The following is a 72,089-nucleotide window of genomic DNA, read 5'->3' as shown; positions in this document are numbered from 1 at the left end:
CAACAAAAGCATGATTACCGCATTGCAAATAGTGACCTCTTCAATGCCTTCTTCTTGCATAAAGTCAAGTACCATTTGTTCCAATTGATGCATAGACCAAAGAGAGTTGGTGACAATGGACATCCTTGTTTAACACCAATAGTGCTTACAAAAATTTCTGAAATTTCTCTTCCCATGCGCAATTGACAAATCACCTTCTCATAGATTCGAGAAACCGCAAGCATAAACTCACTTGGCACTTGGAGTTCTTCCATCCTTCTCCACAAATTGTTACGTGGAATCATATCAAAGGCTTTCTTAAAGTCCACAAAACAACAATACAATCGCTTGCCTTTCAACCGACTTTCCTCCATGAGAACACGAAGAGTGACAAGATGATCAATGGTGCTATGGCATCGACGAAAACCCGCTTGTCCCTTTGCACGCTTGTCATTCTCTTCAGCCCAATCACTCAATTTCATCTCCATTATGCACCCAAATAACTTTGCCATAAGAGACCCAATCATTATAGTCCGGTAGTTGCTTACATTCTTTACATCCCCTCCTTTATGCAAAGGCTTAACCCAATTAGTACTCCAATCATAAGGCATACCATGTTGAAGTGCAAGGTTGAACTTATCACACATCCACTCATGGGTAAAATCTCCCGTCCATTTGATCATCTCCGGCTTGATACCTTGAAGATCTCCCGCTTTGCGAGTGGCCAACTTTTCAAGCCCACCGCATACATCCTCAATAGTAAAAAAAGATGGCATACATGGGAGTGAACCATAAAATGGCATTTGTTCAGTATTTTCTTGCTCATATAATTGCCTACAATGTGTGTACATATCCACTAGACTCAAGTTACCAAAATTCTGAACCCGCTTGCCTCTCAAGTTTCTCCAAAATCTTCCACATGCATGTGCCTTTTCTTGGACTTAAAATTCTTGTTGCTTTACTTCCCATCTTCTTCTCTTCTTTTGAATCAATGCCTTGTATGCATGCAAATGACTTTGATAGTTGTCTTTGTCCATAGTTGCATCAAGCTTTATCAAGGACTTTCGAGCATCTTGACATTCTTTATCAAACCACCTTTTGCGTGATCTATCTTTGTTGATACCATGGAGATGCTTTATGGCAAAGCATTCTTCCGCACAAGAACAAATAGCTTTCTTGAAAGCTTCCCATTTAGTTTCCAATGGTGCATCACATTGAAGCTTTGTCATCCATAATTTTTGCTCAACCATTTCAATGTACATTGGTGCCCGTTTGAAATCCATACATAGTGATAACTTCTCTTTCCTTTGGCTGAGATTATCATGCTTAGTTGCTTCTCCACATGAAAGGTCAATACATAAGGTGCGATGGTCGGATTCCGGGGTCCATTGACCAAACATAAAACTCTTTATGCGATACATGATGGCTTCAGAGAGTAGCATATAGTCAATCACACTATCCCCATTATGTCTTCTACATGTAAATCCATTGGTTCCACTCCACAAAGATACACCATTGGCAATGAGCATACCCGTGCTATTACACATGTGTAAAAGTAACTTTCCATAGTGATCCGGCTCTTTCTCATCCATTGAAGTACGATCATACAAGTGAACTTCCTCCAACTCCCTTGAAATGTATGGCATATCAAATTGTTGAGTATCATGTTGCAATGTTTTTGTGCGAGCATTCATATCCCCAAATACAATAACATCACCTTCACCTTTGAAATAAGCAATATCCTCTTCCAAATCAGAAAATGGTTGATCTCTATCCATGCAAGCATAAAAGGGAGAATCATGATGAGGAATGTAGCAACCGGCTACAAAAATGGGTGCTCTTTTTGGTGTCATAATTTTCAGCCATACATAACGTTTGTACTTGTCATCTTTCACAATTGATACAAAATCTTCCAATTCTTTCTTAACCATACATGCTAACCCTCCTTGTCCTCTTCGTTGCTTGAGATTCTTTGACCACATCAATGAATGTACATTGTAATCCTCCAAGCCGTTAATCCTTTGTGTATCATGCTCCCAAGTTTCAACAAGAAGTACAACATCGGCTTTGCTTGTTAGTTCATCAATGCCAACCCCCGCATTCCATGGGTATCCATTACAATTCCAAAAGCATATTTTCAATTGTAACTCGGTCTCATAGGTCACGCATCCCTATTTGCTTGAGAGACTTGCCTCCTCCTTGGGCACATTTTCTTCATGAGAGATTTCCTTGTTTTTATTATTCTTTTCCTCATATGCCTTGCGACGCATATTTTGTTGCTTAATAGTGCGATCTTCACATACAAAACATTTTGTATTCCTCAAATAGATCCAACTATTATCAAGGATAATCTTTCGCTTGGTCTCATCCGGCATGGTGCATACAATTGGCCGTTCTCCCGAGCGAGGAGCTCCTTGCTTCCCCACTCTATGTGCTCCATAGACCATAACTCCGGACATGCCAAAGTGGGTTTTGAAGAAATCTTCAATAACAATGGCAAGAGAAGGAGGTGTCTCTAACTTCTCTTCGGGAATTCCACGAATAACAATGTTCTTGGAACGTCGCTCCCGTTCCTTCAACTCCTCCACATCTACATTCTCAACATTCTTTGTTTGAACCATAGCTTGCATGAGTGAGGAATTAGAAACCACATTACTACCACATACATCAGCCCAAGACTTGTTTGTGCATACATTTTTCATGTCGCATACATCCCGGCTCATAGTGTCAAATTTCTCCTCTTTCAATACATGGTCATGCTCTACTTTGCTCATCCGCTCCTTCAAAGCATTCAAGTCCACAAGAGAGCGTTTACATTCCTTGACTTCCTCTTCAAGTTGCATCAAACGTGTTGTTTGCATCTCAAGTGTCCTCTTCAGATTCTCATTCTCAACCACAAGTACCCTTAGTGTGCCATTCTCCATTGCAAGTGCTCGTAAGTCTTCGCCTTGTTTGTTTACGGTCTCTTGCAATGATACCAAGTACGCCATGATCATGGTTTCCGATGTCGTTGGTTGGGTGGTTGTGTTGCTATCTCCACACTTAGAAGATTTTGGATCATTTTCCACAATGGTTGTGGACCTTGTTGAAGAAGAAGAACCCTTGCGAGTGCCGGAAGACATTGTATGTAAAATAGGGGATGAGAATCAATTTTGTTGAACCTGTTCACTTCGGAAATGCTGCTACAGAAATGCCTTCCATAACTCTGAAAATTTCTGTCTTTACATCAATGCATAGAGGACTTCGTGCTCTTCGATTGAGGCTATAGATACCCCAAATCGGAGTTCGGATGAAGAAGTTATGATCAAAAGAGTGGACTGTTGTCTACTAGGTCAAAAAACGGCTGCACTGAGAGAGAGAGAGAGAGAGAGAGAGAGAGAGAGAGAGAGAGAGAGAGAGAGAGAGAGAGAGAGAACTGCATGTCAGGTCTCAACCACCCTCCAGGACCCCCTTGCTCTGATATTTCTTGCATAAATGCTGATACAATGATGCCAAATGATGATATACTGAGATGTTAATGGATACTTGATGCTATTGATGTTGGGTATTGACGAAGCTAAGGACTAGGTACTGCGGGTACTTGGTACTGTTGGTGCTTGGTACTATGACGACTATGTCGACGACGATGAGGAGGCTATGGTTGAATGCTATCGTCGAGGATGATGATGGCTGAAATGCTAGGGGCTGACTAAGGTTGAATGCTAAGACGTTGGTAGCCGCAATGCTCATGGCTGAAAATGTTGATCTGTTGCTAATCTTAGGGCTGAAAACACTAGTTGTTCTGGGCTGAAAACGTTGAGGAGACACTGAGGAAAACGGTTGCGATCTGGTTGAAAACGCCAAGTGAGGTTGAGGATACTGCGTGTCATAAAATCTAATATCTAACCAACCCAAATGATTTTCTCATATTAAATTGATCACTTAATGTGGGAGAATAAATGGGAACAAGTGTTAAGATATAGATATGTGCTTATAGATCTATCTCAACACGGGGCCAATAGTAAAGGGGCCCAAATGGGAGATGGTCTATCAAGAGCAAGGCTAACCAATGGAGCATAAAACCTTAGGGTTAGCTTCATTAAAGACCTCCAATAATGTGTGTAAAAGTCCTTTGACCTTAGGTAAGCTAGGACTGAGCTTGAGGTGGGAACCCAGCCCAAGCTCAAGGTGCTTGTCGTGCTTGAGGTGCTTGTCCTGCTTGAGGTGCTTGTCATGCTTGAGGTGCTTGATTAAGATGCTTGAGGTGCTTGACTGGCTCCATGCTTGAGGTGCTTGACTTGGTGCATGATTAAGGTGCTTGAGAAGCTTGCCTGAGATGCTTGTGGGAACACCCCCTACTTCAAGTGCTTAGTCATGATTGATGACTAAGGGGCTTGCTCATCCAAAGTATAAAATATCCCTACAAGGAGGGGGGCGAGCCTACAAGGGGGGGGAGGGGGGGATGAGAGAGAACACACACACACACACACACACACACACACACACACACACACACACACACACACACACACACACACAAGGGAAGCCCCAGCTTGAAGAGGCAGCAAGGACACTTGTCAAGTTCCTCCCCATGTTGCCCTCATGGTGTGCCTGAAGCCTATTGGTTGGCCACCCAAGGGGTCCAATGATAATTTAGGATATTTAATTAATTGATTTTGCATTTATCAAGTCCTCTCTCTCAAAGGGGAAATGGGGACACTTGTTCCAAGGCTACCCATGTTGCTTGTAATGGCTCCTGCTTGTGATTGGCTAGGCCTGGAGGGGTCCAATGAGCTTCAAGCACGAGCTACAAGGGGGGGTCGACCCAAGCAAGCTAGGGGGGTGCTTAGGGGGTATACTTACCCACACACACTCACAAACACTCTCATTGTGTACTATGCAAAGTGCAAGATCTCCCTCTCCTTCTCCAAGCAAGTAGAGGTTGAGAGCCTACACCAACACTCTTGGCTATGGAGTGCAAATCCAATCAAGAGCCATGTTTCAATGCTTAAGCTTGCCATCTCCTTCTTCTTCATTAATATGCTATTATGTATGCTAGCAACAAGAGTATGATAAGTGAGGAACTAATTCTTTCTCCTACAAAATGTTTCTTCTTCCTCTTCCCTACCCTCATTTCCTGCTAGCTCTCTCCACCTTCGAAGGTGTTTGAGGTCTTGGGACTGAGGCTTGGGATAGTTAAAGCTTTTTTCAAGTTTATGTTATGTTGGTGATGCATGAAGCTTTCCATCTTCATTGCTTCACCTAGGTCACAAGGAACACAAAGAATGTATTGTAACAAGTCTCTCTTGATGGGAGAAATCATAATACAAATGCCTATTGGAGGGGGGACCGGCTCCACATAAATCCGGTCCTCAACTATTGTCATGTTCTCTAAATTCTCTCTCTTGCAAAAGTATTGTCCATGCCAAGTTAACTAATTGCTATAATTATGTTGCTATCTTCAATTATGTCTACCCACTATGCTCACAAAATCATTTCTTGAAAGTACTCTCATTAAATTCCGCTACTCTCAAATTGAATAGGCAAATTCCATTACATTGGTATCAGAGCATTTGGTTTCTCTTTTCTTGCTTAAGAAGAGAGGTCCTTAAGTAGCCTATAAATGGTGATGTTGTTAATTATAATAGAGTAAGTGGAACTGGGATCTAATATCGGTTTTGTTAAGCCCACTATGTGGGGGATGGTGCACACCTCGGGAGCTTTGGACTTAATAATGGAGTCTTTTTAGACTTGCCTATGGCTTTACCATTATTGAGCCATAAGAAGTCTGAAAGGAGCTAGCCCTTGGCAACTCTGCTATGTTAGACCTACTCCTCTACTCTCTATAATTAACCACTTTGAGCCGTGGGTGTAGATACTTAAGAGCCGATTTTCAAAGGCTAAGAGGAGTGGCAACTAAGGTTTTGAACTGCCAAAGCATACGCTAAGTATAAACATAAATTTTGTTAACATGGCTGACAATAATCAAGAGAGTAGAATGAACATTGATAGCTTTGATTTTGCACATGAAGGTGCTAATGATGATGCTCCCATGTTTGTGAATTATCTCGTCACTAGGTTGCAATAAGCTATGGGAAACCCTGTTTTGCAAGCCGAAGTTACTCAACAACTTCGTGCTTATGGAATTTCCCTTCCTCTCCCAAAGGAGAGAGAGCTTAGGAGGCCTCTTGAAGAGACCCCCAAAATAAGACTCTCTCCCATTCGAGAGGAGGAATCCAAAGAGAAAGAAAGCAATGACATTCTAAGTTCTTCTGAAGATGTGGCTCCACGAAGACGACGGTCTAGACGATCGCCTACTCCTCCCAAGAGGAAAAGAGCAACCTATAGTCCTTCTCCTCATCACTCTGAAAGGCAAGAGAGGAAACAAAGGAAGAAAAGGGCTAGGAAGAGGTCACCCTCTTCTCCTTCTTCTTCACCTTCCTCCTCTTCCGATGAAATTTATGGCTATTCTCCTAGAGAATACAAGAGGGGAGGACATCGCAAATCATTTCCTGCATGGCGAAGGTCACAAAAGCTAAAGAAGTTCAAGGAGGGAGGAAAGAGTATCTCTTTTCTCACCTACGATGGCACCTTTGGTGCTACCGACAAAGTGTTGGCCTTCATTCAGCAATTTGATGCGGCCTTTGGGGACGAGGGCTTCACAGAGTCCTCCAAGCTATGCCATGTAGCTATGCACTTCCAAAAATCAGCTCGTCAATGGTGGGCTAGCCTTCGTGGCAATGGAGAAGCCCCAAAGACATGGAAAACTCTACGATTTTCCATCATGAATAAATTTCTTCCAAGTGATACTAAAGATAAAGTTCTTACCGAATGGCGCGGCTTGAAGCTTCTCTCTCACGAGTCTATCAACAAGTATGTAGACAAGTTTTGGGATTTACATCTCAAAGCTACTGTCTTTCAAAAGATAGACTTTGTCGAGCAAAGACAACAATTCTGTGCGGGATTACCTGAAGAGATGGCCGAATACATCAACTCTCAACGGCCTGGTACTATTACCGAAGTAATCCATCACACCATGGTTGCTTCACGCATCAATTTCCATCAAGGGGCTAGACGTAATGTCAAGCCCATGGAAAACAAAGATAAAAATGATGCAAAGGGGAAATCCAATGCTCAAAATAATTCCCAAGGCACTTCCAACAACAACAATAACAACAACAACAATCGGTCCAAGGAGAAGGGAGTTTACAAAGGTAAAAACAAACTCTCTCCTGAAGAGCTTGAAGCTTTTCGCAAGGACCATAAATGTTTCAAGTGTGGGGAGCAAGGACATGTCTATCGTTATTGCCCCAAGAAGAATACTCGCAATGAGACTCCTAGGGCTTCCACCATCGAAGCTCCAAAAGAGGATGCTCATTGCAAAGGATCATCACTCTCCTATGCTTGGGGAAAGGTAAGAGAGCATGATGCCTTCATCTTGTTTGACCCTGGCTCTACTCTCAACTTCATATCAATAGAGTTGGCCACCAAGTTGGGCATTCAAGCTTTTGAGATGGGAGATATAGTAACAGCTGATGCAGCTTTCAAGGGACAACAAGCCTCCGTTACTCCCTTGATTGGGAAGTTGAGGCTTCATGTCCAAAGCTATGTCGACAAAGAAGACTTCTTCATCTCTCCTCTCCAACATCAAGATGTTATCCTAGGGGCACCATGGTTTGATCGCATGGCTGCCAACATGAAGTTCCCTGAAAGGAGAATTTACTTCACCTACAGGGGAAAGAACATGTATATAGATGCTAGTGAGCGTGGTTGCACTATTCCACTTGTAAATCCTCTTTCTTTTGATAAATCAATGAAGAGCTCAGTTTCTGCGTACATGATTTATGTCAAAGAGTCTCTAAAAGCTAATAATGTTTCATCAAATGAAAATGATAGGAATCAAGAAGAGTTAGACTTGTCTACTTTTCTAAAAGGATTCCAAGATGTGTTCATCGATGATATCCCTATGGACCTACCTCCAAAACGAGGGGATGATGACCATCGTATTGAGCTCCTTCCAGGAAGCTCACCGCCTAACAAACCTCCTTATCGAGTCTCACCAGCTTTCACATTGTTCCTCCCTTTGTATCTGATCATTTGGTGGGGTTCCTCATTTTGAGGTTTCCCGCTTGTAAATTAATGAAAACAGATTTACAAAAAAGTGTGTGTGAATGTTAAGGAAAACCCTTGTGTTTGTCTCTCTCGCGCTTTGTTTGTCACTCTTGTAGTTGTGAATGTAAGGTGATGGTTAAATATCGGGCTGCTTGCTCTCATGGTAATGCCAATCGAGTAAAACTGCCAATAAGTAATTGACCAAAACTCTCAATGCCCGTGGCATCAAACCTTGGACTTTTGCCTATCACTCTGCGTAGAGCGCCTCCTCTAACCTCTGCATGCGACTGAGACGCAATTGTGGCCCGTAGCAACAGATAAAGTTACGTAAAACTTAAAGAGCTAGCTGAGAAGCTTTATTATATATAGGGAAAATTACCAAAATACCCCTCTAATTTGTGGAAATTCCCAAAATACCCTTCAAATTGCAAAAATTCCCAATATACCTCTCATATTTTGTCAAAATTTTCCAAAATGCTCTTCAAATTTTCCAAAATTCCCAAAATATCCCTGGTTGTGGAGTAAATTTATCCAAAAATTAAAAAAATTGTAGCTTTTCATAAGAAGACTAATTGTCTATGAATACAAGATACTAAAACTAGAATTTGAGCTGGTTATGTAGGTTTTGGAGATGAATTGCTTCATTATTTTTTGACATAATTGTCTTTTTTTGGCATGCTAAGCACTAAAAAACGGATATATATTGTCAGAAAAGAATAAAGATTAGGAAATCGGGAACAATCTAGCCAAAATAGATACAAGGGTATTTTGGGAATTTTTGAAATTTGAGGGGTATTTTGGGAATTTCCACAAATTAGAGGGGTCTTTTGGTAATTTTCTCACATATATATATATATATATATATATATATATATATATATATATATATATATATATAGAGAGAGAGAGAGAGAGAGAGAGAGAGAGAGAGAGAGAGAGAGAGAGAGAGAGAGAGAAATGAAATGTTATATTAACGTCTTCAAAAGGCCAGAATGACCTATGAGACCAAACTGATTCAAAAGTGGTGAATCTGTTACAATGTCTGGGTACCTTAGTACTAAAGTACTAAGTGTGAAAAGTGTGAAAGTGTGAAAATAAATGTAAAAAACTAAATACGAAGTATTAAATAAACTTCTGAGGAGCATTCTGGGTGTCTGGCTAGAATGCTTCTAATCCTTTATTGTAGTCTCCTCCGGTGAAGTGTGCTTCTGCATCTCGATCGTGGTCGTCTCGATTTCCTAAGCTCAATCGCCTTGTCAATGAGGGTGCCTTTGGTATGAATGTGGGTACTCCTTTGTGCTGGCTGCTAACCGAGTCTTGCTTCTCCTTCCACTCCTGCTTCTCTCGATCCGAAGAAATTTGTGATCTGCCTCTGAGGCTGTAGTGCTCTTTGTCTTCTCATTCCATTATCCCTGTGCCGGTGTAGTTCCAGTAGGTACAAGCCTAAGCATCTTTGATCTTGGTATTGCATGACTCTATCTAGAGGTCCAAAGACTTCTTTAAATAGGCAATGGAAATGCCCACGTATCTCATAGTATACGGTGCAATGGCAAATGTAGTGTAATTCTGTCTCCGGCTCCATTCCGCATAACTTGCAAATTCTGCTCTCAGGTGGGATTCCCCTAAATTTGCCAAATTCAATTTCCAGCTGGTGTGAGGATGTACAAATCTGACCACTAGCACATCTCAAACCATGAGACAGGTGGGTATCCATGTAGCTCGGGCGAATCACAAATCCATCTTTAGATAGCTGTAGGAAGTTTTCTTTGTAGTCGGCCATCTTCGTGCCCAATTCTTGTGTAGGGTCTACCCATGTCCTCTTAGTATCCAACTGTATAAGATCTTGACGGATGATTTTATTAATATCCGTTCGTGTAATTGCCCGTGATGGAGCCTCAAGAGAGTATTGGAAGGGGGGTAATCTTTCCATACTGAACCCGTGTCTCTGAAACCACGAGGACAGTTGCGTATACCAGCATGATGTATCCCTTTTCACTGCTAGTTGTCGAGAGGATTCAAGGGCCAGTCTAGTATATCGGCAATTGTTTGTATCCCACAAACCATGTATAAAGGACACTGATCTGGTAAGAGCTTCAATTTCTATCGGAGGGGCAGCTAGTTCCGCTTGGGTAATCGCGTGTGGTACGGAGGCCTTGGCTCTAATCATTCGGGAAATCATAGATACCAAAGGTCTCTCCATTGACTTCCAATTATCCTGATCCACAGATGGTCCCCAAATCTGGACCCCATAAAACATAGCCGAGATGAGAGTGAGTGAGAGAGAGAGAGAGAGAGAGAGAGAGAGAGAGAGAGAGAGAGAGAGAGAGAGAGAGAGAGAGAGAGAGAGAACACCGCATGTCAGGTCTCAACCACCCTCCAGGACCCCCTTGCTCTGATATTTCTTGCATAAATGCTGATACAATGATGATATACTGAGATGTTAATGGATACTTGATGCTACTGATGTTGGGTATTGACGAAGCTAAGGACTAGGTACTGCGAGTACTTGGCACTATTGGTGCTTGGTACTATGACGACTATGCCGACGACGATGAGGAGGCTATTGTTGAATGCTATCGTCGAGGATGATGATGGCTGAAATGCTAGGGGCTGACTGAGGTTGAATGCTGAGATGTTGGTAGCCGCAATGCTCATGGCTGAAAATGTTGATCTGCTGCTAATCTTAGGGCTGAAAACACTAGTTGTTCTGGGCTGAAAACGTTGAGGAGACACTGAGGAAAACGGTTGCGATCTGGTTGAAAACGCCAAGTGAGGTTGAGGATACTGCAATACTTTTCCTTCTCCTTGTCACAAGGGAGACCCCGCAACCATGGGAAATATAGGCTGAAAATCACTTATTAAAAAATGCAATGTAAGGGTCGATTCATACACGATAAATGCCTATATGTTGTATTGTGCAAGCTAGGGTATGCAACTATGACCGGCCTGGACATGCACAACTTGCTATAGGTTCACAAAGTGCTAGGCTAGGTCCTACGCTAGACTACGACTGACGCTAGACTGTAGCAGAAGCAATGTGAACATGATAGCCACCGTTTTTGGTTGAGAGCTCATCATCTCTCTCTCTCTCTCTCTCTCTCAAACACACACACACACACACACATTTATCTATCTATTACTATATTATATATAACGCAACTTCAAAATTTTAAAGCTGGAGAAGCACTCCACTTGTCATTTAAAGGGTGACTCTACTTTTTCTTAGTGATTTGAAAGGTGACTCTACTTTTTCTTGTAAGGACCATAAAGAACTCTAGCCCTCAACTCTAAGGGTGATTCTAATTTTTCTTTTGAAGGCCATTTAAAGGGTGGCTCTACTTTGCCTTTTCTGCCTTGAAGGCTATAAAGATACTCCCTTTTCTTCTTCACAAATTTTCTTTCTACACTGTACTTTTCCTTATGAAGGCCAATTGAAGGGTGGCTCTACTTCGCCTTTTGAAGGTTATAAAGATACTTCCTTTTTCTTACACACAAATTTTGTCTCCACACAAATCCACACTTAGGGCTCAGATTTGAAAAGCGATTGTACTACTTGATGCTTCCATGTATCGGGTGTTAAGGTTTATGCCGACTCGCCGATCGTCCATCACTAATCGGAGGTCCATCAAAATATGTGTCTTCTCTCCTCTTTTGCTGTCTCCTTGGCTCGCACTTACACACGCTCTCGCTCTCATTGTTATGGAATGGATTCTAAGAAGTTGGATACTAACACTTATGGTCATGTGTGCGTGATGTGGCAGGTCAAGCTAGCTATCATGGACAGGTGGCTGACAGCAAATAGCAGAACATGGAATAAGTCAATAAGAATTTAGTTATTTCAATAAAATCTTTATCCCGAAAGTGGGATGTAAATAGCCTCATTTATGAGTTGTCCTTTTTTGGAAATAATATAAATACATGCTTAGAAGAAGCCAACTCACTCTATGCATGGGGGGATGATTGCACCCATTGCCGTGTTTTCTCTCCCTCTCTCTCTCTCTCTCTCTCTCTCTCTCTCTCTCTAGAGGAGCATGCAAAGGCTTATGCAGTGTGTTTCCGGTATCACGACTTCCAACCCTACAATAGTGGTATCAAAGCCAATGGATACGCTCCAACCGATTCCCACACCATGGAAAATGCACATGCAAAGCTAAGTGACTTATAGCTTAGTTAGGATAAATGTGATTAGTTCTTACTTAATTATCATTAACAATATAATGATTGATTCATTAGTTTCTCTAAATTGTGAGTCTTGCAGAAGACAGAAGAATCATGACTTCTAATGGAATTCGAATTCATATTTACTTGTGCAAGACCTCAGAGACACTACCAGTTGTGCTATGGAAGTATGCACAGTCAAACAAGCAATGGAGCTACTGGCTACTATAATCTTCACACGACATCATATTTGAGGATGCCAACGGCCAAATGTTGCACCTTAATGCAATCAAGGCAATGCAAAGTTGAACGATCACTACTTCGGCCACCTTAATGTGAGAAACGAAAAAAAACAAGTGATAAAATCACAAGGCCTGCCTATAAGAAAATGCGTGTAAGCAAAAGACCTTGTCACTCATTGAATAAACTTAACGAGAAAATCACTTTAAGCTACTTCCTGCACTTACAGATCAACATCTCTAGTCTGTAAATACTTGCAAATATAGTGCTTATTTGCGCATGAAATATTTCACGTTTAAACACATACAAAAATAATGATGCTATAGAGAAATGGAGAGACCAGAAAGACCTCTTCAAATTTAAATTCACTCTATAGAGAGAAGTGAAAATATTGGGTTGATTTCAAACTGCAACATTATATGGTTAGTAGACTTATTATGTCCATTTCTTGTTGCTACAAGCCAAGTGTGATGGAGGTGGTGTTTATTGTGATGATTGTGTGAGATGGTGCTTATTGAGATGACTGTGTCATTCTGGGGCTTATAGGATTAACTTTAAGAGGTGTGTTTCACCTACGCTTCATGCACAACAAGAGTAGCAATAAATTTGCAGCAACGGTGTTGATGCATTGTGTAGTACTGCAATTTGGTTCACTGCTAACATGCACAATGTAAACAAAGCCAATGGCATGATCGACCTCCAATACCATCTACAGAACTGGGGAAGAAAGATGGTCTAGTTGGATGAGGCCATGATGCAGGTGCTTGTGACGTATAGCTTCACCAATCTCACACCGAAGGGCATCATGAGCTTCTGTGAGGGAGGCGCCGCATACTTAGCTAGGTACGATTGGGGGCAAGGGACCACCGGCCCCCCCAACATCATGAGCTTCTGTCAGGGAGGCACCACATACCTAGCTAGGTACGATTGCGGGCAAGGGTCCACCGACAAATTCTCACAATATTTCTCACATTGTGACTTACCTCAACATCATGAGCTTCTATGAGGGAGGCGCCACATACCTAGCTAGGTACCTTGCCCCCAATCGTACCTAGCTAGCTGGTATGTGATGCCTCTCGAGCAGAAGCTCATGATGTTATGCATTGTATGAAAAACGCTGAGAAAGACTCCGTTTTCCTACATTACTAATTGAAGGAGATGAGGGTCTTGGAGCAAGAGTAAGCTGTGCGAGAGCTTGAAGGTGGCAGAGGCACCCGTGCTGGCAGACGTCTTGTATTCGAGCTGTCCACAAATGAAGGATTTGGCAGCGGCCCCACACTAGCAACCTCAACGTGCATTCTCTCGCCCTATGGATTCTCTCCACCGGCAATCCCATATCTTCCACTCATGCTCTCTTGCGGTACTCTTGGGGAGTCCCATACTTATGACCTACCCCATGGATCTTGCTCGCCATGACCCATTCTAGCATGGCGCCATCTATCTTGTTTGCTCGTTAGCTAGCCCTTAAAGCACCTGCAAATACTGTAGCCGGTACAAGAGCCCATCTGGTAGGAAGATCCGATAGAGGAAGAGTATGCCATAGCACTCACGAGCAACAGTGGCAGGCGAAGATGGAGAGCTCCAGACATAGAAGAGGCGTTGAAAATAGAAATCATGCCAACTGCAACTTCTTACCCCAAAAAACCTAAAACCTACAAAAAAAAAATAAAATGCTAGCTCCCACTACAAGAGGCTCTTCACATTAGCGACGCTCACACAGCGACGCTCAAAAAAAAAATTCCCGGCGTCGCTATGAGCGTCGCTATAAGCGTCGCTATGAGCGTCGCAAATTTACAAAGAAATTTGCGACGCTCATAGCGACGCTTATAGCGACGCTCATAGCGACGCCAGCAGGGGTAAAAAAAATAACCGAGCGCGCCCAAAAACTCAGATCTCAGATCTGAGTTTTTCGGCGCCCTCAAGCAAAGAGCAGGTAACGCTCTCCCTCACTCTCTCTCTCTCTCTCTCTCTCTCTCTCTCTCTTTTTCTTTTACACACACACACACACACACACGAGGAGAGGAAGGAGAGCCAGGTATGCTCCTTCCCTCTCCTCATTCTCATGTTCCCTTCCCCTCTTTCTCTCTCCCTCGCTCTCTCTCTCTCACACACACACATACACACACACATATAGTGTTTTTGAGAGAGAGAGAGAGAGAGAGAGAGAGAGCGAGAGAGAGTGCAAAAACGCACACACATACATAAACAAAGAATGCACACACACATTGAGAGAGAAAAAGAGAGAGAGAGCATGCATAAACAAAAAACGCACGCATTGAGAGAGGAAAAGAGAGAGAGAACATGCATAAACAAAAAACGCACACATTGAGAGAGGAAAAGAGAAAGAAAACATGCATACGATCCAAAAAAACGCACACACATTGAGAGAGAAAGAAAGAGAAACTAAGGGAGCGTCGTAGGAAACTAATTAAAATTAAAAGACCTAAAGATCTAGCCGACGAGGAGTTGAACTGAAGACCTATTATTCAAGAGAGAAATGGCATAATCAATCTATCATACTTGGCATGGGTGATAGAAAGGTTATACCATTTATCTCTTTTTATTGGCACACACATCCACACACGCGCACACACACAGGAAGAAGAGAGTTATAACGTCGTAGGAAACTATCTTAAAAGACGTTAAAGATTAGGTTATATGTAGACTTACATTAAATTAGATTTAGGTTTATTTTTAACTAGATTTACGTTTATTTAAGCTAGATTTAGATTTAGTTATATTAGATTAGATGCGGGTCTCCATAGACTGCGATGCCTGCATGAAGCGGGTGAAGAAAGCCCTCAATGGAATATAGGGTATTGCTGCCTTCACTCATAGTGGGCTCCGTCGATCCAAAAGTACTGGTGAAATGTCTTCAGAAGATAGGGAAGAAGGTGGATCTTCAGGGCGGCAAGAGTCACTACATCCCCGACACAATGACCATCTAGACAACCTCTAGTCATTAGACTTACGTTAAATTAGATTTAGCTTTATTTTTAGTTAGATTTACGTTTATTTAGATTTACGCTTATTTACGTTAGATCGAGTCCACGCAAGAATTACTGTCGGTTTAGGGTTTAGAGTTAGACGAACAGTGAAAAGATCTACTGTGAAAAGATGTTAAGATGAAGTGAAGTGCTACAGCTAGAGAAGAGGCAAAGGGATTTTGTCCACTACATGCAGTATCATGTAGGCGTGGGTGTCTAGATTTCTTGTACCCACAAATATAGGTATTGACCAATAAAGACGAGATTATAACCCGGTGGTTCTATCTCCGTGCACCTCTAGACCGAGGTGTGCGGGGATTGGACATGACTAGAGAATGTGAGGTAAAGAGAGAGAGAGAGAGAGAGAGAGAGAGAGAGAGAGAGAGAGAGATAAGACGAAGAATGCCAATAGAATATTAAATTTGTTGTCTAGGTTATAAGTTTTTTATCCTCATTATGAGTAGCGACGAGGATGTGGGACCGTCCAACCGAAACACCTATCTCTCAACGAGGGTCTTATGTCCTTGTAATCAATGCAAGCATGCTGTGCGACGGACAAGACGTGTTTCTTTGCAGCACGTTCGTGAATTTGGCGAGTTCGATCCATCTATTATAGATCGAGTTGTTGCCAATTATAACTCGTCGGACTCTGACGCTGGCCAACAAGCAGCAATCTTGCAACCCAATAGACGTATTCGCAGGCGCTTTGGTCAAGCAGCATATGTGAGGCCACAAGATGTAGCCTCTGACAGCTCGGGGGATGATCATGCAGAGCACATTCCCAACGAGGCAATGTTTGAGCCCGAGATTGATGAAATGATCGAGACGATCATGGATTCAGAAAGGCTTATCTATGATGATATGAAAAGTGAAGCCGATACATCATTGTATAATGGAGCACGTATGTCTAGATTGAAAGCACTCCTGGTTCTTCTCAACATGCAGGCAAAGTTTGGATGGAGTGACACTAGCGTCACAGCGCTTTTCAGGTGATCTATTACAATTAGTTTACTTTAATAGAACTCATGGTGTATAATGATCTGATAGATTTTTACACGACTGTATCATATTTTTATGTTGTGTAGATTGCTGAAAGAGCACATTCTACCAGCTGACAATGTGATGCCAGATTCCCGAGATGAAGCAAGAAAGATTTTGCGAAACTTGGGGATGGATTACAATTCTATCCACGCTTGTCCTAATGACTGCATTCTTTTCAGAGGGGAATACACAGACATGGAGAAGTGTCCGAAATGTGATTCCGAAAGATATCGAGTAGATCTCCACGGGACAAAAATTCCACAAAAGGTTTTGCGACATTTTCCTTTGCTTCCTCGCATCAAGCATTTCTTCGAATGTAAGTCCATGGCCGCCCTAGCATCATGGCATGAGGAGAATAAATCTTCGGATGGTGTGCTACGAATTCCTGCAGATTGCGCAGCCTGGAAACATATAGATGGAACATGGTCGGATTTTGCCAGGGAAGCTCGAAATTTGCGCTTAGGCCTGGCTATGGATGGCGTAAATCCATTTGGTCAAAGATCAACATCTTACAGTGTATGGCCCGTTGTCATCGTCAACTACAACATTCCCCCGTGGTTGACTACGAAGAAGGGGCACCTATGGCTAAGCTTGATTGTGCCAGGGCGATATAAAGTGGGGAATATGGATGTGTATCTTCGTCCACTATTGGAAGAGCTACAACAATTGTGGATTGGCATAGAGGTGGTGGATATGAGCCGACACACAGGACGACGGAATGCTTTGATCAGAGGTATTCTAATGTGGACCATGCATGACTATCCCGGGCTAACAGAATGCTCAGGTGATCTATTGACACTCCTCTCTCAGACACTGTAAATCTTGTTTTTCCCATAGTTGATCTATTATCATGTGTATACATGCAGGGCTTCAAACAAGCGGATACAGAGCATGTGTCACATGTGGACCTAGACTGAATGCACGTAGGGCACCCTCACTGAAGAAGCAAATCTACGAAGGTCATCAAGCGTATCTTCCGGAGAATCATGTGTTACGCGACGGCTTTTTGGGAAGAGAGCCACCAAGGATGTCTGCACAAGCATGGTTAGAGCAGAAGGAGATGTGCGATGACGGATTGCCTCCAGGGATGAAGAGACTATCTCTATGGTACGAGTTACCATACTGGCCCCGACTCGTGATCAATCACTTGCTCGATCCAATGCACATATTCAAGAATGTGGGTAATCTACTATGGGACCATTTGACCGGCAAGAAAGATACTTTGGGAGCCAGAGTTGACCTTAGAAATGTGGATCGTATGGAGCAATATTGGCCGCAAACAGCGTCTGATGGATCGATAAAACTTCCTAAAGCACCATGGATTTTCACAGGAGCCCAAGAACGCAAAGTAAAAGAGGCCATTCGATCTTTGCGGACCCCCACTGGCGTAATGCACTCGCTCCGAACGTGTTTTACTAAAGAAGGAAAGCTTACCGGTTTGAAGTCACACGATTGGCATAAAATGTGTCAGGTACGTTCATAGTGGACTTTAATATCATTGCATAAAATGTGGACTTTAATATCATTGCTGCACATACTTTACAGTTTATTTTACCGGTTGCCATTGAGGGATGTTTGTCTCTCGACATCCGTAACACAATCTACAAACTTGCAAAGCTGGTGCAATGGATCTCACAAAAGGAGATCGACGTAGACTCCATACCATTCGCCAAACTAAATGCTGCGGAGCTTGTGTGCATGTTTGAGAAACATTTTCCTACTACAATGCTAACCATTCAGGTGCATCTTCTTATTCACATAGTTGATGAGGTGGAAATAGCTGGCACAGTTCATTCCAGATGGATGTTCTTCTTAGAGCGTTTCATGAAAACGCTTAAGGGATATGTGCGTCAAAAGGCACGTCCGGAGGGTAGCATGGCAGAAGGTTGGTTGGTATCAGAGTCCCTAGTGTACATTGGAGAGTGGCTAGACGGATTTGATAAATCCCGGGACACGCTATGGCGAACCATAGATGATGAGCGCATATCTGGGATTGTCATGTGCAATCTCGGTGTTGAGAAGAAGATGACGGAAGATCTAGAGGCTAAAATCAACCGATTTTGCATGCTTCACAATCCAGTGATGCAAAAGTGGATTTCACAATATGAGGATGCAAAGCAAGAGCGACAAAGGGCACGAATCGAGTGGAGACGGGGAAGACGACCACCGATGCACTATCCAGCGGTTCTGGAGAGCCTACCAACCTTCATGAGCTTAAGATGGTTGCACAACCAATTGAAAAGCGCACAACAATGCGGTGACGAAGTGACTGAAGAAGAGTGGGAGTACTCTCGGGGTTGCGCGACCAAGGTAAGTTTGCAATGTACGACTAGCAAGTGACTTTATTTATAAACGTTTGAACGGCCACTCATAATCTTTGTTCGTTGTAGTATAAGTCATACACAGCAGCATGGTGTAAAGGTCGACATTTTAGGGTGGAACGAATCGACAAAAAGCGTTTTACTCAAGATTGTGGAATCATGGCAAAATTTGAACAGTCTAGTCGACGACGTTCCTCTGATGCAGATCCCGTGGTGGCGGAACTCACTTACTTCGGCACGCTGCAAGAGATTTTGAGGATCGATTACAGAGGATTTTTTGTCGACTTGTTCGACGTGCAATGGTTCAAGATAATCATGGAGGGTCGAAACGCTACTGTGCGTAGAGGAGAGTCTGGTTTTCTTGAGGTGGATTCTACTAAGAAATGGACTGACCTAAGAGACACTTTCGTACTACCCGAGCATTGTGAACAAGTAAGTATGTAAATAGTTAACATCCCCCTTTTACAAGTTATGTGCTTGAAAGCTCTCATGTAAGTTATGTGGCTCTGGCAGGTAGTATTTCATCCTACAAAGTCTACATCAAACTGGTGGTACGTCATAGAGGTAGCCCCTCGTAGTGCAAGGACGTATGAAGGCTACCATGTGCCAATCACAACGACATCAATGGAGGAGATCAGAGAAGATGCTCAATCAGAAGCCGCTGCGGTGGTGCCAGACGAGCATCAAGATGCTACTACTCTATATGGGGTGCATGCAGAGGAGCTACAAAATGAAACAGAGGATATGTGTTTAAACGGAGAGCTCTATATAGATATAGGAAGTTATGCTGAGTTATGCGAGGATGAGAGAGAGATCTCTTAAAGCCACAAATATTGTATTTGAACAATTTTGCTCCGTGTTGTAAAAGCTCTGGCTCTCTAAGTACCTTCCATGGTGTATAACGCTCTTTTCTACTCGCGCTCACATCTTTTGATTGAAAATTCTGAGTTTTCGACTTGCCTCTTCTATCACTCGATTCATTGCGTCATTGTATTTATATGCGTCATTACGTCATTGTATTTAATGGTCTTTGCGTCATTGTCTACTCTATTCATTCAATATTAAGTTTAAATATTCGTGTGTTTAATGCAGGTATGGATGATGAGGAGTTTCTTTCTTCTTTGTCACCGCAGCAGAGACAGTGGTACGTGGAGCGTCATCGCTCTGGCGCATCATCGCGCGTTCCTACTCCATCCGCATCTCCCTCTCTTTCGGAGCATTCGGCGCGCTCCGAAGCTTCGGCGTCGACGAGACGAGCTTCACACTCGTCTAGACACCGGCGCTCTAGTGGTGGCGGTGGCGGTTGTTGTGGGGATTCCGCCACCGATGCCTCCACACCGCCTCGTGTTCGACGAGGCTCTTTACCCTCCCCTTCTTTGCCCGCCCCCACACCAGCCACAGCATCGCCATCTACGCCAGGTTTTGCACGGCTGACTGTTCCTAGAAGCTACACACCTCTACCTACTCCGCCAGGAGCCACCCCACTCGACACTCCTCGCTTCGGGGCCCAGACGCCGGTGGAGACACCTGACGTCCGTACCCCCATCGACACGCCGCTAGAGACCCCTGCCGGGACACCCAGGTTCACGCGTCACCGGCCAGAGGGCTTGCCTTACTCCGTCGACATCAGCGGCGGCATCATCATGGATGATGACGGCAAGAAGGTGATCTCGCGCATGCGTGGTCTTTGCTCTCAGCTGTTTAGACACTACATACTAAACAAATGGAGTGAAGTACCAAGTGATTTAAAAAACAGAGTCATCAGCATACTTCATGATGAGTTTCCCGTTCCAACACGGGATCAGCGCTTCAATGAAGACCTGATGAAGATTCGAATGCGCGAATACTGCAAACACAAGCGTTCCGAAGTGCAAAAAGCAATCAAGAATGGGTGGAATAGGCCAGATTGGCTGGCCAAAGAAGATTGGAAGAATGCGAAGAAAGCAGCGCGCGAGAATCCCGACAAGTGGAAGCAACAAAAGGATGCAGCCAGAGCGCGAGTAGAGGCAGGGAGCTCGCACCACTTGGGGAGCGGTGGATGGGCATCATTTGAGGCCGATTTTGTAAGTCTTTTCACATTGCTCTTTATGCATGTTCGATAGTTTAGGGTTTATGAGTTTTTTAGTTCTAACATAATGAAATCTTTGTATATTTTGACAGTGGTCGATGACAGGACGTGATCCCACACCGTACGAGCGCGAGTACGCAGGCAGGAAGGGCTTAAACGCCCTGATGGACATTCTCAGTTCTCGCGGCGGCATGGTTAGTATTAGGGTTTACTCTTTTTTATTTTTTGTATTGTTTTATAAATGTCGTTATATGTTTATACTTACTGAAAACTGTCTTATTGTCTTTTTTTGCAGAATCCGACAGATACGCCGCTTGGACGCGATGAGACGTCTGATTAGACGACGTCAGTTTAGCCGTAGCTAGATAGCATTAGTTTAGGGTTTCTCATAGCTTATGTATCATGAGACGGATTTTATACGTCTTTTTGAACCATGTATATTATTACATTTGTCACCGCAATTCCTTTTGCCAATCAATTCTTTATGCCTATGATGTTGTACAATTGTCATTATTACATTTGCCAATCAATTCAGTTTGTCTATGATGTGTACAATTGTCAATTTTGCAAACAATGCGTCTTGTGGGTGACTATTTTGGGTCTATTATTTACCTTTGCACTTTTTTTAAAAAGTGAATCAAGTACAATATGGTTGATGGGTGGCAGGGCATTCAATGCCCTGCCACCAAAAAAATATTCTCTCAAGCGTCGCTATAAGCGTCGCTATTTATGGCTCTGTAGCGTCGCTATATGCGTCGCTATACTCTTCTGTGAGAGCGTCGCTATAAGCGTCGCTATAGGCGTCGCTATGCGCGTCGCTATATAGCGACGTCTATAGCGACGCCTATAGAGACGGCTATAGCGACGCATATAGCGACGCTCTCGTAGCGACGCTTTTAGCGACGGTTATAACGACGCCGGGGGTTATAAAAACCCAGTGTATTTCCGTCGCTATAGGCGTCACAAGAGCACATAACCTCTTGTAGTGTCCGCTCAATCCTATAATTATCCAATCCGTAAGAAAGATCTTTTGGGTCTCCACAATCATTTCTTTTACACCTCACAATCCATGCAATAATCGAACAGAAATACTCTCTACTAGCTCATCCTCTAATTTATTCATTTATCACATAAATTCCTTACGATACCCTTCCTTACCTCTAAAGGTCACCATATTACCCTTTACCTCATAAAAAGGTAGAGAAGAGAGGGCTTGAACCCACGCAAGGGTAGCAAAGACTTTATGCACTTCTGTCTAACCACCTACGTAATGGCCCTCAACTGTCCCACGCAACGGATTGCACTACAAAAAAAGTGTGCTCGCAGTCTCTGCACCCGGGCCCACTTTTCCACTTCGTCCACTGCTTTGCTCCAAGCGATGACGCCCTCAACAGGAAGCTACTAAACCACTTTCAGTGTGTTCTCTCTCTCTCTCTCTCTCTCTCTCTCTCTCTGTCTCTCTCTCTCTCTCTCTGTGTGTGTGTGTGTGTGTGTGTGTGTGTGTGTGTGTGTGTGTGTATGTGTGTGTGTGTGCGCACATACAGGACTGCGCAAGACTCCCATAATCTGTTGCGAGCCTTCCTTGTCTGCAACACTACAACATAACCCAAAGTTATCGACGCCCTATATATCGACGTCCATACCTTTCCATGCGGATATCGACGTTCTTTGACCCCGTCGATATACGCATCGATAAGTGCGTCGATATGCGCGTGGAAAGGCAAAATTTTCCACGCGTATATCAACGGCGTTTTCGACGCGTATAGCGACGCACTTTTCGACGCTAAAAAATTAGGGAAAAAAAAGGGGAACCCGCGCGCAGGGGCCATTTTCGCCCTCAACGCGTGGCCGAAACCTGCTACGCAGGTATTATGGCACTCTTCCCCCCCCCCCCCCCCCCCCCCCCCCCCTCTGTGTGTGGGAGAGAGAGAGAGAGAGAGAGAGAGAGAGAGAGAGCGGTGTGTGTGTGTGTGTGTGTGTGTGTAGGAAAGAGAGAGAAATGAAATGAAATGTTATATTAACGTCTTCAAAAGGCCATAATGACCTATGAGACCCGAAAGTTACAAAGTGGTGGATCTGATACAAAGTCAGAGTAACAAAATAACCTAACAACAGTACAAAACAAAGCTATATACTATGGGGTCCTAAGTTGATCGATGTGAACCAAGCAAAAGACCAAGCAAAAAATGGGTGGCTTGTTGGGATAGCTGAATCACAAGAGATCTAGCATCGGTCGTTGGCGAATCTCATCAATTTCCTCCATGGTTAGTAGTCTGACCGGGCGTCGTGCATGTCTGGCCAGCGTGCTCCGAATTTTCTGTCGTAGCCTCTGTCAATGCTGTGTAGTTCTTCGCAGTCGCGGGCGCCTGGATTTCCCCAGTTCAATCGGTCAGTCAATCAGTGTGCCTCTGGTATGAGACGAGGGGGAGCTCTACTATGGGAGTGGCTCCTACGGCTGTCCCGTGTCTGCTCTGAAGAAGTCTGTGATCCGTCTTTGAGACTGGCTAGCCTCGCCATTCATCAGGCTATCTCTGTGTCTGCACAGCTCGAGCAAGAACAAACCCAGACATCTCTGATCTTCGTATCCCATGACTCTTGAGAGTGGTCCAAAACCTTCTCTGAACAAGCAATGGAAGCGGCCTCGTATCTCGTAGTAGATGGGGCACCGACATGTATTGTGTAGCTCTGTCTCAGGTTCCATGTTACACAAGGGGCATGTCTTGTCCTGTGCTGGTACTCCGCTGTATCTCCCCGTCTCAATCCGCAACTGGTGAGAAGATGTGCGTAACTGGCCAATAGCACATCGTATCCCATGAGACAAGTGGGTATCCATGTATCTGGGTCTCGCCACAAAACCATCTTCCGTAAGCTGGAGAAGGTGGTCTTTGTAAAAAGCCATCTTCGTGCCGCCCAATTCCTGTGCTGGTTGTATCCATGTCCTTCTGGTGTCTAGCTGGGTCAGGTCTTGGCGTATGAGCTTGGTGATCTCTGACTGTGTAAGGGTGAGAGACGGTGCATCCAATGAGTAATGGAATGGTGGCAGCCGGTCCATGCTGAACCCATGTGCCTGAAACCATGATGTCATCTCCCCATACCAGCATGTTGTATCTCCTTGTATGGCTAACTATCGAGAGGCTTCAAGTGCTATGCGAGCATATCTGTCTCGAGGAAGTGCCCATGTGCGGTCCGTACTTGTGCACATGCTCATTACATATCCTACGCTTGCGCAGGATTTGATACTTGCAGAGCGTGCACGAGCATGCAATCTTTTCCTCCATGTTAGTTGATGATGTTGCCATCTACAATGATTATGAATGTTGTTTTAATATATATACTCCTCACAATGTAAACTACCTCGCATTCTCTAGTCTTGCCCAATCTCTGTACACCTTGGTCCAGAGGTGTACGGAGATTAGGACCACCGGGTCAAAATCTCGTCTTTATTGGTCAAATCCTATATGGGTAGACACATACGTGCACTCCCAGGTGTACATGGCAATGCATGTAGCGGGCAAACCCCCTTTGCCTCTTTTAGTTCCATAGTTTCTTCTAGAGGGAGAGAGAGAGAGAGAGAGAGAGAGAGAGAGAGAGAGAGTGAGAGAGTTTTTGTCCTTTTCACACATGCAATTGGTCAGCCAACCTAACTCTTTCTCTCTCTCTTTCTCTATCTACTATCTATCTCTTTCTCTCTATCTTTGTAGCTATCTCTATTTAATCTCTCTCTCTATATATATATATCACTCTCTATCTCTTTATTTCTCTCTCTCTCTCTCTCTGTCTACGTACCCTATCTCTCATTCTTTCTCTCTCGCTCTCGCTATCTCTCTTTCTCTCTCTATTTTCCACATACATATATATATATATATATATATATATATATATATATATCACTCTCTCTCTCTCTCTCTCTCTCTCTCTCTCTCTCTCTCTCTCTCTCTCTACTTCCCTATCCCTCTACGTACTGATCGAACGAGCGACTGAGGTAGGGAGATCCAGAAGCCCACGACTGCGAAGGCCAGACTACACAATATCGATAGAGGCTGAATCAGACGATCCAGGTCACTTTGGCTTGACATGCACAACGCCCGGTCAGACTACTGACCATGGAGGATATTGACGAGGTCCGCCAGCGACAGATGCTAGATCTCCTATGATCTACCTATCCCAGCTAGCTGTTTTAGCTGCTTAGTCCGCACCCAGCAGTTTAGGATTCCATAATATTTTATTTTGTCATTTTGTCATCTTGTTATTCTGACTTTGTATCAGATCCACCACATTGTAACTTTCTGGTCTCATAGGTCACTTTGGCCTTTTGAAGACGTTAATATAACATTTCATTTATTTCTTTAATTTTAATTTTTTACGCATGCATTAATTCTCTCTCTCTCTCTCTCTCTAGTTTTAATTTCATACGCATACATTTTTCTCTCTCTATCTCTCTCTTTAATTTCCTACATGCACACACACCTCTCTCTCTCTCTCTCTCTCTCTCTCTCTCTCTCTCTCTCTCTCTCTCTTTCTCTCTCTCTCTCTCTCTCTCTCTCTCTCTTTTTAATTTCATACGCATACATTTTTCTCTCTCTATCTCTCTTTAATTTCCTACATGCACACACCTCTCTCTCTCTCTCTCTCTCTCTCTCTCTCTCTCTCTCTCTCTCTCTCTCTCTCTCTGTGCTGCCACTACGCTCGTGCTTCCCCTCGCCCCTCGTTGTCGCCCCTGCGCTCCTGCTTCCCCTCGCCCCCCGCTGCTGCCACTGCGTTCCCGCTTCCCTGGCCCCCCCTGCTGCCCCTGCGCAGGTAAATCTCCCCCCCCCTCCCGCCCCGCACCCGCACCCCCCTGAGTCTTTCCCTCTCCCGCCCCGCAACCACACCCCCCATCTTGCCCTGCCCCTGCGCCCGTACCCCACTCGCTGTCCCCCCCCGCCCCCCTTCCCGCTCCTCTCTCTATCACGAGTTCTCTGTCTCTCTCTATCGCGATGAGTCTATCGCACGTTCTCTCTCTCTCTCTCTCTCTCTCTCTCTCTCTCTCTCTCTCTCTTTTTAACCTTTAAAGCTTTTAACCTTTCAACCCCTTAACCTTTAACTTTTTAAGCTTTTAATTTTTTAATGTACTAACTTTTTAACCCCCTTTTTAACTCTATCGTAGTGCCTCTCTCTCTGGGCTGATGTATGTGGTAGCAATGTGGTTTCTAATTCCTCACTCATGCAAGCTATGGTTCAAACAAAGAATGTTGAGAATGTGGATGTGGAGGAGTTGAAGGAACGGGAGCGACGTTCCAAGAACATTGTTATTCGTGGAATTCCTGAAGAGAAGTTAGAGACACCTCCTTCTCTTGCCATTGTTATTGAAGATTTCTTCAAAACCCACTTTGGCATGTCCGGAGTTATGGTCTATGGAGCACATAGAGTGGGGAAGCAAGGAGCTCCTCGCTCGGGAGAACGGCCAATTGTATGCACCATGCCGGATGAGACCAAGCGAAAGATTATCCTTGATAATAGTTGGATCTATTTGAGGGATACAAAATGTTTTGTATGTGAAGATCACACTATTAAGCAACAAAATATGCGTCGCAAGGCATATGAGGAAAAGAATAATAAAAACAAGGAGATCTCTCATGAAGAAAATGTGCCCAAGGAGGAGGCAAGTCTCTCAGCAAATAGGGATGCGTGACCTATGAGACCGAGTTACAATTGAAAATATGCTTTTGGAATTGTAATGGATACCCATGGAATGCGGGGGTTGGCATTGATGAACTAACAAGCAAAGCCGATGTTGTACTTCTTGTTGAAACTTGGGAGCATGATACACAAAGGATTAACGGCTTGGAGGATTACAATGTACATTCATTGATGTGGTCAAAGAATCTCAAGCAACGAAGAGGACAAGGAGGGTTAGCATGTATGGTTAAAAAAGGATTGGAAGATTTTGTATCAATTGTGAAAGATGACAAGTACAAACGTTATGTATGGCTGAAAATTATGACACCAAAAAGAGCACCCATTTTTGTAGCCGGTTGCTACATTCCTCATCATGATTCTCCCTTTTATGCTTGCATGGATAGAGATCAACCATTTTCTGATTTGGAAGAGGATATTGCTTATTTCAAAGGTGAAGGTGATGTTATTGTATTTGGGGATATGAATGCTCGCACAAAAACATTGCAACATGATACTCAACAATTTGATATGCCATACATTTCAAGGGACTTGGAGGAAGTTCACTTGTATGATCGTACTTCAATGGATGAGAAAGAGCCGGATCACTATGGAAAGTTACTTTTACACATGTGTAATAGCACGGTATGCTCATTGCCAATGGTGTATCTTTGTGGAGTGGAACCAATGGATTTACATGTAGAAGACATAATGGGGATAGTGTGATTGACTATATGCTACTCTCTGAAGCCATCATGTATCGCATAAAGAGTTTTATGTTTGGTCAATGGACCCCGGAATCCGACCATCGCACCTTATGTATTGACCTTTCATGTGGAGAAGCAACTAAGCATGATAATCTCAGCCAAAGGAAAGAGAAGTTATCACTATGTATGGATTTCAAACGGGCACCAATGTACATTGAAATGGTTGAGCAAAAATTATGGATGACAAAGCTTCAATGTGATGCACCATTGGAAACTAAATGGGAAGCTTTCAAGAAAGCTATTTGTTCTTGTGCGGAAGAATGCTTTGCCATAAAGCATCTCCATGGTATCAACAAAGATAGATCACGCAAAAGGTGGTTTGATAAAGAATGTCAAGATGCTCGAAAGTCCTTGATAAAGCTTGATGCAACTATGGACAAAGACAACTATCAAAGTCATTTGCATGCATACAAGGCATTGATTCAAAAGAAGAGAAGAAGATGGGAAGTAAAGCAACAAGAATTTTAAGTCCAAGAAAAGGCACATGCATGTGGAAGATTTTGGAGAAACTTGAGAGGCAAGCGGGTTCAGAATTTTGGTAACTTGAGTCTAGTGGATATGTACACACATTGTAGGCAATTATATGAGCAAGAAAATACTGAACAAATGCCATTTTATGGTTCACTCCCATGTATGCCATCTTTTTTTACTATTGAGGATGTATGCGGTGGGCTTGAAAAGTTGGCCACTCGCAAAGCGGGAGATCTTCAAGGTATCAAGCCGGAGATGATCAAATGGACGGGAGATTTTACCCATGAGTGGATGTGTGATAAGTTCAACCTTGCACTTCAACATGGTATGCCTTATGATTGGAGTACTAATTGGGTTAAGCCTTTGCATAAAGGAGGGGATGTAAAGAATGTAAGCAACTACCGGACTATAATGATTGGGTCTCTTATGGCAAAGTTATTTGGGTGCATAATGGAGATGAAATTGAGTGATTGGGCTGAAGAGAATGACAAGCGTGCAAAGGGACAAGCGGGTTTTCGTCGATGCCATAGCACCATTGATCATCTTGTCACTCTTCGTGTTCTCATGGAGGAAAGTCGGTTGAAAGGCAAGCGATTGTATTGTTGTTTTGTGGACTTTAAGAAAGCCTTTGATATGATTCCACGTAACAATTTGTGGAGAAGGATGGAAGAACTCCAAGTGCCAAGTGAGTTTATGCTTGCGGTTTCTCGAATCTATGAGAAGGTGATTTGTCAATTGCGCATGGGAAGAGAAATTTCAGAAATTTTTGTAAGCACTATTGGGGTTAAACAAGGATGTCCATTGTCACCAACTCTCTTTGGTCTATGCATCAATTGGAACAAATGGTACTTGACTTTATGCAAGAAGAAGGCATTGAAGAGGTCACTATTTGCAATGCGGTAATCATGCTTTTGTTGTATGCGGATGATGTAGTGCTTCTAGCACACACTTTAGAAGATGCACAAAAGCTTATGGTTGTCCTTGAGAACTTTTCCTTGCATAGTGGGCTGATTGTAAATGAATCCAAAACAAAGGTTATGCTTGTGAAAACCAACCATAAGGAGAAGCCATGCATTGTGTACAACAACGAGACACTTGAAGTTATTGAGAGCTTTAAGTACCTTGGCCTTGAGGTTCCATCCAATCACAAGTGGCATGAATGTGCTATGCGTCGTTTGGAAGCGGGAAAGAGAGCATATTATGCATTTGAGAACATGTGTAATGCGGGAAACATTAAGTGTTGGGTTCTCAAGAAGTATCTTTTTGATGCATTGGTGACACCGGTTCTTCTTTATGGAGTTGAAGTGTGGGGCGGGAGCATCTCAAAGTCTACTTGGAAAGAGTTTGAGAATGTCCAAAAGCGTTTTCTTACAAGCTTTCTCCAAGTTAAGACACAAACACCATATATGCTCCTACTTCTTGAGTCGGGATCTCTTCCAATTGAGGTTATGGGCATGGAAAGGGTTGTGGAGTACATGATAAAGATGCGTCAAAACCCCTCACATCGACTTCCTACAATTGCATGGGAACATAAAAGCAAGATCTTGAGCACGGGATGGATGCAAGACATAAAGAAGTGGTTTGGGAGATGGGATGCATTACACTTGCTACATGATGCTTCAATTGACTCTCAAGTGAATGAAGCTTTTCTACAACGCCAATGTATTACGGCTTGGGAGAAATCCGGTGGGTCACGCTTCATACATTACACCACCTATATTGCCCCCAACTACAAAACCATGTTCTTCGCTGAGAGAGGAAACCGTACTCACACTTACATGCTTGAGCCTATTCCCTTATCCGCGATACGCACTATCGCAGCAATTCGGCTTAGCTCCCATTTCCTTCGATGCGAGATAGGGCGTTGGGGCAATGGAGAAGAGTCAAATCGATTGTGCACATTATGCTCACTGCAAGTTCGAGAGTCTGAGTACCACACACTACTAGAGTGCTCAGCTTTTGATCACATCCGAACTTGCTTCTCTCACATTTTCAGCCATAACTTAGACCTACACACTTTCCTCTCCCAGCCAAAGTGTGGGCTCTCCATTGCGACTCTCATCACTACAATTTTGGAGCATCGAGAGTCACTCATCAGCCATACACATACTACATTACATGTAACTTTGGTCCCATAGGTCATATTTGACCTCCGAGGACGATAATAAAATCTATCTATCTATCTCTCTCTCTCTCTCTCTCTCTCTCTCTCTCTCTCTCTCTCTCTCTCTCTCTCTCTCTCTCTCTCTCTCTCTCTCTCTCTCTCTCTCTCTCTCTCTCTCTCTCTCTCTCTCTCTCTCTCCCCCCCCCCCACCTGCTGCCCCCCCTCCCTCCCCCCCGCGTTTTACTCTATCGTGCTTCCTCTCTCTCTCTCTCTCTCTCTCTCTCTCTCTCTCTCTCTCTCTCTCCCCCCCCCCCACCTGCTGCCCCCCCTCCCTCCCCCCCGCGTTTTACTCTATCGTGCTTCCTCTCTCTCTCTCTCTCTCTCTCTCTCTCTCTCTCTCTCTCTCTCTCTCTCTCTCTCTCTCTCTCTCTCTCTCTCTCTCTCTCTCTCTCTCTCTCTCTGTCTCTCTCTCTCTCTCTCTCTCTCTCTCTCTCTCTCCCGCCCCCGCCCCCACCACTTTTTAACTTTTGGGCCCCATAGGTCATTATGGCCTTTTGAGGACTTTAGTATAACATTTCATTTCATTTCTACCCCCCCCCCCCCCCACCCCCCCCCCCCCCCCCCCCTCTCCTTCACTTTTCTTTTCGAGGCACACACACACACACACACACACAGAGCTGAACATATTGAGGGCACCGGGCCACACCACCTTGCGCTCCATCGCTCGTCGCGATTGCCGTCAGTGTGGGTGCACACGTACATCCAGTGCCGCGCCCGTTGCTAGAGTGGGTGCACACGCGCATCTAACCCCCTTGCGGACGGCGATCAAACATGAGGAAGACGAACGAAAAAGCCGACCCCCTAGAGGATGTCATTCAAAAATGCAAAGAGGAAATGACGGAGACCATCACCAAGATGAACCGCAATCTCTGGGGCACAATAAACATTCTCGAAGGACGTGTGCTGATCCAAGAGAGCAAGATAAGCACGCTGGAAGACCGAGTGACGACCCAAGAGGAAGAGATCACGTTACTCAAGCAAGAACTCGCCGAAGCCCGATCAAGAAACACACTGGAAGAGGGCGAACTGCAACCCTCAGTAATTGAAGAAATCAACACGATCAAGGAACAAGTACGGGCCGAAAAAAAGGGAGAAGAACAGCACAAAGAAATGACGACTTCTTGGGTGGATGTTCTTACCAAAACCCAACAGAAGGCAGACGAAGCCGAGAAATGGATCAAGGTGGCCAAGAAAGGAAAATAAAAGGAAATATCGCCCACATCCACACCCAACAACATCATTAACCAAACACTAGAGGAGGAGCAGAGGAGAAGGGTGCGCGCTTTACATGTCAGAATTTGCGGTCTTACAAACAAAGGCAATGTGGACGAAGAAGTAAAAGAACTCACAGCCTTGATGGGGATTCATGAGCCGACACACACAAGGGCATGGAGAGTGGGAAACATAAAGAAAAGTGGAGGCAGTGGAGAAACCTCAAAAGAAAGAGCACTCATCCTCCGTTTTCCCTCCATGGAAGCAAAGAAGTCATTCTTGAAGAAAAGACCAACTCTTAAAGAGACTGGCATCTTTCTTGGGGACGATCTCACCCTCTCGCAGATCGCTCATATGCAGGAAGTAATGCCGGAGATTAGAGCGGCAAGGGGAAAAGGCAAGATCGCTTTTTACCGAGACGGAAAAGTGGTAATACTTGAGCGACGCTCCACATGACAGTGTGAGACTTATGGGACCACACTCAAAGTAGCTGCCTGGAACTACAATGGATCTATGCGTCTTGATGTGGGTGCTTTTGAGGATAGCTTTACTGGAAGAGACATAATCTTCTACTCTGAGACACACCAGGCCCCTGGGCAATCCATGCCTCACATCAGTGGATATAGGTGGGAGACAGCCTACAGAGAGGAGACACGCTCAGAGCACAGAGGGCGGGGCTCAGGAGGAGTGGTAGTGTTATTTAGAGAGGATCTGCAGCCACTGATACATATAGCCCGCAGGGACGATCAGGCTAGGTACATGTGGGTGAGACTGAAAGCAGAGACAGGCAGATACCTCTATCTAGCTATTTGTTACTTTCCCCTGAGTACATCAGTGTATGCACCACCCAAAGGACAGTCCCCTTTCTCTATTTTGGGTGATGACATATGGGAGTTCTCTAGGGACGGTGACATTATCATCCTCGGGGACTTCAATGCTAGGACTTCCCATCACCAGGCAGTGTTTTATGATACTTCAGAGGAGATGCTAAGAGAGATAGATGTGGCAGAGACGGGCCTTTCCAGACTATCACACGATATGGAATATACTGAGTATGGGCGACATCTGATAGACATGGGCACTACACATGGATTGGCCATCTTGAACGGCCTACAGAGATTTCCTGCTGCGAGAGGCTTTACATGCTTCCCACACGGACATGGAGCCAGCACGGTGGACTATGTCATGGCACAACCGAATCTCATCTCTAGTATCGAGGATCTCACAGTTGAGCCCAGACATATCAGAGTGGCGGTGGATCATGCTCTGGTGTCAATGACCATCTCCTTCCATTTCAGTGCAGCACACAGGCCACGAGGAGCGGTCCCTACTCGCTACACATTCACAAGGGAGATGGACTCTGTATACATGGACGGAATCTACATACGCCTATGCACTGAGGACCCGGGGCGACCTCTGGAGGAGCTAACTACTATACTGACACAGACATTACATGAGGCAGCAGCTGAAGCATACCCACACACCCAGCCTGAGCAGAGCCGCCGATTTGGGAGCATGCCTCAGAACAGCTGGTACGATGAGGAGTGCCGCCAGACTAGAGCCAGACTTCAAAGGGAGGTGTTGTTGGGGGACGTCACTCACAGACAGTCACAGATGGACTTCCGACGCCTGGTGCGGCGGAAGAAGAGGGCTTTTTTGGCTAGACTCGAGCAGGATCTATATCAGCTATTCTTGAGTCAAGACTCGCGTGAGGCATGGCGGCTCTTTTATGAGCAGTCCCCCCCCCCCCCTGCTATTTCCTCCACAGAGGGGCCTGGGGTCAGTACGCATCATCTTTGTACACAGTACCTGGACAGCCGCCCCTCCCCAACCCCCCCGACCCATGCCCACATACATGTGTCTTTTCATTGCTGAGATGGTGAAGAAATCCATTGACAGGATGAAGACTGGGAGAGCATATGATCATGAGGGCCTAGTAGCTGAGCATTTCATGCATGCCAAAGACCTACTAGTAGAGCTTCTAGCAGTTATGTTTAACCATGCCATGTGTGAGGGCCTACCGGACACTTGGAGCCTATCTACAATCATACCTATCTTCAAATCAGGAGACCCCATGGAGCCTGGGAATTATCGCACTATTATGATTGGGCACACACTGGCATGGTTGTATGCATCCATTCTTGAGCAACAGCTGAGTAGATGGGCAAAGAGGGAAGGAATATGTGCAACTGGGCAGGCAGGATTCAGGAGAGGCTTCTCTACTCTTGACCATATCCTAACACTCAGGGCCATCATCGAGGAAGGCAGATCTCATGGGAGACGGATCTATTGTAGCTTTGTGGACTTCCGCAAAGCTTTCGACACGGTACCCAGAGCTAGACTGATGCGCAGATTACAGGAAATGGGAGTACCCACAGAACTCATTTGGGGGATCATGGCATTGTACCGATCATTAGTAGGGCATGTACGCACCCCGGAGGGACTTTCTACACCGGTTCACTCCACTATTGTGGTGAAGCAGGGCTGCCCGCTCTCTCCCACTCTTTTCGGTATGTATGTGGATGAGATTTCTAACTACATTGACAGCGATGGGGATAAAGGTGCTCAGTTGGTAGGGACATGGATTCCACTTTTGTTATATACTGATGACATAGTGTTGATCTCCGAATCCCCAGAGGGAATGCAACGTCAATTGGATGCTCTACATACGTTTGCCCACGAAAGTGGTTTGTCTGTCAACCTGGGTAAAACCAAGGTTATGGTGTTTAATACCACCCCACAGTGGATCAGGAGGTCAGCACCCACACTCACATACGGCCAGGAGACTGTGGAGTACACAGACGCTTACACTTACCTTGGAGTGGTTTTTAGCGGACCTACATTCTCACTCAGAAGAGCAACAGAAACCAGACTTACTAGAGCCCACGCAGCATTGGGTAGATTGGAGAGGATGTGTTCGCAGGTTCAGTTTCAGGAGCCCCGGACGAAGCTCTAGCTCTTTGACACCTTGGTGGCTTCAGCTTTGCTCTATGGAACCGAGATATGGGGACCTTCACTGGATCACCACGGGAGGAGGGGTCGCTCAGACGGATGGGGGAACATGGAGAAACCTCTCGTCTCTATGATCTCGCGGCTCATTAGAGCCAAGGCATCAGTACCACGGAGAGTTTGCTAAAGAAACCGTACAGAATCTACGATACGACTCCTACGGAACGGGCATTGATTTTCGTGACATAGCACCTACAACTGAGAGAGAGAGAGAGAGAGAGAGAGAGAGAGAGAGAGAGAGAGAGAGAGAGAGAGAGAGAGAGAGAGAGAGAGAGAGAGAGAGAAAGGATTATGAGTGAAGGTCTGACCAATATAGAGCTAAGGATGGAAGCAGAAAAGGACTTAGAGACAAAAGACGATGGCATGGAGGAGATGCTAGATGCCTTCTTTGGATGCCTCCAATTTGCGGACAGTCTTTGGATGTGCGCTATTCAGCCTCTCTTCGAAAGACAATTTATCAAGGCCACCACCGTTATCTTCCAGATGGCCATCACTTGCGCGAAGGTCAGCTTGGTCGTGTCGAATGTCGTCCTATGCATGTACAAGAGTGGTGTCGCCGATGGGAGCAACATGAGGGGCAACCTGTTCCAAGAATGAAACGTTTGTCCATCCTCCATACGTTGTCGTATTGGGGTGATCTACTAATTAACCATTTGCTTGATCCAATGCATATATTCAAGAATGTGGGAGAGCTCCTCTGGAAGACAATCATGGGAATGAAAGACAATCGAGCTTCACGAGATGATTTGCAATTAGTTGGAAAGATGCCAGAGCTGTGGCCTTTCACCACTGCAGCTGGCCAAACAAAACTTCCAAGAGCGCCATGGGTATTGCTAAAAAGTGAAGAGCGACAAGTTAAAAGGGTAATTTCAGAGTTCAGGACGCCAACATGATATATGCGATGTCTCAAGACAGCATTTACCTGTGACGATCAACTGTCAGGACTGAAATCGCACGACTGGCATAAGTTCTTGCAATTCATTCTTCCAATTTCGATCAAGGGGTGCTTAACGGAGGAAGTGCGAACCTACATATACAAGATTTTAGAGCTAGTGCGGTGGATCTCTTCTAAGGAGATACGGGAGGAATCTATTGCCGTCGCAAGGGCTAACTCCATTGAGGCAGTTTGCATGATTGAGAAGTATCTACCCACGAGCTGCCTAACTATCCAAATGCACTTGCTCGTCCATGTAGTAGATGAGGTTGCAGTGGGCAGGTACAGTCCAGAGCCGTTGGATGTTCTTTCTAGAGCGGTTCATGAAAACACTTAAGGGTTTTGTTGGCCAAAAAGCGCATCTAGAGGGGAGCATGGCAGAAGGATGGCTGGTGCAAGAGTCTCTTGTATTGACGACCAAATTTCTATCTGTTTCTGACCCAGAAATGCCTCGACTGTGGAGCGATGAGGAGGATGCAAGACTGGTGGGAGAGGAGCCGCAAGGGCAAGGGATGCCGAAGAAAATGAATGACGGCATGCGAGAAAAGATCATGAAGTTCTGTATACTAAATTCAGCGCCGATGCAAAAATGGCTTGAAAGGTACAAAGAAGAGAAAGAGAGACGCAATAGACAGGATTTCAGGCGAAGCCGAACGACTAGAGGCTTACCCTTGCCAGACTATCTCGCTCCTCTACTTGAATTCCCTACAATGGCATGGTTGGATAAGACAATGAGAGCAGCTCGATAGATCAGAGAACCCATATCTCTAGAAGAGGAAAAGCTGGCTATTGGATGTGACTGGAAGTATCATACATACATGGCACTGTGGTCGCATGGAAAGCATTTTAGAACACAACAAATTGACAGCAGAAGAAACACGTTTGACAGTGGGGTAATGGTTAGTTTCATGCAAAAGAGCAGGGCCAGTGCTAGAGACACGAATGAGAGCACTAGCAACCTGGATTACTGTGGTCTGGTGTCAGATATCCTGAAAGTCAACTTCAGGCGGTTTGAGATGTTTTTGTTGGATGTGAAGTGGTTCAAGGTGATTACTTCTGGTCGCAATGCAACGGTACGCAGAGATGGAAACAAACTTGTTCAAATAGGTTCTACAAAGGTTTGGACAGATGCGAGTGACACATTTGCTCTCTCCGAACATTGCGAGCAAGTGGTCTTTGTACCGGACCCTCGAGAGCGACAATGGTGGTTTGTGGTTCAGGTTGCTCCAAGAAATAAACAAGTATTTGAAGGGCAAGAGCTCATGGAGGAAAGTCAGTCAGACGACGTCCATACTACTGTGACATGAGATAAGATGGACGAAGGTATAGCAGAGGAAGGTGACAGATATACGAGGGATGACGCAGACGAGGCAGAATTGACACTTGTAGATGAAGATGCAATGGATGAAGACAATCTCCCAGAACGAGTTGGGGCAGAGTTATGTTTGCAATTAGAGACAAACGATGATACGGTGCAAGACCTTATCGATGATGCCTCAGTCGTCGAGGCCTAGGCCTGTAAGTGTTTGTGTGAAGACGTTGATTTAAAATTAAGCTTAAAGTTAATTTAAACAAAGGTGTTCTGATGCTTTATTTTATTTTCTTTGTGCAGGACTTTAGTATGGCAGACCATTTTCCAGATCCCGCTTCTATGAGTGCAGATGCATTCATGGGCTTCATCACACGGATGATGCCTGCTCAGATGGCAGAGGCTTCTCAATATTGGGTAGCCAGAGGCATGGGTACTACGCCTCCGGGCTTCACACCCGAGGGTCCGACGCCTATGGGGGGGACGCCTATGGGGGGAGACGCCTACGGGTACGACGCATGCTTCTCCCATCACGGCCGCTTCGACACCTAGGGGTGAGGCGGAGGTGGATACATCCTCATCTCCGCAGCACAGGCACACTCGCCGATCTCGACGATCGTCAGGTGGAGGTCGTGGTTGCTATGGAGGAGGGTCCACAGATGCTTCGACCCCTCCTCGCTCACGACCCCCGTCCTACCCAGGTACACCTCTCGACACACCTCTTAGCACACCTCGGACACCTTGGGGGGCACAGGATCCTAGTGCCTCCAAGCTCTATACTATACAGGCAGATGGTTTTGTTGACATGGATAGAGTCAGGACTGAGATGAGACAGCGGATTCTCCAGCTCGCGGAGCTACAGTTTTCGACCAGCATTCTGACGCCTTGGCTTGAGCAGGATGAGGACAAATTCAGTTACATAGTGGAGACCATCCTGAGAGAGTACCAGCCTGCTCCGGGTTCAAAGGCTATTCCGAGGAGGTGGATCAAGGGTGTTGCACAGGACACCGTGAAACATCGACGAGATGCAACTCAGTAGGCTTTCAGGACCGGTTCGCCGAAGCCTTCGGGCATCCCGCACGAGACATGGCTGCAGATCAGGGAGGATGAGCGGGTAGTGGACACGCGGTTCAGACAGCAGAGTCCGGCCGTGCAGATACGACAGATGACCAGGGGGGCATCTCATCTTGGCAGCGAAGGCTTCGACACCTTTCACTATGAGTTTGTGAGTTTCTAATCCAATCCTAACTTTGGCGTTTTTTAAAACGCGATGAATCATGTATTCTTATTTTACTGGATTTTTGTATAAACGCAGAATCTTGCGATGCATCGAGCCCCGGCACGCCAGGAGGAAACAAATGGATATCGCAGAGGTATCTATGAAGTATTGAATGATCTTGATGCTTCAGGAGAGCCTGTAGACTGGGAGGCCTTAGAGTCTCGCTGATCGCTTGAGGTGAGACTTTAATATGTGTGAGTTGATTTAATTAAGTAAGTATATGTGAATTAATGTCAATACTAATTTTGTGACTTGTCCTATGTGCAGGTTGTGATGCCTAGTCATCAGTGGACCAGATTTCATATATATGCTTTGTGAGACACAGACACGCTTCTGTGTCTCTTTTTTGTATAGACATATATGGTTATGGCTATTGTTCAGACAATTATTGTTTTCCTTATGGTTATGGTTATTGTCATTGTCATTGTATAGACATGGTTATTTCTCCTATTCTTGTATAGACATGGTTATGGTTCTTGTTTTGTTTATGGTTATGTTTAACTTTCTGGTTATGCTTATGGTTATTGTTAATTTTGTTTATGGTTATGGTTATCTGCATTATGATTTTGATCAAAGTGGTTATGGTTTTGCACAAATTAAGTTCGTTATGGTTATGCTTTTAAGTTGGTACGGTTATGGTTTTGCACAAAGTTCATTTCATTTCTTTGATTGGCCTTAAATCTCATGTGAGATCCTACATCCTACATGGATAGCATGTAGGAGGCGTATACATGATATGGTTTTTTTCTAAAAGTTTATGTAAAAACGAAGGGAACTCTGCCAAAATTTTTGCGGGAGCACGGTTGATTTTGGTGCTGCTCGCTTTCTTGGGCTGAGGATAGGCAGTTTGGCTATGGCTGTGTCCATCTTTTCATTGGGCACAGGCCAAGATGCCCGTCCTCTGCCCAAGAATTTTTTTTCTGTTATGGTCGTCGCTAAGCCCGTCGAAATACGCGTCGATAATATTACCTTTCAACGCATATAGCGACGGTTTTGTAGGGACGCATATATCGACGGGCTTTTCGACAAAATGCATCGAAACTTGCGTCGAAGGTCCTCTTTTTTGTTGTAGTGCAACACCCTTTCCCTTCCCTTCGCGTTTGCCATAGGATCTTTCCCTATTCTCTCTAATAAACCAATAAACATGATTGGGTACTCCCTACTCACCCACTAACTCCAAAAGCCAATCAGAAAATTTTGGAGTCCAAAAAATTAATCCTATTTTTAGCTAGCCAAAAAGAGAACCCAACCAAAAAGAGAACTTAACTCTATGGCCTTTGACTTTTTGGCAAGCCAAAAAGAGAACCCAACTCTATGGCCTTTGCCTTTGGGGCAAGCCAAAAAGTAACTCTTGGGATTTGTGGAGCCACCCATTATGCTAAGTCTTTATCATTTAACATCAAAGGCCTCCAACGTTCATTCTTTCAAAGGCATCCCAAAATCCTTTCCTTGGTAAATGAAAAATTCATTTTTATATTTCAGAACTCAAGACATATCTAGGGTAAAGGAGCCGATTTAGAGGCGCCCGACTTGGGCGAGCAACTGCGCCTGCTGTGTTGCACCATTTTTGGACCGACGATGTGCATTCGAAAGCTCTACGCAACAACTACCTCCAATGGAGACGCCGTCCCAAGTGATGGTTGAACGACGCACAACAAAGACGTTTTCTAATATATTCACATGTAACAAAAAGCAAGGCCAGTAGGCAGAAGTGCCAAGGGCCAGTTTAGAGAAAACATTGCCAGCGCAGATCGAATGCAAATCGGACGGCCGAGAAGCCACTCGAGCTGCACCAACCACGTTTGACACTCACACCTCGTTGCCTCAAAACTCACGCTTACAGATATAAAACTGAGGGGTCGACAGATCCATAAAAAGGGATCCGTCTTTTAACTGGCACCTTTACCCTATCATTAGATTATATACACTCTTTATTCACACCACAAGAGGTTCTACATATTAGTGATGCTAGTAGTGCGACGCTCAAATGTTAGAATCCACGGCGTCGCTATGAGGAAACAGGTAAACCTGCTCTCTCTCTCTCTCTCTCTCTCTCTCTCTCTCTCTCTCTCCCCCCCCCCCCACACACACACACACACACACACACGAGGAGAGGAAGGAGAGTCATGTATGCTCTTTCCCTCTCCTCTCTCTCACGTTCCCTTCCCATCTTTCTCTCTCTCCCTCTCAACCTCACACACACACAAACACACACATTGTGTCTTTGAGAGAGAGAGAGAGAGAGAGAGAGAGAGAGAGAGAGAGTATACACACATGCATAAACAAAAAACACATACAGACACATTGAATGTACAAAAAACTACACACACATGCATAAATAAAGAATGCATATACACACACATTGAGAGAGGAAAAGAGAGAGAGAGAGAGAGAGAGAGAGAGAGAGAGAGAAACCAAAGAGAGAGAGAGGGGGGAGAAAACAAAGAGGATATAAAGCAAAGAGAGAGAGAGAGAGAGAGAGAGAGAGAGAGAGAGAGAGGGGGAGAAGACGAAAAGAGAGAGGTAAGGGGAGAAAATAAAGAGAGAAAGAGAGATAGTGTAACAAACTGTTGACGTGTCAAAGCCTAAAGAATGGAGCCAACTTACAGATGCCAGTCGAGGGGCCTAAACCATAAGACGAACAAGTAACATAAGAAGTGTCACAAAGTGATGACGTGGTTGCTCGAGAGCAGAAAACCCTAATTTTGGAAAGCCTAATCTGAAAACCTGCAAAACCTTATTTTAGAAACCCTAACCGTAAAACCTACAAACCCTAATTTTGAAAACCCTAACCCTAAAACCTGCAAACCCTAATTTTGGAAAGCCTAATCCGAAAACCTACAAACCCTAATTTTGAAAACACTAACCTTAAACCTACAAAGAAAATCCTAACCCTAACGCTAACCCTAAGGGCGTGTGACAGATTTCCAAAAAATGCGATGGCCTGATGATGTGGCAGGTTGTACGGATTCTCGTAAATTACGCTGCCATCTTTTTGGCTTTGCTTTTGGACCAGAAGCTTTTGAGTTTTAAAGGCTTTTTACTGTGACTGCTTTTCAGGCCAAGGGCCTTTAAATATGAGGCTAGGGCTCATTCTTTGGCATGCTTCCTGGAGAAGGTGCAGAGTCTAGAGTACCGGCTTGTACTGTGTTGATGCAATATAAAGAAATACCGAAAGGGGCACCAAGGTTTGGGGCCAATACTCTCTGGGATGGAATTCCGCCACTCCATGTCGCGTGTTGTCTCTCTCTTTCGGTTCAGTTGTTATTGAAGTGCTAAAAGTCTGTTGAGTCTGTTCTTTTCTATTGGCACGTGGTGCCCGTCTTGTGACACTGGTATCAGAGCATCAGGCGTGTGCTTTTCTGAAAGCATAACGGTCCCACAAAAGAGCAAACAGAGCTATTGGAATTTTATTTGAGGTATCTTCGCCCTCCAACCCAGACTTATTAGCCACTCCCACCCTTACTTCATCGCGCATCGGGCACGCTCCTATCTTCACCGCAGTGTCTTACAGGGCATAAGCCAATTAAAAACCCAATACTTGGAATTCATGGAATCAACAGAATATTTGCAATTTCTGCTCAATGAGCTTCACGAAATTCTTTCGCGGCATCCTCAGCAGAATCTTTTGATACTGCAAAGTTTTCAACAATTTTTGAACTAGATGTTACCCCCTCTGATGCCCTAAGTGGTACCTCCTCCTCCGGCACCAGAAAGTATGAGAGCTTCCAATCGGCAACCTTCTCAGCCGTCTATCACGATGGGGGGAGTCTTTAGGAATATGGTGCAGCCATCTGACCCTGATCCAGTGCAACCGCCTTTGCCACCGCCATTGCCCCCATCTCCACCACCACCGCCACCAGGCTACAATGGTTGGAGCCCATATGGATACCCTTATTATCCGTACCCGGGGATATGCGCCAAACCAACCCAAAGATTTCAAAGATGGTGGCACGACAGTCAAATTTTTCACTTTTTCTGAGAGAAAGCATTGCAGTTCCTACAGCAATTCGACAACATCTATGCTTTAGAAAACTATACAGAAGAATCCAAGATTTCTTGAGCAGCGGAATTTCTTAAATATAATGCGATGCAATGGTCACTATGAAAATCTTCAAGTGTTTACCACGCTGTTTTACCACGTTTTGTAGAGAAAAGGTGTAAATTCAATGAGAGAAACAAGAGAGAGGAGGCGGGGTTTTTTGTGTGTTTAAAGTATTACCATGACTTTATCCGCTGTTATTACCGTTGTTATTACCGTGCTCATTATCGTTGTTATATCCGCTGCCCAAATTTAGCGCATAAACTTTTAAATTCCGGATTAACCCCCCCCCCCCCCCCCCCCCCCCCCCCCTTTCAAATTTTTGTGTTTCACTCCTCTCAATTAAAATTAAAGAGTATTGTATATAATTTTCAAATATAAAAAAGAAGAGAAACAAAGAGAGAAAGAGAAAGAGAAAGAGAAAGAGGGGAAAGAAGGAGACATTATCTTGAGGGGGAAGAAGGAGCTATTGGAATTTTATTTGAGGTGAATGGATTACACGATCAAAAAACTTCATAACTTCAAAATGTTTATGAATCATCTTCCAAAAGATCTCTACATGAAGGATCATCCAATTCTAAGCCCACGGCTCCTAAATCAATAAAGAGAGAAATGGAATTGTCGTTTGTGGATGCATTGCCAGCTTCATCATCTTTGAGTTCGTCATTCTCCATCTCATCATCTTCATCATCACAACCATCCTTGCTAAGACTTGCTGCCGCCAGACTTGATTCATCGACCTTCCTCTCCTCTGTTTCCACCTCATCCAAAGCCGGAGGTGGAAGAGGGTCGAAGATAGTCTCCACTTCATTAGTGGAAAAAATGGTTCTCCCCCAAGGTGTTACGGGAATTACGAACCAAAGTTTTGGTTGGTGGATTGTTGGGATATAGATGACCTATAAAATAGAAGCTCAAAGTGAGTAACATTGGTATAACTAACACTACAACAAGTAAATAAGAATAAAAAAGGTACATGTCACTCACCTGCTCACAATTGCGCGGTAAAACTAAATTGTCATACCTCCCTGTGTGATGCACACTAGAGTCCACCATGTAGAGGCCATTCTCATGTCATCTAGACACATTTGCAAACCACTTGCACTCGAAGATGAAGCTATGAAAGGTTCTAAAATTAACCTTTAGTATCCTTTCAATAGTTCTGCAGTACCTGGCTTCATCACCGACTGTGTCAATGTTGCCCATGACAGCACAATCCATGGTGGTTCTATGCTCGTCAATGTGACGCATACGAAAGTGAAAGACACTTAAGAGTTAAAGAAAAGGCACTACAAAATAGAAAAATATATTAATTTATTAAATACATATTAAAGATAATTTCAAGAAATAGCGAGACAATATGGTTTAGGTATATGAGTACTCTACCTTTGGTACGCAGCCTTGTGCATACTCCCATTCTCTGTTGGTGATGTCTTCTCCGTGAGCTTTTGCCTCAGTCATTCTCTCATGAATCCACTCTGCACTAATGAGATATGGGAAACATGCAAGGTTTCTAGGCACTGGGGGTGCCCTCCTTACTCCATGTGCTTGTTTCCATGCTTCCCTCTCTTGCAAATGCCTGGACTTTGCCACTGTCCATAAGTCCACCCACTTGGTCATAATCTTTGCATTGAGAATGCAAAAGTTATCGACCACTCGGGATAGATTCATATCCATGTTAAGTAGTTTTCCCTTTCCACTTGTCAAGTGTGAAGTCATCCTTGAATCTTTCTCGTCTGACCACATGCGAGGCATTGAAGGATCAACTTGTGCCAAATACTTTGATATGTAAACAAATGACTCTTGAACAATCCACCCTTCGGCCATACATGCCTCTGGTTGAGACCGTAGCTGCACAAAATCTTTGAGAGTCTTTAAAAACCTCTCTAAGAAGAACATCCATCGTGCGTGCACTAATCCACATGTAGCTATCTCCTCCACCACGTGAACCAAGAGGTGAATTTGACTAAGAAGGACCGATCGAGGAAATGCATCTTCAATGGCACACATAGTTTTTGCTGCAAGTGTTTGAGCAACAGGGATAGCATCTATTTTGATTTCCTTGGAGCTCACAAATCTGCAAGAAAACACACAAGGATACACTAAGTGCTAGTTGAAATTATTGTGTACATAAAAAAGGTGTAGTCGAGTGGAGTCTTGTGGTGTACCTTACTAGCTCTCCTAATTTGAAAATAGCGTCACTGACTTTCTTGTCCCGACATATCTCACCGACAGAATGAACTACAATGTAAATCAAGAAAAGGGAAAGTGAGTGATAGTCATACACACAAACTATAGATAGAATAAGGAGTATGAAGATTACCTAAAGCATCTTGTGCGAATCGTGGGACTTCAACCCATACAATTGAACGCTTCCACTCTTCTTCGCTTTTGTGAAAGCTCCCTTTAGTGACCTCATGTATCATGTTGGTGTGCGAATAGGAGCAATGGTACCCTTCACCTTGTCTAATTCTTATTTTGCTAGCATCCATGGTGATTTAGGAAGCACAATCTTTCCATTTGGGGCACACCGTGGAGTGGCAGAGGCGGGGAGACGTTTTAAAAGCCTCAAATCCTCCCTCGCACCCAAGGAGTCCTTCTTGCCAATAATGTGGTCCCATAGTGTTTGGGCTACATTCTTGAGTATGTGCATGGGATCCAAGAGGTGTTGTATTTTTAAGTCCTTCCAGTATGGAAGCCTTAAAAATATGGAATACCTTGACATACCTTTTGGTGGAGGACACGGAGCCGGATTGTTGTTGTGGTGTTCCTCCCAAATGGTTGCCCAATTTGCCATTGTGAGCTTTAGAGGAGCCTTCCCATTTGTTGGAGCCTTGTGCTTGATATGACCTTGGGGTAAGAAACGATGGTTGTCTAGATAAAATACCTTGTGCAAGGAATCTGGCCTCTCCGTCACCAACGATGGCCCGCAAGTAGGACATGCATTGTGGCCCGATGTGGACAACCCTGCATACATATCATATGGCTATAGAGATGAGTGAACTAAAGTGAGCTAAAGGGAGCTAAAGGGAGAGAGGGAATGAGGGAAAGAGAGATAGAGGACAGGGGGTTACTATAAATCTCTCCAAGCCCAGGATAGTCGTGCATAGTCCACATAAGGATTCCCCTCACTTGAGCCTCTCTCCCCCCCTTTCCAAGTGAGACATCGACAACAGGAATGCCTCTCCATAACTCCTCCAACTCCTCAATGAGGGGATCGAGGTAAATGTTAATATTTGACACTTTGTACTTCCTTGGCACAAGCAAGGAAAGAAGTATATTGCCCTTCTTGGTTGTCTCCCATCGTGGAATATTGTAGTTGACGATCACCACAGGCCAAGTGCTCCATGAAGTAGACTTGGTGCCAAAGGGGTTGACACCATCACTTGCTAACCCAAGCCTCAAGTGTCGAGGCTCCAACCCAAACTCTGGCCATTGAGTTTCGATGTGCCTCCATGCAGGTGAATCGACAGGGACACGCATCATTCCATCATTTGAGGGATGGTTTGCATGCCACGCGAGAAGCTCCACGATAGACCTGCTTTTAAACATGTGTTCAATGTAAGGAATTATTGAAAAATATCTTAATACCTTGCGGGGTAGGTGTGCCCCGCTCACATCTGTCGTGTATCGTGCCTCCCCGCACACGGGACATGAGGTAGCATGTGCATGCTCATTGCGGTATAGCATGCAATCGTTGACGCATGCATGGATGCTCTCATACTCCATTCCAAGTGCAGTGATATACGATCTAGCTCATCAACGATCTAGAGGCATGTGGTGATCAACTTGCAACATTTTGCCCATCAAACTACAACAAACATGCGTATTAGTATAATTCCTAGAAGACGACACCATAAAGAGAGAGGGAGAGAGTATATAAAATCCACATTCCATACTTACAGAAGTAGTGCATCGACAATTGCATTACTCCAACCGAATTTTGCTTGCAACTTGAGTACTTCCAACAATGCTCGAAGCACCGAGTACCGTGCACCATTGTAAAGAGGTGTTCGGACACTTGCCATCAATCTATCCTCCATTTCGGTAGCCCGTTTAGTGCAGAGCTGACAATCCTCTTCGCACACGTCACGCTCATGAGCTAGTGACTCATCACACATGTCAAACATGTACTCATCCTTTACCTCAAAGTGTGACGAAGGTGCCGTAAGAGCTGCCGACGTAGAGCCAACGGTAGGATCACCATGCGGTGCACCCAAATCGCCCAATCGCTCTTGCCTCTACCGTTCGGCCTTGTGTGCCGCTGCACCACCACCGAACACAGACCAATGGGGCACCTCCTCAAGCACCGGGTGAGTCATGCTATTATCTCTCCGAGCACTTTTTCGAGGATGCCAAAGCCCTTCGTTCTCCACGTGCTCCAAAGCAATGTGCCTCAAGCTAGGAATTGCCCTTTTACACTTGGCGCAAGGATAAGGTCGTTTTTCGTTGAGCCAACGATCTTGCTCTGGGCCTCCAAGAGGACCACATTCATCCCATTCGATGTCGTGCACATGCAAAAGGTTGTTTATTTAGTCATGTGTCCTAAAAAATAAATAATTAGAAAACACTTAATTCCATTAGAAAAATTACATATAGTTAAAGTCAAAGGGAATAAATGACAATGAGTGTTAAAATTATTTTTTAACTAAAAGAGATTTTAAAAATTCAATTAAAAAACATTTAAAAGTACTACAAAATAAAGTATCCATAAAAAATTAAAAATCTTCATCAAAATCTCAAAAGGCTAAAAAATGAAAAAATGTACAGCTAAGGGTACGGGAGGTGGTTTGTCCCCCCCCCCCGGTGCAATCTCGGATTCGCATGTATCCGTTTGAAATGACTGGCCGCGGTAATATGGACGGTAATAGGCACGGTAATAGCCGCGGTAATAACTGGCGCCTACAAAAGGAAAGAAGGCAGAGTATGCCGCGTTTTTGTAGCATACCCTGTGCTTTTGCTCTCCACCATCTCTCCCAAGCTTCCCCCCCCCCCACCCCCCACTCTCTCTCCTTCAACAAGCCTCCCCCCTCCCCCACCGCCCACCTCTCCCTTCCCCCTCTCTCCTTCTCCAAGCTTCTCAAGTTTCATCGAAGAGGGTTTCGTCCAAGTTTCGGCAAGGGGATATTCCGCCATCTTCTTTGGCCGCTCAACCTATTCGAAGCTCAACCGCGCTACAAATAAGAGGTAAACACAAAAGCACATCCTCCCTCTTTTCCTTTTGTTTTCTACTACTACTACTACACACACACACACATAAATTTAAAAAATAGAGAATCCATTATAACATTACCTCATTCATTAGAAAATGGTTGTTTCACACGGCTTGTTTGAATGGTTGTTTTGCTAAGCATGTTTGAAAATGGTTGCTTTGCTACGCATGTTTGTAAATGATTGATTTGTCACGCACGTTTTGAAAATGATTGTTTGATAGTGTTAGATGAAATAGCGAGTGAGAAAGAGATAAATGGAGAGAGAGAGAGAGAGAGAGAGAGAGAGAGAGAGAGAGAGATTTAAAGAGAGGGAGAGAAATAGATAAAGAGAGTGAGAGAGGGAGAGAAATGTTAGATAAAGAGAGAAAAATGTTAAATAGAGAGAGAGAAATAGATAAAGAGAGAGAGAGAGAGAGAGAGAGAGAGAGAGAGAGAGAGAGAGAGAGAGATTTAAAGAGAGGGAGACAAATGTTAAATAGAGAGAGAAAAATAGACAAAGAGGGAGAGAAATGTTAGAGAGAGAGAGAGATAGAGGGAGAGAGAAAAAGTGGGAGAGATAGAGTGAGAGAGGGAAAGAGGGAGAGATAGAGTGAGAGGGAAAGAGGGAGAGAAAGAGAGAGATAGAGGGACATAAGGATAGGGAAAGAGAGAGAGTAGATAGAGAGGGAGAGAAATAGAGGAATAGAGATAGAGAGAAAGAGAGGGAGAGAAAGAAAGAGAGGGAGAGAAGGAGAGAGATAGAGAGGGAGAAAGAGAGGTAGAGAAAGAAAGAGAGAGAGATAGAGTGAGAGAGAGAGAGAGAAAGAGACAGATAGAGGGAAATAGGGAGAGAAAGAGAGGGACAAAGAGAGGTAGAGAAATAAAGAGAGAGAGAGAGAGAGATAGAGGGGGTGAGGGAAAGAGGGATAGGGAAAGAGAGAGAGTAGATAGAGAAAGAGAGAGATAGAGAGGGAGAAAGAGAGGTAGAGAAAGAAAGAGAGAGAGAGATAGAGTGAGAGAGGGATAGGGAAAGAGAGAGTAGATAGAGAGGGAGAGAAAGAGAGGAATAGAGATAGAGAGAAAGAAAGAGAGGGAGAGAGGGAGAGATAGAGGAAAAGAGGTAGAGAAAGAGAGAGAGAAAGAGAGGAAAAGAGGGAGATAGTGGGAAAGAGGTGAAGAAAGAGAGGTAGAGAAAGAAAGAGAGGGAAAGAGGGAGAGAAAGCGAAGGGCAACGTATCCCCAAGGTTGGAGGGTGTAGGTAGAAGACAATGGGGTCCACTTGTAAAACATGATGATCTATGTTTTGCAATAACAGGATGAAGCGGCTGCCTCAGTTTGTGAGGCCATTATAGGACATGGTGGATGTCCCTGGGGTCGCTCTTGTGGACGTACGCGAAGCCCGAAAAAGTGGTGCCCAAGTCCAAAGCCACCATGACCTTAGCCTAGACCTCCATGCCTTGGCAGAAGACGTCGTCCATGTTTGGCTTCTCATCTCTGAGAGTGCTTGCTTTACATGGAGACGCATACATGACTCTGGGATGGAGAGAGAGAGAGACTCAGTGAGAGAAATAAAACTACTTATTGCATTACATTAGAATTGTAATGTTACAATCAATTGATCACTAAGATGTTGAATTTAGGTGCAGCCAACACAAAACAATGGCTACATTTACAACCTTAACATATATATGTGTGTACATATATCTGTTTATGCATGTATATAGACACTAAGTACGGGAGCATAGCATCCGAAGGTTAGACGCATATAGTCCTTTTTTAATCGTGGCATTGCGCTCATTGATCCACTCATGCATGGATTACCGCAATGTACCTTTGGTTTTACCACGGTTGAAACTGCGATGATATCTAAAGATGTGCAGTTGACCTTTGGCACTACTAGCCTCTACTTACATCTACTAGTATGTGTATGTATCTACGTGTTTGTGTGCTAATAAATATATCCTCTCGGAGAGAATTGTAATGTTACGATCAATTGATCACTTAAACGTTGAATTTAGGTGCAGCCAACACAAAACGATGGCTACATTTACAACCTTAACATATATATGTGTGAACATATATATCTGTTTATGCATGTATGTAGGCACTAAGTACAAGAGCATAGCATCCGAAGGTTAAACGCTTCCTCTTAGGTATAGTCCTTTTTTAATCATAGTGTTGCAGTCATTGATCCACTCATGCATGGATTACCGCAACGTACCTTTGGTTTTACCACAGTTGAGACTGCGATGATATCTAAAGAGGTGAAGTTGACCTTCGGTACTACTAGCCTCTCCTTAGGTCTACTAGTATGTATATATATCTAGGTATTTGTGTTGTAATATACTTGTGTACGTATATTTAGATGAGTGAGTAGCGTGGAAAGCTTAATCTTATATTGCTCTTTGTAATGTAGATGTCAGACGACAGACCAATTGGTGAGGAGCAGCCAGTTGGATCTTGTTTTGGCTGGTTCACATCTCAGGTGGGCTCCCACCCGAGGTGGACATCGCCTCCAGTGGACCCGAGTTTTGAGTCGGTGAGGACAAGCAAAGAAATAAATAATGTTTCTACGTAGTTAACCATAAACCATGAGTGTCATAGGTTTTTTTTTTTTGTTATTTGCAGGCATGGACATCCTACACCTACCCTTCTCAGATTCCTGCACCGGTCATAGATCCTGACTTACAACGGGCTATCTCCTTACGAGAGCAGTATCTCCGTTCGACCGAGGATTTGTTTGGCCAATACACTCTGCAGCAGATTACAACCTATGGCATTTCTATGCAGACTACACCATGGGGGAGTCAAGGAGGGACTCCTTACCTACAGATCCTCGCACCGACGGAACCTCCCTCTACTCTCCCTTCCTATCGTCCTACTCCTATTCCATCGCAGGGTCCTACTCCCCTTGCATCGTAGGGTCCTTCTCCCATGGAATCACAAGGTCCTACGCCACTCCATTCCACTTCGGCTTCACCAGAACATCGTCGACGGACTTCCTCTGGTAGCGCGTGTTGACACTCGGCTCAGGGCAGCGAGCGCCGTGAGAGACGAAGCAGCGACGGATCTTGTGGTTTCGCATGTTTTGGTAGTGGCGGGGGAATGGAGTCCCCACTTTCAGAGCGTGCCGCCCCTGATGCAGAGGACGAGGATACTAACGCACTCGTGCTAGACACGCATGGGCGCTACTACAGGGTTAAATATGGCGGGGAGGTTGATTTTGGCACAGCACTGGGTAGGGCATTTCGACACCATCTACAAATTCTTATACATTCAGCGTATAAGAATTGTTTTATAAAGTTCAGAGACCAACTGTCTGATCATGCACTGTACATTGAGGACGCTCTGTTAGCTAGATTTCCAAACGCCCCCAATCAACGTTTTTGACAGCAATGGTTGAAGGGATACATAAAGACATTTCTAAAAAACAAGCAGTTCCGTGTGCGGCGCGCAGCAGCCAACTAGGTCAAAGATCCATACAGGAGTTACCGCGGTGGCAACATGGCAAATGCGGAGTGGGAGTGGGCAATTACGGAGAAGAGCGATCAAGCTGCGAGACGGGCTCATCATATAGGCAACAACGCGAGGCCCGCGCAAGAAAAACTCCCACGCACTATGGCTCAGGAGGCAAGGGAGATTGGAAGGATAAATATGTAAGATTATTTGAATTATAACGTTGATCGTTGATTATAAAGATTGTAGTTGATAATTTGGTATTGTTATTGCTAACTTAGGAAAATGTCACTCTCTCTCGACCAACTAGAGAGATGGTCAAGTATCAGGACCAACATACATAATTTGATACTTGGCGATGGTTGTTTGAAAACAACCACATCTCTCACGAGAAATTCGACACGATGGTTGGACCACTACAAGCGGTAAGTTTAAACAAGTAATTTTGTATCAATTGTTTTGAGCTGTGGATAATTGTTTAATTTGGTCTGGGTTTATGTAGAGTGAAAGTGATCTAACATACGTGTCTCTGGACGACGATGAGGATTAGATAAAAAAATGTTTTGTCAAAACTTTTATAAAGTCCCAATGTGGTACAATGTATATACAACTATTTACTTTTTATTGTAACTTTTTAAAATAGTTGATCTTCTACATTTTTAATTGTCAAGGTAAAGTAAACTCAATTTCAGTTCTTTGGTATTTTTTATACTCTTCCAAAAAACAATTGATGTCTTCCAAATTTGGGTGGCCCAAATGAGCATTTTTTATGGTATTTTTCTTTGGTCTTTTTTATAGGTTTTTTCTTTGGTATTTTTTATACTCTTCCAAATTTGGGTGGCCCAAATGAGCACCTTTATTTTTGAATTGGCGTTTAGCGATAATATACGCGGTACTAATAGTAACAACGGTCGCGGTAATAGCAGCGGGTATATTGCCGCGACTATTACCGCGCTTATTGTTGAGAAACCACTACCGCATTCATAGCCGCGGTTATTGCCGCCCACACAAATTTTTCTCTCTTTTTTTTCCTTTGTTTCTCTGTGGCAATGAATGTGGTTATAGACAACTCCTCTTACAGTGGGTGGAGTTCAATCGCGACACAACCGCATGCTCCAAGGACCTGGCAAGCTTTCAAGACAGTTTTTGCACATAGTTACATGACTTCTATGTTTGAAGTGCGGATTTTGGTAGAGTTGGGAAACTTGAAAATTCTTCCCATTGAAACCATGGATGAATGTAACCAAAGGTTTCTCGACGTGTACCTTCCGATGTCCTTCTTTAGATCTGTTCCATTGGAGGCCCAATGCGAGCGATACACCATTGGGCTACCATCACCATTGCAAGAATACTGTCTATCCAAGCAAGTCTCTACCATGCAAGAACTTCTGAACCATGCCGCGGTCGGCTACAAATTGATGAAGGGAAAGCTAGAGTTTACCACAGAAGAATCTCTGGCCTCTAACCACAACTCTCGCCAACAACAAACAAATTCTCGAGAGTCTCGTGAAAATCAACCGCAAAGGCCTTGTTTGACGCCTCAACAACGAGACACCTTACTACAAGAAGGCCGATGCTTTGGATGCTTTCAAACAGGGCATAATCATTCTAATTGTCCCAAACGCACTGATAGACCAGAGGAGCCGACGCCTGCACCAACGGTCGACAGAACCCCAGCGCCACCTCCTACTAAGAGAGCTAGACCCGCTATTGGACTAGTTCCTGATATTTATGGCATATGCCTTGAGAGTACAAATGAATTGTGTCGAGAACATGGCAAAGTCAATGGTTTCAAAGCCCTTATTTTCTTTGACCCTGGAGCTACAGAGAACTTCATATATCCAAAATTATGATGCAGAGGGTGGAGAAATTGAAGCTGAGGTAGCCATAGGGCAAACTCAGAAAGTAGTACCGCTCGTTGGTGCTCTTCTAGTGACTATTCAAGATTATCATGGAAAAGCTGATTTCCACATCATGAAGTTGGGCAATTGTGACGTTCTATTAGGCATGCCTTCGCATGACAAGAATGATGCAACTCTCCAAGTCCGAAATCGAACCATCACCGTGAAGCAGAAGGGCAAGCCAGTCGTCCTCAAAGTTCGGTTGTCCGAACAAAATCCTGAATGAATTCTCTAGTTGTTTTATAATTAGATACTTTTGAAATTTGTTTGAGAAAGTATTGTTTGAAACTTTGTTTGAAATGGATGGTATCTATTTTGAGCCTGTCTTGGTGCCAATTTGAAATGTTTGACTCTAGTTTTAATACTGGTTTCATTGATTTGTGACTTTACTCCCGAGTGGAGAAGTGAGAAATACTGTTTTGGTATTGTTTGAACCTTGGAACGACGCAGGCTGATGCCTAAGGAGCATTCTGTTGTATGCTAGAAGATTGATGCCTAAGGAGCATTCTGTTGTATGCTTGTAAAATAATTGTTGTTGTGACTTCCGGCTCGAACCTGTATGGTTATGCGAGAGGAGTATTAAGAAGTTTGAGCAGTGGTTACTCTCAGCACCTCCAAACGATGCAGGCTGTGGTCTGGGGGGGCGTTTGGTTGTAAAAGGCCTCTATATCTCCTGGCCCGGATCTTTTTAAGTTATGCGGGAGGAGTGATGAGGGAGTCGTTGAATATCTCCCGGCCTGGACCTTGTTAGGTTATGCGGGAGGAGTGTTCATCGGCGGCTTTATGTTTCTATATCTTGTAACATGCATATGTGAGCATTTGTGTTGCATTGTGATGTGCCAACCACTGAATATTCCTAATTGGATGAGATTGCCTGGGTATGTAATTCTAGTGCATCAAGACACCCGTGGAAGATCAGTACGGTCTAGGTGTGATGACTAATTTTACTACGTCGGAATATCAAGAGTTCCAATCTGGACGAATGGAGAAGCTAATTCCTTGATCAAAACAGCTGAAAGGAGAAGCTAACTCCTTGATCAAAAGAGCAGAAAGGAGAAGCTAACTACTTGATCAAAACAACCGAAAGGAGAAGATAACTCCTTAATAAAAAGAGCAAATTGATTGTCCCTTGGAATGTCCCTCGGAAATTTTTGAGCTAACTTGAGTTGTTTTGCAGATATGTTGTAATCACGGACAATTACTCTCTTTCAAGAAGGGGAGATGTAACAAACTGCTGACATGTCAAAGCCTAAAGAATGAAGCGAACTTACAGATACCGACCGAGGGGCCTAAACGCTAAGAAGAACAAGTAACAGAAGAAGTGTCAGAAAGTGATGACGTGGTTGCCCAAGAGCAAAAAACCCTAATTTTGACAACCCTAACCTTAAAACCTACAAAGCCTAATTCTAGAAACCCTAACCCTAAAATTGCACCATAGTAGATTTTTGAAAATTACACTGGCATGATGATGTGGCAGGCTGTACGGATTTTCGTAAATTACGCTGGCAGCTTTTTGGCTTTGGTTTTGGACCAGAAGCTTTTGAGTTTTAAAGGCTTTTTATTGTAACTGCTTTTCACGCTAAGGGCCTTTAAATATGAGGCTAGGGATCATTCTTTGGCATGCTTCCTAGAGAAGGTGCAGAGTCTAGAGTACCGGCTTGTACTATGTTGATGCAATATAAAGAAATACCGAAAGGGGCGCCAAGGTTTTGTGCCAATACTCTCTGGGGTGGAATTTCGTCACTCTGTGTCGTGTGCCATCTCTCTCTTTCAATTCACTTGTTATTGAAGTGCTAAAAGTCTGTTCAGTCTGTTCTTTTCTATTGGCACGTGGTGCTCGTCGTCTTGTGACAGATAAATAAAAAAAGTAGAGAAAATATGAAATGAAATGTTATATTAAGATTGAGGGTTAGGTTAGATTTAAAATTAAGTTAAATTAAGATCTAAGATTAAGTTAGATTACATTTAACTTATATTTAAAATTTATGCTAAATTTAAAATTAGGTTAGACTTAAGATTACGTTAAGATTTAAATTAAACTTAAGATCAGGTTAGATTACATTTAGGTTTAGGTTAGATTTAAGATTAAATTAGATTTAGGTTTATGTCGAGTTCAATATTAGATTAGATTTAGATTTATGTTATATTTAAGATTAGAGCAAGATTCAATATTAGCTAGGTTAGATTTAAGATAGATTGGATCTAGATTTGAGTTAGATTACATTTAGGTTTAGGATTTAAGATTAGATTAGATTTAGGTTTATATTGAGTTTAAGATTAGATTAGATTTAGATTTACGTTAGATTTAAGATTAAGACAAGATTTAAGATTAGGTAGGTTAGAGTTAAGGTTAGATTAAAGTTAGATTACATTTAGGTTTAGGTTAGATTTAAGATTCAATTAGATTTAGGTTTATGTTGAGATTAAGATTAGATTAGATCTAGATTTATGCCAGATTTAAAATTATATTAGATTAGATTTAGGTTAGATTTTAGGGCATGTCAATGAAGGCTTTGCCCAAAGAGCAAACACTAGGTACACGACAATATGTATATTCCCATCAAAATCTGATACCTATTAACTCACCCACTAACCATGTTCAATTAGCTCAGAATCATCATATGTTTAATTAGCTTAGATTTAAGATTAGATTTTGGATTTAGTTTTTATATTAAAGTCTACCTTCGGGATTACTGACAAAAATTAGAGTTAGGCGAACGGTGATCCCTCTCTACGGATGCGACCTTAAGTTGGAAAGCTTTCAACGGCATGATACTGAGATTGGAGGCCAACATGTAATGTGCTAAGTAATCCCTCAAACAAGGATCTGCTATGAAGAGATGTTAAGATGTTGTAAATTGATACAGCTAGAGAAGAGGCAAAGGGGTTTTGTCCACTATATGCACTGTCATGTAGACGTGGGTGTGTAGATTTATCGTACCCATAAATATAGGCATTGACCAACAAAGACGAGATTATAACCCAGTGGTTCTGATCTCCATGAACCTCTAGACCAAGGTGTGCGGGGATCGGACATGACTAGAGAATGTGAGGCAGTTTACAATGTGAACACACACAGAGAGAGAGAGAGAGAGAGAGAGAGAGAGAGAGAGAGAGAGAGAGAGAGAGAGAGAGAGAGAGAGAGAGATAAAAGACGGAGGATACCAAAAGAAGATTAAATTTATGTCTAGGTTATAAGGTTTTTACATTCATTATGAGTAGTGACGATGATGTGGGGTTGTCCAACCGAAACACCTATCTCTCAACAAGGATGTTATGTCCTTGTAATCAACGCAAACATGCTTTGTGACGGACAAGACGCGTTTCTTTGCAGCGCGTTCGCGAATTTGGCGGGTTTGATCCATCTATTATAGATCGAGTAGTTGCCAATTATAACCAGTCGGCCTCTGACGCTGGCCAACAGGCAGCAATCTTGCAACCCAATAGATGTATTCGCAGACGCTTTGGTCAAGCAGTATACATGAGGCCACAAGATGTAGCCTCTGACAGCTCGGAGGATGATCATGCAGACCACATTTCCAACAAGGCAATGTTTGAGCCCAAGATCGATAAAATGATCGAGACAATCATGGATTCAGAAAGGCTTATCTATGATGATCTGAAAAGTGAAGCCGATACGCCATTGTGTGATGGATCACGTGTGTCTAAGATTGAAGGTGCTCCTGGTTCTTATCAACATGCAGGCAAAGTTTGGATGGAGTGACATTAGAGTCATAGTGCTTTTCAAGTGATCTATTACAATGTGTTTACTTCAATAAAAAACTCTAGATGTATAATGATCTGATAGATTACTTACACAAGTGTATCGTATTTTTGTTGTTGTTCTAAATTGCTCAAAGAGAACATACTGCCAGCTGATAATGTGATGCCAGATTCCAGAGAGGAAGCAAGAAAGATCTTGCAAAACTTGGGGATGGATTACAGTTCGATTCACGCTTGTCCTAATGACTACATTCTTTTCAAAGGGGAATACATAGACATGGAGAAGTGTTCGAAATGTGATTCGAGAGATATCGAGTAGATCTCCACGGACCAAAAATTCCACAAAAGGTTTTGCGACATTTTCCTCTACTTCCTAGTATCAAGAATTTCTTTGAATGTAAGTCCATGGGAGCCCTAGCATCATGACACAAGGAGAAAGATCTTCGGATGGTGTGCTACGGATTCCTATAGATTGCGCAGCCTGGAAACATATAGATAATACATGGCCAGATTTTGTCCAGCGAAGCTCAAAATTTGCGCATAGGCCTGGCTATGGATGGCGTAAATCCATTTGGTTAGAGGTCAACATCTTACAGTGTATGGCGCGTTATCATCGTAAACTACAACATTCCCCTGTGTTTGACCACCAAGAAGGGGCACCTGTTTCTAAGCTTGATTGTGCCGAGGCGGTATACAGTGAAGAATATGGATGTGTATCTTTGACCACTATTGGAAGAGCTACAACAATTGTGGATTGGCATAGAAGTGGTGGATATGAGCCGACACACAGGTCGACGGAATGCTTTGATTAGAGGCATTCTAATGTGGACCATGCATGACTATCCCAGACTAACAGAATGATCAGGTGATTTACACTGAAACTCAAACACTATAAATCTTGGTTTTTCTCAAGCTTATCTATTGTCATGTGTATACATGCAGGGCTTCAAACAAGCGGATACAAAGCATGTGTCGCATGTGGACCTAGACTTAATGCACGTCAGACACCTCACTGAAGAAGAAAATCTACGAAGGTCATCAAGCGTATTTTCCAGAGAATCATGAGTTACGCGACAGTTTTTTGGGAAGAGAGCCACTGAGGATGTCTGCACAAGCATGGTTAGAGCAGAAGGAGATGTGTGATGATGGTTTGCCCCCAGGGATGAAGAGACTCTCTCTATGGTACGAGTTACCATATTGGCCCAGACTCATGATCAATCACTTGCTCGATCCAATGCACATATTCAAGAATGTGGGTAATCTGTTGTGGCCCCCATCTGACCGGTAAGAAAGATACTTTGGCAGCCAGAGTTGACCTTAGAAATATGGATCGTATGGAGCAATATTGGTCGCAGACAACACCCTATGGATCGATAAAACTCCCTAAAGAGCCATGTATTCTGACAGGAGCCCAAGAACACAAAGTAAAAGAGACCATTCACGACCTGTGCGGACCCGACGTAATGCACTCGCTCCGAATGTGTTTCAGTAAAGAAGGGAAGCTTACTAGTTTGAAGTCACACGACTGGCATAAAATGTGTCAGGTAAGTTTGAAGTGGAATATATCATAGGGGTAATTGTGTAACAAATTCATGTGTGGACTTTAATATCATTGCTAGACGTGTTTTATAATTTATTTTACCGGTGGCCATTGAGGGATGTTTGTCTCCTGACGTCAATAACACAATCTACAAATTTGGGAAGTTGGTGCAATGGATCTCACAAAAGGAGATCAATGTAGAGTCCATACCATTCACCAAACTAAGCGCTGCGGAGGTTGTGTGCATGTTTGAGAAACACTTTGCTACTACCATGCTAACCATTCAGGTGCATCTTCTTGTTCACATAGTTGATGAGGTGGAAATAGCTGGCACAATACATTCCAGATGGATGTTCTTTTTAGAACGTTTCATGAAAACACTCAAGGGATATGTGCGTCAAAAGGCACATCCAGAGGGTAGCATAGCAGAAGATTGGCTGGTATCTGAGTCCCTAGTTTACATTGGAGAGTGGCTAGACGGTTTGATAAAGCCCGAGAAACTCTATGGAGAACCATAGATTGATGAATGCATATATGGGATTGTCATGTGCAATCTCGGTGTTGAGAAGAAGATGATGGAAGATCTAGAGGCTAAAATCAACCTATTTTGTATGCTTCACAATCTAGTGATGCAAAATGGATTTCACAATATGAGGATGCAAAGCAAGAGCGACAAAGGACATGAATCGAGTGGAGACGAGGAAGATGTCCACCAATACATTATCCGGCGGGTCTGGAGAGCCTACCAACATTCATGAGCTTAAGATGGTTGCACAACCATTTAAAAAGTGCACAATAGTGCAGTGAAGAAGTGACTGAGGAGGAGTGGGAGTACTCTCGGGGTTGCACAACCAAGGTAAGTTTGCAATGTACAACTCGCTACTTTCTAGATTTTTGAACGGCCACTCATAATCTTTGTTGGTTGTTGTATAAGTCATACACAACAGCATGGTGTAAAGGTCGATATTTTAGGGTGGAACATATCAACAAAAAGTATTTTACACAAGATTGTGGAATCATGGAAAAATTTGAACAGGCTAGTCGACAATGATCCTCTGATGCAGATCTTGTGGTGGCGGAACTCACCTACTTCGGCACGCTACAAGAAATTTTGAGGATCGATTATTGAGGAATTTTTGTGGACTTGTTCGACGTGCAATAGTCAAGATAAACATGGAGGGTCGCAACGCTACTGTGCGCAGAAGAGATTCTGGTTTCCTTGAGGTGGATTCAACTACAAAAATGGACCGACCTAAGAGACACTTTCGTACTACCCGAGCATTGTGAACAAGTCTGTAAATATTTAACATCCAATTTTAGAAGTTATGTGCCTGGAAGCACTCATGTAAGTTATGTGGCTATGGAAAGTGATATTTCATCCTACAAAGTCTGCATCAAACTGGTGGTACATCATAGAGGTAGCCCCTCGTAGTGCATGGACATATGAGGGCTACCATGTGCCAATCATAGCGGCATCAATGGAGGAGATCAGAGAGAATGCTGAGTCATAAGCCGCTGAGGTGGTGCCAGACGAGCATCAAGCTACTATTCTCTATGGGGTGCATGCAGAGAATCTACAAAATGAAACGGAGGACATCTGCCTAAACGGAGAGCTCTATATAGACATAGGGAGTTATGCTGAGCTATGCGAGGATGAGAGAGAGACCTCTTAAAGCCATAAACATTGTATTTAAATAATTTTTCTCTATTTTATAATATATATTATATTCACGTGGCTTTTTGTCATTCTTGTCTATATGTTATACGTGAGAAATTTAAATTGTGTTTAATTGTCATTGCTTCCACTCCAAGCCGAAAGAGTCCTCAAAGGACAAGCAGATCTTGTTCTTCAAACAAAGAAGCAGGAAGCGTGCATCGCTACTCGCTAAGGTTTAATTTAAAGCCGGCTTGAACTCCTCGTCTCGCAAGAATCCCTCCCGCTTTATGAGTCCTCTCTCTCTCTCTCTCTCTCTCTCTATATATATATATATATATATATATATATATATATATATATATATATACACACACACACACACACACACACACACACACACACACACAAGAATCCCTCTCCCTATTATCTATAGTATAGATTATAATTTGTCCATATTTTCTTCTCCATTCAATATTAAGATTAAATGTTTGTGTGTTTAATGCAGGTATGGATGATGATGAGTTTCTTTCTTCTTTGTCGCCCCAGCAGAGGAGGTGGTACAAGGAGCGTCATCGCTCTGGAGCACCATCACATCGTTCCACTCCTTCAATGTCTCCCTCTATTTAGGAGCATTCAGTGCACTTCAAGGCTTTGGTGTCGATGAGATGATCTTCACACTCTTCTAGGCACCGACGCTCTAGTGGTGGCGACGGCAGTTGCTATGGGGATGCCGCCGCTGATGCCTTGACACCGTCTCATGCTCAACGAGGCTCTTTACCTTCCCCTTCTTTGCCCTCCCACACACCAGCCACATCATCGCCATCTACGCTAGGTTTTGCGCGACTATTGGCCATTCCTGGCTACACACCACTAGCTACTCCTCCGGGAGTCACCCCAGTCGACACTCCTCACTTCGTGGCCCAGACTCCAGTGGAGACACCTGACATCCGTACCCCCATTGAGAAGCCTCTAGAGACACCACTCGAGACCCCTACCAAGACACCGAAATTCATGCGTCATAGGCGAGAGGGCTTGCCGTACTTGGTCGACATCAATGGCAGCATCATCTTGGATGACGACGACAAGAAGGTGATCTCGCGTATGCGCGGTATTTTCTCTCAGGTGTTTTGACACTACATAATAAACACTTGGAGTCAAGTGCCAAATGAATTAAAAGCTAGAGTCATTAGCATGCTGCATGATGAGTTTCCCGTGTCAAGTCGGGATGAGCACTTCAATGAAGACCTGATGAAGGTTCAAATGCGCGAATATTGCAAGCACAAGCGTTCTTAAGTACAAAAAGCAATAAAGTATGGGTGGAACAGACCAGATTGGCTGGCCAAAGAACATTGGAAGAATGTGAAGCGAGCAATGTGCAAGAATCCTGACAAATGAAAGCAACAAAAGAAGGCAGCCAAAGCGCGAGTAGAGGCAGGGAGCTCGCACCACTTAGGTTTGGTAGTTACATCTATTTGTACTTTTAAATTCTAACATAATGTATTCTTTGTATGTTTTGAACAGTGGTCAATGACAGGACGTGACCCCACACCATACGAGCGCGAGTACGTAGATAGAAAGGGCTTAAACGCCATGATGGACATTCTCAGTTCTCGCGGTGGCATGGTTAGTATTTCACTTTACTCTTCGACATTTGTTGTATTTTAATGATAAGCTAAGAAAATAGATTGTTTTGTAATTATATGTTTATACTTACAGAAAGTCTTATTGTTTTTTTTACAGAATCCGATAGGTACGCCGCTTGGACGTAATGAGACGTCTGATTAGATGGCGTCAGTCTAGCCGTAGCCAGATAGCATTAGTTTTATTTTGTTATAGCATGTATAATGAGATGATGTGTATACATGTTTTTGCAACTATCGAAAAACGATGTATTTTTCACATAATGACAATTGTGTTGTAACTATTACATTTGCAAAGCTTAACAATCAAGTGATTTTGCCTATGATGTGCATAATTGTCATTGATTTCATTAATTCACTTTCATCCAATTACTTTTGTCGGTTTTGTCTCTTTATTTTGCAAACAATACTATGCATGATGGAGTTAATGGTTATATTGTCTTGTGGGTGACTACTTTGGGTCTATACCATGCAATTTCTTTCAAAGGTGAATCTTGTCTTATCTTGGATTCATTAGGTTCACTTTATTCTGAAAACATTCAATATGGTTGATGGGTGAATGCCCTGCCACCCAAAAAATTTTACTCTCGGGCGTTGCTATAAGCGTCTCTATATAAGGTTTTTCAATGTTGCTATAATCGTCGTTACAGAAGGACTACAATCGTTGCTATAGGCGTTGCTATATAGTGGCGCATACGTTTATAGCGACGGTCATAGCAACGTTCTCGTAGTGATGCTTTTAGCGACGATCTTAGCGACGCCGGGGAGTAAAAAAACCCAATGTTTTTCTGTCGCTAAAAGCGTCACAAGTGCACATAACCTCTTGTAGTGTCAAATGAGTGCCCACTATCTTATTTTAGTCAGCAGAGGGAATCTCTATAGCCTTTGCCCTTTGGGCAGGCCAAAAACGGTTTAAACTCATAAGACTATGGTGCAACAGAGCAACGCTGTAGGGAAACGGGCAACCACGCCACACACAGACCACACATTGAGAAGGCGAATGCAGCTCAGGCGCCGCATACCATGCATACGACTGGTGTTGCCTTCCACTTTTCCCTCCTTGCATGGATTTGGTGGTGCCACTAATTCCTTTTCTCCTGTCCTAGTCTCCGCCTTATTTTCCCCTTTTTCCACCTTGGCGCGCACACACACACACACACACACACACACACTCCACTTTTCTCTTTCTCGCTCCCGTTTCCAATGGCCATGCACCTACCACCCTCCCCCACTTGCTGCAGTTCATTGCCACCCCTTTCCAGTTGACTCCTAGCGCCGCCCGCCATGCAAACCTGTCCCGAGTTGTACTCGATGGCCCCTATTTAGACCCTCTCTATCTGCTCCTACACAACCACCACACACACATGCTCCAGAGCAAACCTGCATTATTTTTCCCCATCACCCCCTTGTCTCCTACTTCCACACACACACCCTTTCACAATCAGCAGTACGCTTTGAACTCTCTCCCCCTGCGCATTACCAAGATTCCTTCTACAAACGTCGCCAGCTTTGCGCGACTCTCTCTCTCTCTCTCTCTCTCTCTCTCTCTCTATGTCTGTTCTTTAGGGCCTTGGCACTTGAGAATTGACTGTCCAAGACAAGTATCACCTTGTGTACCCTCCCTGCTCTCTCCTGTAGAAGACTACGCTGCAAAACTATTTATTTTAAAAAATATATCTCTCTTCATATTCCCAAGTAATTATGGGACTATTCTTGCGCGGCTGAGTAATATTTCTATGAATTTGCAACTGTTCTTTTTTCGCTTCACCACTATGGTCTCCTTCTCCATCTCTTCCTCAAGCTATGCAACCATCTTCACACTCAGGCATCTCCTTCACGAATTGATGGTTTCTCCCGATTTCATCACCACTCATTGATGTAAGTTGAAGACGTCGCCTACTCCATCGAACACTCATCCCCGCAACTTCCAACAGAGGCAAATTGCTTTGCAACTACTCGTCAAAGCGGCCATTTTGTCTTGCCTCACCTACGACTACAGTACAGAGAATACCATCATGTAATTTTCATGCACTACATCATGCCGATCGATGATTCTCTGCTACTTGACCCACTCTGTACCGATTAGCAGATCGAGCTTCTCCAATAGGATGTTCAAGAGCTCCAAAATCAACTTGCTAAATGCAAAAAACGCGACCACAACACCGAGCTCAGCGACAAGTGCCTTGCCAAAATTCTCAAGGCCAACTTCGACAACCAAGCCGACCAAAAAGAACAAAAATCAGTCGTCGCGCTTTCACTTTTTCCCGCTATGATGGCCACAAAATTGGTAACATCGCTCTTTTTTGGCTTAGTCAATTTCATGATTATTTTGCTGACGAATCATTCTCTGAGAAGGACAAAATTGATTAAGTGTGCTACGAACCACATGACTAGTAAGGCTTCACTTTGGTGGAACGTCACCTGCAATAGCAAACAATGCCTAGTCACTTGGCTCAGGTTTCAAAGCCAAATCAAGCACAACTTTCTCCCATCACAAGTCCACTTGCAAGCTCGACGTGCCTGGTCTTCTTTCTCTTGGATAGAAGGCGAGACTATGAGCTAGTACACTGACAGATTTTGGCAAGGCCTGCTGCTCCTGTGCATGATGGAGGATGTTCTTGAAGATACGCTTCAAATGAAGTATGAAAACAAACTTCAACGCGGTATTCAATCCAAGCTCCATTCTTTGAAGTCAGCCACTCTCTACGAAGCTATTTCTTATGCACATGATGCTTAAAAGGAGATCAATTTGATCACACATATGTTGCAAGTTAATCCACCACGACACCAACCATCTCCTTTCAACAATTTCTCGCACTTCAACAATCATTGCAGGTATAACCCCAATAGCTATCAGACACCGCGCACTCGCCATTTTGCACATGCACGTGCTTTGACTGGTCCACCTAATACACCACCTCCACGCACTGTCTTTAATTATGGTCCACGACACCCTACATTTGGGCAAACACCTCATAATTTTGCATCTCCAAGGCTGTACCCACCATTGCACCTCCCACAAACAATCGTTCTTGCACAGTGTATCATCGCTGCCATAGAATTGACCATGTCATGGCCAATTGCCCTCTCAACCGCCAACATCCCAATCAAGTGGCTCAGCTACATACTCTTGACACGAATACAAAAACCTATGATGAGTGGACTACCAATCCATCCCCTACTGATCTCAACTTTGTCGATGCACCAGGTACTCCTATTACTCTACACTCTTTGTCGCGAATCACTGCTTCTATACACGATACAATAGTATCTCTTTTGCACGACGATGGCAGTACACATGATTTTATTTCTAAATGTCTTTCACAAAAATTACAATTACCTAAAGTAAAATCACCCTTTAAAGTGAAGAGTGCATTCCAAGGTACACGATTTAATGGTATTTACATGGTTAATGATGTTGAAGTTACTTTAAATGCATACAACCAAAAGTGTAATTTTCGCGTTGCACCACTGCAATCGACCAACGTAATTTTAGGTATGCCTTTTCATCATGAACATAACCCTAACATTGACTACACGATGCACTGTTTGGTGGACGAAGCAACAAGCGGCCGTAGCCAGAAGGACCATAATTTTCTGAGAAACCATTGTAAAATTCTTTTGTAAAGAAGCATCTCTAAGCCGGGAAATTTTCAAGGATGTATGATTATTCTTATGGGAGCAATTGTATATTAGAGAGCCAGTTTTAGGATTAGGGGCTTATGGCCGAACAAGCCATTTTGTAAAGACCTAATCTATAAAGGTCATTTTTTGTAGGTTGGAGGATAATCTTTTGAATGGAGAACTGAGAAGACAGCGTACGATTGAGAGCTCCTTCTTGTTCAAGCTTGTAATCTTCGCCATTGCCGCTACGGTAATCCAAATTCAGATTTGAGTATTGCATCGTGTTCCTCTCCTCTTGCTCTTTCATTCAAGTGTTATCATTCAAGATTCGGTGAATGTTTTCGACTACAAGTTTGAGGCCTTAAATCGCTATTTTGAGTGTCTATATGCGTGTTTTATGTTGTTTTGACCCTAGGAGAGGCTTTAGGGACCCTAAAACGACCCATTAGGATCATCTATTCGCTGTTTTTGCTGACTTTGGGACGAACGATCGCGATCGTTGTACCTCTCTAGAATGCTGTGACAACAATAGGACATGTTCCTGATAATCCCCTGTAGCTCCCCTTCAAGTTTCGTGCAATTCTGATATGATTTGCATGGTAAACGGGTGTGATGACTGAAGAACGCTATAGGAGGACATAGGCAGATTACTTGGCGGTAACGCGTTTGATTTGCTTGTAGAGTTAGTAAGTTGCATCTCTTCAAGTTCACTTCATTAGGATTGAAACCCTAGTGAGTTCCCATGCCTCATCCGAGTCGCTTCCCCTGTATTAATAAATATGTTGATGCTTGCGAGCTATGCTATGGACGTCCGTCGCGGCGACCCGCAAACATTGGCGCCGTTGCCGGGGAATGCACCTTAGGTGATGAGTGACCGAGTGCACAGTTAGACTCCTTAAAAAAGATGAATCCACGAATCCATTTTACACCTCAGTTAGGCTGCTAAACAAGGGTTTAGAGCCTAGTGGAGTCTAGATCCAGTGGACCGGCTAGATCCTCTCTTAGGAGATTTAGGGAGCTGTGAGTGAATGTGTTAAAGCATTTTTGCTCTTCAATTTCTCTAATTCGATTGAGTACTGAAATCTCACCCAAAATCCGTCGTGTTTGTTTTGTTTGTTTCAATTTCTTATGTTTCTTTAGTTCTGTACTTAGGAGTAGGATAAGCAAGTCACATTCCAATCAGATTTGGGGCAAAAGTTAGAGTCGAGAAACCAGAAAACCATAACTTTGGCCAAAAAATCCATAAGGCTCTGAAATTCTGAAAATCTAACCAAACAGAATTGGTATTGATTCAAATCACAAAGTGGTAGCACAAAACACTAGGAAACACTTGTCAGAGGGAGCAGACAAAATTTCATTAGATTTGGCCCAGGTACTACGATCGCGATCGGTGTACCTCAGTGTTAGATTTGGACCAGAATTGACATGTGCCTTCCTGATAAGATTCTAAACAACTTTGTCTAAAGCAACCACACCCAAACACATCAAAAACCAAGAAAATCAGGCCACTTGGGTAATACTAGCCTGACAGACCCAGAAACTACAAAATCTTGACTTTTGATGATCCAAATGCAAAAAGACATTGGGGATAGCCTTAAAACATCAGTGTCTACAAGCATGCCAAGTTTGGTCTGATTTGGGCTCAGAAGTACGATTGTGATCGGTGTACCTAAGTGCCAGAATTGGACCAGATTTCATCTGTGGGATCCCCAGGTGTATATAAACATAAAAGTCTAAAGGACCTAGAGCCAGAAACCTCAAAATACCTGTCAAACCATTTGAATACAGATCCAAGTCAAAAATTTCTAAACTGGCTTAGAAAGTGACTTTCAGTAGACCAAAATACATCCAAACTGGGAAGGAACTACACAGAGGGATAGCTTGTACACAGGACAATCACAGGTATCTCTCAAATCCCAAATCAAACATCAAAATCCAGTCAAACAGATAAACTTGGGAAAACAGGCACTTACAACCAAGAAATGGTAAAAACTTGACTTTTTTGAGTCCAAATACAAAAGTATCTGGCAGGTAGTCTTAAAATAGCCTAGTGAACAAGCTGGTGAGGTTTCATCTGATTTGGGCTCAGAAGTACAATTGCGATCGGTGTACCTCTGGCCCAGATCCAACTCATTTTTGACATGTTCATAGACCTAGGTTATACAAGATACCAAGAGTTTTCAAAACTCAAATTGGACATACTGTCAATAATCTGCAAGAAAAATTGTGTTGAGAACATTTTGAAGCGTTGAATCTGCTGACAGTTAAAATGATACAGTGATCTCATAGCCATCCAGTGTAATCATTTGCAGAGACCGATCAAGTAACAACCCATGCAGTCGAAGGAATTGAAAGATCTTTCCATCTCCAAGTAAGAGGTTTGGATTCAGTCAGTAAATACCACTTTCTTCATGTTTTTGAGATCGGGATAACAATTCAACACCAGACACCTAAAATTAGCGGATCAAACGAGTGTTGCATCAACGGAGGAGAGTGTAAACCAAGGGATAGTGCAACCGTTAGAGCCGATCCTTGAAGAAGTCATTTCCGAAACTTCTTCAGAGAGATCTTCCGAGTGTTTCGCAGAACACTTGGGACAAATAAAACTAAACAGGAGAGAAAACATGGCAGCAGGACCATCGGACCCCTCGGCCGCACTAAAGCTTTTGTTCATCAAGTATCAATATGACAACAAGCAAGGTGCCAAGATATACAAAGATGGTATGGACCGCTACTGTGTGAAAATAGAAGAGAGACCAAGTGAGTTCAGGGACTTAGTGCTTGTGAGCTATAGCAAAGACAGGTACCTAGATGACGAGGGTATCATGTACTTGGTAGTCCTGAATCCTAACATTGTAGACAAGTGGGGATTGATGGGCACAAAAGCCAAAATAGACGAGGAACATGAGGAAAGGGCTCCAACAATGAGCTTACCTAATGTGAGATTAAGGCGAGAAAACGAAACGTTGAGAATCAACACGGATAATGTCTACTTGGGGTTATACAAGTATAATAATGGAGAGCAAGATCTCTATTATAGATGCGAGGAACCCTACATCGGGGAGATGATTGAGCGGAAAAGACTTTATGTCTTCACCTACACAGAGGAAGCGGAAACGAAAATTGCAGCATACGACAAGTATAGAAGACGATATGCAGCAATCGATGAAAAAGAATTGGAAGGATATACGTACTTTGGGGGACCACTTCACCAGTACTATGTCACTCCAAGCCCTCTAAGACCAGCCTCTACAAGTGTCGTGCCAGAACCGTTGACCACAGGAGGAGGGAGGACTCATGTAGCTGATTCTTTCAATCGACCTCATTATTCGATGCCAAGCTCCATGGGGACGTTACATTCCAGAGAATCAATGGCTACGAATCGAGGTAGTGCGGTTCCTATCTCTACACATACGGCTGTAGGTCCAACATTTGCAGCCACCCCATCACATTTGCCTCCTAGTAGTAGATTTGGGGCGGGAGAGCCAACGAGAGCAACCTACGACCTCCCTGATGCACGAGAACGATTAAGTCAAGACATGGGAGCAATGAGATTGACCGCAGACCATAGACGGATCAGACCATCCCAAGTAGCGAAGTGCATGCCAAAGAAGTATAGCGGATCGGGGGATCCATATGCCCATGTATCGCTCTTCAAGCAAGTCTTAAGATCAGAACATATCACTGACTTCCATACTCAATACGAGGGATTCGGGCTGACCTTGGAAGGGACGTCCTTAACGTGGTTTCAACCTTTAAACCCTGAAACTTGTCTGAATATTGAACATGTATTGCGCGAGTTCACAGAAGAATTCTCAAAACGGGGTATAAAGCATAATACTGTATCGCAGATATACGCTTCTAAACAAAGGGAGAATGAAAAAGTGAAGGAAGCAACCATGAGATTCAAGCAATACATTGAGAGGTGCCTGAGGAGAGAATTACTGCAAGACGAGAGATTGTCTGTGCTCTTCGTCGAAGGACTTAGGAATGAAACCTTGAAAAAGGACCTTCACTTGAAATCCTGTAGCACGTTTCAAGAGGTTACAAGGGAAGCGTTATATCTTGTCGATAACTGCAAATCATATGGGGAAGTGTCAGAGGATACTGATTCAGTAACCAGTGGCTCTTCATCGATTAAAAGAGAACCCTCTACCAAGAAAGATGCCCAGGCATCCTTGATGCCGACAGCAGCTGATCAATTGATAGAGGAGGTAACGAAGAGAATGCAGCAACATATGAGATCAAATCCGGTGATGAGACAGGCTCAAATGAGGAAGTGTGACACATGTGGGGGGAATCATCCGACAACATGGTGCACTCAACAGCTGAAAGTACCAGTTGCGAATGGACGAGTACTGAAATGGTGCGCCATAGAACAAAAATGGACGAATCATAGCACGGAAGAGTGTTTTTATAACAAAAACTATGTGAGGGAAAGACCGTATGGGCCTCCAGCAGGACCATCCCAACCACCTCCTCCAAGATATCAAGTGGGACCAAATATGAATCTGGTAGCAGGAGCAGACAGACCTCAACCTGTATTGGGTCAACAACCTCCATTACCACAGGAAAATAGGGCCGTGATTAGGTATGCTCAACCATGTGAAGCATCATCAGGAACAAATAGTACACTTCAAGTTTCTTATTATGAGGAACTGAATGAGCCTTACGTAACAGAACCTGAATCACAAATGTACGCAGACGAAGCATATCAACCATGGGGAAGTAGTGAGGGTATGGCACCACCAACGTATGTAGCACAACGTTCGAGAGATCAATATTTGGTAGACAAAAGAACGTTAATGTTCATTGCAAACCATAATTACAAACCAAGAGGGTATCCTAATAGAGCAGAACAACCTATGGGACCACCTCCTCAAAATCAAACACCAATTGGATAGTGCTATAGCTGTGGAAGTACGGATCATTGGGAGCGTAAATGTCCTTTCAAAGGCAAAAGAGTGAAAATTTTTGGGTTTTGTGACGGATGTGGTGTGAATCACATATTGCCAGATTGCCCAAAAAATCCGGACAACAAGGGAAAAGCGACTATGAATATAGTGGGGGCGATACCAAATGCAAGCAAATGCGAGAAAAACTAAAAACCGATGAACCAAAACAAGTAAACGAACCCAGGCCTGAAACAATATTGTTGCTGAATCATCGAGTGGTGCCAAACACGACTGATGACGCTAAGTCATCAGTCAATGACGATGATGCCAATTCCAGAAGTTGAAGAACAATGACCACAACACTTATGGGAAACCATTAGAAACAGAAAGAACGGGAGCGTGACATTACAGTCTGCTCCAATTCCTGAGATTAACCTGGATAACGGATTTTGTCCAGCTGATATACAATCGCTATATGGGGATGCGAGAACGGAGATTTTGGTGGAAAGCAAAGCCCAATCCTTGAAAACCCTGTCGTCATTTATAGGTGAACATGAGACACAATCGAACATAAGGTTAGTTCTATCCCAGATAAGAACTATTCCACATATGGTTGACTCAAAGAGTCTTCAAGATATGCTGTCGACACCTATAACATACACAATCACGTTGTCCGAACTCTTGGGAGTCAGACCACACTTATGGCAAGACATGGGGAAACATTTGGAGCACAAGGGAGTAAAGATTCCTCTTTCGACAAACCCTACGGGAGAAGAAAACAAACGATAAAGTCAACCCAAAGCTCAACCAGTACCCATAAACAAGGTCGGAGATTACTGTAAAGGCGAGGAGGGGAATACGACCCTACCTATGGAATATCAGGACATAAAAACGATAGCTATCCTAGATAGTGGAGCAGGAGTGGCGATTGCTACAAAGCAAATTTGGGAGAAGTGGGGCCATCCAGATGGGTATGTAGAGAGACCATTGGGAATCCTGGACCAAATAGTTGTAGCTTCGTGTGGAATTAACTATGAGCACACCTTTGCTATGGTGGATTTCGGGAAAACAAACAACTTTGATATTATTTTGGGACGACCTTTTATGCGTTAACTCAAAATGATACAAGATTGGGGGTACGACCAAATCTACCTAAGGCACGAAGAGCTAAGAACGAAAATCAACATGAAGGATCACAGCTATAGAGACGTGGCAAAAACACCAGTGCAAGAGTTTAATTCGACCAGTGTAAATGAAAAAGAAATGCCTGCATGGATGCAAACGAAAGCGCATGTCTGGATGTGTGGAGCATTTGATTGTGGGGAGATAATCAAAGAGGAATGCGTTTTGGAAAGATCCGTAGAAGACGAAGCTTATTTCCCAGAACCTTTCCCAGAACATTTATTTGAGCCATTCGGGTGGACTCAAATATTGTCAACCTTGGACATATGTGTTAACGAACGTACACCTACAAAATTTTGTGACGAAGAAGGATACGACCTAGTAACGTTGCAAATGGCTAGCGTCATCCTTGAGTCAGGATCAAAGAGCGAGAAACAAGAAGAACTACCACGTGAGACCGAGTGTAAAAGAATCATTGATGAGATATCTGTGGTGATCGATAGAAATCGAACAGAGGAGGAATTCATGGATTCATTATGCTGTGACCTTCCATCACTGGACGATGAAATCCAACTGATAGAGGCTGATGATGAAAGATCAAGCGCATCAGAGACGAATAGGAAATACAGGTCGAGACAGGACAAGTTTTACGAGTTTCCTAACCAAAAACCTAGTCGACAGGAGCGGTATAAATCCAAGAGAACTAAAAAATCAAGGACGAAAAAGCATAACCTGATGCCTCTTGTCGATGACAGAACGGGATATCTAAAGCTTGTCAAAGTTGATGATTGTGTCAAAGACGAGGTCACTGGCCGGTTTATCAAGACTAAACCGCGGAAAAAAAACGAGAAGAACAGAAACGAGAAGCAAATGACTAAGTCGCAGAAAGGGGGGAAAACACAGTCTGGAATGACCAAAACAGAGAGGAAAATAGAGTACAATAAGCTTAAGCGAACACTCAAAGACATATGGACAACTGACTTTGAAACAAATGAGGACATCAATTCTGACAAGATGGATGCACCGTCCCATTATTAGAAATATACCATACAAGATAGGAAAATCATAGTACAACAACCAATGAGAGAACTGAAGGAACCGGGTACATCGTATGACGGTCTTGAGAAAGCCAAACGAATAGATCTAGCGGAGCTAGGAGAAGATCCAAAACCTGCATATATTGCCACTGATCTTACTGAAGAAGAGGAAAAGCTTTTGGTAGCTACTCTTAAACAATATAGAGATGTGTTTGCATGGTCATATAAAGATCTTAAGGGTGTGGATCCAAGTATCTGTCACCACACAATACCCCTGAAGAACGACGCCAAACCCAGCAGACAATGTCCCTATACTTACAATGAAACATTTGCGAAAAAGATCAAGGAGGAGATAGATAAACTTAAGGAGGCAAAGTTTATTTACGAAATTGAGCATACGGATGGGGTTTCACCGATTGTGGTGGTCTCGAAGAAAAATGGAAAGTTGAGAGTGTGCGTCAATCTCAAGAAAGTAAACGCTGCTACAATTCGAGACAACTATCCCCTACCCATTACTGATCATGTAATAGAAAGGGTGGCAGACAAAGGGTGGCAGACAAAGAGGCTTATAGCTTCTT

Source organism: Adiantum capillus-veneris, chromosome 2 (genome assembly GCF_014529385.1).
Source record: "Adiantum capillus-veneris isolate H3 chromosome 2, ASM1452938v2, whole genome shotgun sequence".
Taxonomy (NCBI): Eukaryota; Viridiplantae; Streptophyta; class Polypodiopsida; order Polypodiales; family Pteridaceae; genus Adiantum; species Adiantum capillus-veneris.
The sequence above is the reverse complement of the archived record's forward strand: the minus strand, read 5'-3'. Positions refer to the sequence as shown.